Source organism: Gnatocerus cornutus, chromosome 2 (assembly GCF_029298725.1).
Source record: "Gnatocerus cornutus isolate USDA-ARS CGAHR chromosome 2, icGnaCorn1.1, whole genome shotgun sequence".
NCBI lineage: Eukaryota > Metazoa > Arthropoda > Insecta > Coleoptera > Tenebrionidae > Gnatocerus > Gnatocerus cornutus.
In genome coordinates, this window is record NC_142234.1 from 4406068 (window position 1) to 4478156 (window position 72089).

At 31.5% G+C, this 72089-nt stretch overlaps 2 protein-coding genes, 1 long non-coding RNA gene, 1 other non-coding gene and 1 pseudogene across 6 annotated transcripts; 2 read left to right on the forward strand and 3 right to left on the reverse strand.

The window, feature by feature from the left end:
- Nucleotides 1-2218: 2218 nt before the first annotated feature.
- Nucleotides 2219-4517, reverse strand: LOC148178211 (juvenile hormone esterase-like). Its single transcript, XM_088050843.1, has 9 exons — nt 4348-4517; nt 4034-4300; nt 3827-3980; nt 3591-3776; nt 3335-3540; nt 3083-3257; nt 2858-3027; nt 2533-2804; nt 2219-2481 (listed from the first exon to the last, which is right to left on the reverse strand). Exons 1-9 carry the CDS (start codon nt 4399-4401, stop codon nt 2289-2291), a joined length of 1677 nt encoding a protein of 558 aa, XP_087906969.1. The 5' UTR covers nt 4402-4517; the 3' UTR covers nt 2219-2288.
- Nucleotides 4518-5187: 670 nt separating this feature from the next.
- Nucleotides 5188-7271, reverse strand: LOC148178212 (juvenile hormone esterase-like; annotated as a pseudogene). Its single transcript, XR_015769711.1, has 10 exons — nt 7191-7271; nt 6995-7144; nt 6846-6960; nt 6652-6802; nt 6421-6606; nt 6168-6373; nt 5950-6124; nt 5728-5900; nt 5426-5675; nt 5188-5380 (listed from the first exon to the last, which is right to left on the reverse strand). The product of XR_015769711.1 is annotated as a juvenile hormone esterase-like (transcript).
- A 3140-nt stretch (nt 7272-10411) lies between these two features.
- Nucleotides 10412-32111, reverse strand: LOC148178213 (uncharacterized). The gene is made up of 2 exons (XR_015769636.1): nt 31875-32111; nt 10412-10746 (listed from the first exon to the last, which is right to left on the reverse strand). It is a non-coding gene; the product is annotated as an uncharacterized LOC148178213 (long non-coding RNA).
- Nucleotides 32112-32418: 307 nt separating this feature from the next.
- On the forward strand, nt 32419-39755 carry croc (forkhead box protein crocodile). 2 transcript variants are annotated; one of them, XM_088029735.1, is made up of 2 exons: nt 32419-33140; nt 38748-39755. In XM_088029735.1, the coding sequence occupies exons 1-2, from the start codon at nt 32652-32654 to the stop codon at nt 39300-39302; spliced, it is 1044 nt and encodes a 347-aa protein (XP_087885861.1). In that variant the 5' UTR covers nt 32419-32651; the 3' UTR covers nt 39303-39755. The 2 variants fall into 2 exon arrangements, with proteins under 2 accessions (XP_087885861.1, XP_087885862.1); XM_088029736.1 differs by having other exon boundaries at nt 32419-33128.
- A 29493-nt stretch (nt 39756-69248) lies between these two features.
- TRNAP-UGG (transfer RNA proline (anticodon UGG)) lies at nt 69249-69320 on the forward strand. Its single transcript has one exon. It is a non-coding gene; the product is annotated as a tRNA-Pro (tRNA).
- Nucleotides 69321-72089: the final 2769 nt, after the last annotated feature.

Here is a 72089-nt window from a genome sequence, read left to right on the forward strand (position 1 = left end):
GTTGCGGAAAAATAAAATGTTCAAAAAGCGTAAAAAAGTAAAAATTTAATATTACCTAATAAGTATTTTAATCATACCTATCCCGAGGGCTAACTAACCCCCGATATTTCATTATTTATGGTGTTTTAATGTAATTAAAAAGAAAAATGCAAATTAATAGTTGACAAAGTGCGATTGTTTCGTACTTGCGAGAAATCATCTCTAATTCTTTTTATTTTTACTAATTTTATTCGCTGCCCTTATACGGTGTGACAAAAAATTCCAACATATTTTATTTGTATTCCCAAATCATACATGTTATACAAATAATTATTTACATACAGGTGTCCGAAAAGTGGTTTGCACAACAAGAAAAGAAAAAAAATCACACTGTTTTCGTAGTAGGACCAAAATAAAATTAGGAAAATGGCAACATTGCTAAATTGACGACACTACAAAGGTTTCTTCATCAAAGAAACCAATAATCACCACAAAAGATTGCGACTATCATTTTCATTCGGCTGAAAAAAATACCATTAGATATATTTGTGGTTTTATAATAAAAAAGTGTTTAACAATACATTTTTGCAAAACTTGCACGAAATATGCCAATGACTATCAAATTTTGGACGAAACAACAATTTATACGCACTTTAGAGCCTATTCAACCAAAAATATGGAAGTCTTTGGAAAATTATACATACCCAACAATATTTTTTTCTTATACAAATGTCAACTTGAAGATGATTTTTCAATAATTTTGAAAATATTGGAATTCAGAAAAATACGCTTGGAAAATTTGTTGCTATGTACAAAGAAGTTATTTTACTTCATCCATGTGAAAATTTTCCACATGAATATTTGTGAGTGTTATATAGCAGAATGCGGCTATTTTACACATTAAAGTTTATAAATGCAAATTTTAAATATACCAATTTAAAAGGTGAAAAAATTAATAGAAAAAAAATTTATATTCCAGCATTAATAAATGGATACAGTTAACATAAGCGATATTTTTGTATGTTTGTATATAACATCTATGTGTTTTAAGTATCACAATTTGTATAAAGTTCATGTTTTGTATTTGTAAATAGGACCACAATCATATTAAATTGTTTATACGGCGTTATTAATAATTTGATGATACTATTTATAAGTACCTATGTAAAGCTTTTGTGAGACATTGTGTAGTAGTAAAGTTGTAACAACTAGTTGTTTAACATTGTTGTATTATTTAAAATAGGAATTATATTGAATTACAATGTTTATAAGTTTTTTAATGCTGTTTGAGACCACTGAATTCTTCCAAATTATTAGGGCAGTTTTTAAATCTGAGAGTGCCATCTATGTGCGAATTATTAAAAGACCACAATTGGCGCAATTTTTTAAATCTAGGGTTGCCATCTGGCAGCAAATAGTCGAAGGACCACCAATACTTCGCTCAATTTGGTGGCTCAACATCAAAGGTGCCGACCAAAGCTTTCCCTACTGCTTATCTCTCTATGCTGTGGCCTGGGAATCATTGCTGTGTTCAAAAGAAGGATTTATGTAAGACGCAGTTTCTCCCGCCTTCTTTTGGAAACTCCATGGGCTCTAAAATAAACCACTTTCTAAGATCGCTCCTTGAAACAGACCAAACTCTGAACTTAGTTAAATGAAAATTGGTTATTTAAGCAAGCAAACCATTGTTCTTTTGGTTGAGCAATTGATAAGCACAAGAAACCGACCCCGCACTTTGACCAAAGACGTAAAACGTCTTGTTTTCTAAAGTTTTACCTTCGCGTTCACAAATGAGACCATTTGGAGTTGAACAATTGGATCTGATAACTTAATTTAAGAAAAGAAGAAAGAAAAAAGCATTACTTATTTAAAATCTACCAATGTATGGATGTGTGCTAAGAGCATAGCACATTGAAGCAATTTTAAGTACATTTTGGTTTTTACTGGATAATAAATTTCCAGTTATCAATCGAGTGTTTCAGTGTATGGTAAATCATTTGAATCAATCATTTAATATTAATAATACGATAGCTGAAGAGTTTAAAGAATCTAAGCAAGATACATGTGAGAGTTCCAAGGTATTGAAAAATTCTGAAAAGCAAAATATTTGTTTAAAGATAATAATAAGTTAATAGGAAAGTTTTGTTTGAAATAATAAAACCCAAAATGCCTGAATAAAGTAAATCGACCCTCAAATGGAAGCCGTTCTCAGTTATTTTTTCTCGAAAGGGTATAAAAATGCGCATACAAATTATTTTTACTAAATTTTTAGATAATAATTACATTGTATTACTACCGCTTTTTTTGTTTTAATAGGTATCCATTAACAAAGGTCCAAATTCTTCATAAATACGAACCCACCCAGCATAAGTGTCTTCCTTGGGATGGTTCTTAATCTCCAAGTCTTCATCAATGTTGAGATAAAAGTAATCATCATCATATGTCGATACTGCCGGCCACGTGACATTCTGAAGTAACTTTGAAGGTTCAGGTGTTGGGTTCCTAAATCCACACCAAAACAACTTATTTCAGATAACTAATATTAATACTTACTGATACTTGGCGAAATTAGTCCAGAGCTTGATCAATCGTTGACTTGTGACCGCGTCACCTTCCGGATATTTGCTGAAATCACATCCGTTTCCAGAACAAAACAGATAAGCAAGCTCTTCAGTGTGTGAAACCTTTTCTGCACCTTCGTAAGTAATGTTGCAATTGCCAAGTAAACCATCGTACGAAAAAATGTAAAAATAGGTATCTGCAAGTTTGGAGAAGAGTTCGCCATGTTTGATCACGGATCTAGTGAAAGCAGTATCACTAAAATACTGCAAACAAAAATTATAGAATCTTCAACAATCACAGTTTTTAGGTCACGTACTCTAATAGCGCTACCTAGATTTTCACTAAATAGTTCATTTCCAGTGTACAATTGTTGAATTAAACGTCCTACTATTACAAGATCATTTATTGCTGAAAGTTGCATATCTTTTGGTGCTAACGAGGTTACATGATCATAATTTGGTACAGCTTTCTTAAAACTTTCTGGATCTGCAAAGATACGAGTACATTAGAAACGATATCTTCACTAAACTTGTAATCTGACCTTGGTTAACAAATTCTTCAGAGGTAATTCCAATAAGAATCGGTACCCTTACCACATTTCCGGCTTCTAGAAGTCCATACATTCTTTTGGTAAGAAAGGCATCTGGATTTTTTTCCTCTATCACCGGAGCAAAAAGAAATCCTTGGGTAATTTCAGTTGGATAAGGATTATTGTACTACAATGTTAACAACAATATTAGTTCTAATCTTAGTGCAATAAAATAATAATTATAATATTAAAAATTATACTTACAATTTCAGCGTATTGATCGACCACTGTAGATAAATCTTTCGCATCCACAGTCAATAAAAATTCCAACAATGCCTGGGAATCATTGTTGTGTTCAAAACTTGAATTTAAGAAGAACGCAGTTCTAAAGGCAATTTGTCTGGCGTCCCTCTGGAAAGCCCATGGACTAAGAAAAGAACCACTTTCTAAGATCGCCCCTTGAAACAAACCTAATTCGGATTTTATTTTAAATGAAAATAACTTATTCGAGTAAGCAAACCGTTGTTTTTTTGGTTGAGCAGTTGATAAGCACAAGAAGCCGACCCTGCACTTTGTCCAAAAATGGTAATTCTGTTGGAATCTCCTCCAAAAAGATGAATATTGTCGTGTGTCCACTGAATTGCAAACTGTTGATCTTTAAGGCCGTTGTTTCCTGGAATTACCGTATCTTGAGTAGAAAGAAAGCCTGCAATTTCGTTAGTTATATTCAAAGAGTGCGAGGATGATTTCTGTTACCAAATATTCCTAATCTGTAATTTACAGAAACTAAAATAACATCATTGTTGATAAAAAGATCAGGACCAACATCCATTCCTGATCCCCCAACAAAGCCACCGCCATGTATCCATAACATCACAGGTAATGAGACGTTGTTGTCTTCACTTGGTAACTAAAACAATTTTCTTATATCCGCTTTCTTCTACTTAATTTTTTTATAGTTACTTGAGGAGTGGCTACATTGATGAAAAGACAGTCTTCTGATTCGTTTTCGTTGTGACCATTTCTCTGATAACATATGGTATCCATTTTGGTACCATCGCGAGTTCCTTCCCAATCGAGTGCTGGTTGCGGCGCCTTGAATCGCAATTCTCCAACTGGAGGAGCAGCATATGGTATTCCATAAAAAGCGAAATACGTTTTGTTTTCCAAAGTTACGTCTTCACGACCACTGATGAAACCATTTGGTAGCTGGACAGTTGGATCTGCCAGCTGAATTTAATAAGTTAGAGAAATGAATTATTTCGTGTGCATACTACCAAAAAATTAAACTGTCCCAGAAGCACAAAATAGGGAAGTAAGTTGAAATACATTTTGGTTGATACTAAATAAAATTCTGGAAAACTTCTATATAAAGTTCAAAAATTTTCGAGACATCATTCATCAAACTGTCGAAGGCTCAAGATTAAATCATTTGCTTATCGCATAGTGTTCCACTTAACAAATCAAAATGAGTGTCTATGAAACAAATTTAACCTTTTAAAAGATAAAAATATTGAGTTAACTTCCGTTTCATTGACTATAAAAATTTTGTCTATTTTTTGCGGTTTAAGAATTCTAAGAAAGGTTTTATACAATTTTATCCACTTTAATGTTCTAGGCAAAAACAAGATAAGCTGGAATTAAAAACAATTTCTTTGAAAACAACTCCAAACCTATTTTTGTACGATTTCTAGATTTAAAGTTTGTTCTAAATTTCTTAATGTTCGTTTTTTTTAATTCTTCTTCAGATTCTTAAAAATGTAGTAAATTATTTATAAATAAAATTTTTAATTTCAGATCTCACAATCTTTAAGATTTAAATTATTCCTATTACATTATTTTTTTGACCTTTTTTCCTTTTCTTCAAATTTTTTCCGATTTATTATATCTTCGACAATTTTAAAATTTTCTTTAGATTTTTTTAAGTTGGTCTTCAAATTTCAAACTTCGTATCTGAAGCAGTAATGATTTTGAATCTGCTTCATAATTGGAAATGAAGTAACGGAATCTATCCGTACAATTCTTTATCAATGATAATAATAAATTTTGTAATGATAAGATTATTATTTTATATTTTAACATTTTGAATGATGTAAGTACTTAAAACATGCATATTTTTAAAACGTATCAAAATCATCATAACCTAAACTATCATACAACTTGATCCACTCATCGTAGGTCTTCTGCTTTGGATGACTTTTAACTTCCAAGTCTTCATTTATATCCAGATAGAAGAAATCACCGTCATCGGTTGACACTGCGGGCCACGTCACGTTTTGAAGTAACTCTAAAGGTTCTGGTGTTGGATTCCTAAATGGTAATTGTCATTTCCAGTACTTATTTTTAATTTTTTACTGATATTTAGCGAAATCCGTCCACAGTTTAATCAGTCGTTGGCTGGTAACATGGTCACTTTCAGCGGTTCCCCAACAAAACAGATAAAAAATATCTTCAGAATGTGAAACTTTTTCAACGCCATCGTAAGGCGGATTATCACGGTTAGGAAGTTGACCATGATAAGAAAAAACGTAAAAATAAGTGCAATTTTAGAGAAAAGTTCACCGTGTCGGATTATCGATCTGGTGAAAGAGTTGTCACTGAAGAACTAAAATAAAAATTAAATTTTCGTCAGGAAGAAGAAGTTTGAAGTTGCTCACTCTAATAGCGTTTCCTAAATTATCAACAAATGGTTTGCCCCCGGTATATATTTTTCGAATTAAACGCCCCATTTCTGTAAGATTTTTCTCGTCTGTAATTTGCATGTCTTTGGGTACCAACCAGTCTAAGTGCGCGTCGTATTTTGGCATGATATCCATCATGATCTCTGGATCTGCAAAAACATTTTTTACATCATTATCTGTTAGACTAGAATGAAGAACCTTGGAAGCCGTATTCCTCAGATGTGGTACCGATTAAAAGTGGTACCTTGACAACGTTTCCAGCTTGTAAAAGTCCGTACATCTTCTTTGTGATAAACGCGTCGGGATTTTTTTCTTCAATTACGGGTCCATGGAAAAATCCTTTAATAACCTCATTATCGTACGGTTCATTATTCTGCAATACAAATCAGTTCTAACCTAACAACAGAAGAATTTACCATCTCGTAATGTTTATCTACAGCTTCAGCAAGATCGCTCGCATCTACAGTCATCAAAAAGTCCAACAAAGCCTGGGAGTCATCACAGTTTTTAAAAGTCGAATTCAAATAAGAAGCAGTTTTAAAAGCAATTTCTCTGGCGCGTCTCTGGTAAGCCCAAGGGCTCAAGAAGGAACCACTTTGCAAAATCGCCGCTCGGAACAAACCTGAAACTTCTTAGTTGCATGAATTGAAAAACAAACCGAAGACAGACCATTGTTGTTTCGGTTTAAGAGTTGGTAAGCGCAAGAAGCCGAACCTGCGCTCTGCCCAAAAATCGTAATTTTGTCCGGATCTCCTCCAAAGAGATTAATATTGTTGTGTGTCCACTTTATCGCAAACTGTTGGTCTTTCAACCCGTTGTTTCCAGGAATTACCTCATCCTGAGTTGAAATAAAACCTTAAAGCTCAGTTAAGAAAATTTCTACAAAAAGTTACTTTGTACCAAAAATTCCCAGTCTGTAGTTAATCGAAACTAAAATAACGTCGTTGTTCATAAAAAGGTCACCACCTGGATTTAGTCCTGAGCCTTGAAGAAATGCACCATCGTGAATGTACAGCATTACAGGTAAAGCTTCACCACTATCTGGTGGTAGCTGAAATAGTTACGTCAAATTTGTAGTTTTTGATCTTTTTTACCTGTGGAGTGTAGACATCAAGGTAGAGACAGTCTTCAGCCTCATTTTCACTATGAGTAAATCTTCCACGACGTCCACTTATTGCTGCTACCATCGCGTGTTCCATCCCAATCGAGGTGCCTAAAACTCATTGTTGAGAATTTAGAAAATATCTACTGTTCTCACCTTGAATCGTAACTCTTTGGTTGGGGGAGCGGCGTATGGTATTCCATGGAAAATGTAGTAAGTTTTGTTTTCCAAAGTTTTACCTTCACCTCCACGGATCAAACTATTGGGTAGTTCAACGGTGGGAGCTGCTAGCTATATTTAGTAAATTAGAGCGAACCAGTTAAAACAAGGACTTTACCAGAAAGTGAATTTGGGTTAAGAACGCGAAACTTTGAAGTAACTTTAAATACGTGATGTTTGCTACTATTTGTAAGTGCATAGTAAGATGGATCTCCTTTTGTCTAATTTTTTCCGGTTATCATTCAAGTACTAATATATTTAACAATAGACCCTTTGTATTGTATTGGTAATGATAGCATCTAAGTGAAATGAGAGCCAAATGAAAGTAAAGTTTTAATGATTTTATTGGTAAGGTGAATTGGGGCGAACGTAATTTAGACTAGTTGATAATTCTGTCTCTACTGAGTAGAATTATAAACCAATTTTAACTAAATTTATGTAATAATATCTTTGATATGTACAAAAGTTACTTAATTACTAATATGGTGCTTATATTTATATAAATCGAATTGGAAGAAAATAAATGTGGCTACAATTAGCCTCGTGCGGTCTTATCCTACGTTCGGACTTACCCCAAGTCACCTTACTTTAAAAGGCTTACGTATAATTTTACATAAATACTTAAAATTTTTGTATTATATAAGTTATTATAATGTTAAAATGCAAACTATTCTCAGTCCCTAAATATACACATACATATTTTTTAATTTTGCCTGGCGCATCCACCATATTATGTGCTTAATACATATTTTTTTAAGCGGACTCCCCCTTTTATAATATTGTTTTTATGTCAAAAAGGTTTTATTCAATATGTCATAGCCGATTCAAAGAAAGGTTTCTCTCAGTTTTGCTATTCCTTGAAAGTATTCGCGTATGTAAACAAATCTAGAACTCTTGGCAGCAAAATTATATACCAATTAATCAAAATCAAATACAAATCGAAATTATAACCCATATTTCTATTTTTCCCCTTATCTGGATGCATTTATGATCTTTGATCTCGACTTTGTTTTTGATTTTTTAATTTTGCTGATAGAAGTTTACAATTTTATACACTAGAGGACGCCACTGCGAATACTATTTTTAGGAACAGCTAAAAAACTCTTCTTCACTTCAGCGGATAAAAATGAAGTTGTTCAAGCTTGGTGTTTGGATTTACAAATTAGTAACCGATTCGAATACGTTTGAAAGGCAACACTTGTGTCCACCCTAAAAATCGTCTTTAATTTTAAAGATAAAATTTTGAAATTTTGCATACGCTTATAGTTGACAAAGCTCTAGATTTTGTTTTTTATCATGGTTTGTTTGGCGTCGCCAAGTATAATTTTTTAGCGATTCTTGAGTTTTTGCGGAAATATTCCCAAATTAAAATTTTTTTCAACATAACTGTGACACAAATATTTGAGTTTTTATTTTAAATCTAAATCAAATTGTGTTTAAAAGCGAAAAAAACGCTGTTTTATTAAGTTAGTTTTAAAAATTATGACAGCGCAGTGACAAACTACGTTTGCACCAAAATTTCACAAGTCACTTCATTCTTCTGTATGAAGGTCAATTTTGATTAACTTGAGCATGTTGCACTTTTTGGACATTAAAAATCGTTAATTAACATCGACAAAGCGACAATTTCACCAAGTAAGCTAACCAAAAGATAGATGTCATTTGTGACACAAGATGTTGACAGATGGGTGTAAACGTAGTTCCCAATGTTGACGTAATGATATTGGAAACAAACTTGATAAAACAGCATTTTTTCCTCAAATTTTAAATACAATTAGCATTAAATTGAAATATTTTTAACACATTCATACTGAAAAACAATTAAATTAGAGCTTGAATTTACAAACTCTCATAATTAGCTAAAAATTACATTTTTAGGGCGTCGCGCCGCCAAAACTATCAGTGATAAATAACAAATTTTTGCGTCGGCTTCTAGAGTTTTGTCAACTTTGAGTGTATGCAAAATTTTCTAAATTTTATCTTTAAAATTAAAGACGATTTTGAGGGTGGACACAAGTGTTGCCGGACTCTGTATACTTTTGCCTGCAGCTGTAAAAAAGAACTAATTTAGACAAAAGCATGAGTTAATTTAAACAAAATAATGAAGTTTATTACACATTTGTATTGATTTGTTATTACATAAGTTCTTCAAGTGTCTACAAATTCGAAGAAGAAAAAGAACCAACCAAGAAAAAGTCCTTTAAAAAAACAAGAATCAGCCAGAAATTAAGAGCATAAAGAACATAAAAAATAAAGGACGTTTTATTTGAAATAAAAAAGTTATTTTACTTTAAAGCAACTGGAAATTAACGCCTATTGTGGAAACAAAATTTGAATTTTTTGCTCACATTTTTACAGAAATTACAGATAAAATTAGTCAACAAAAAAATTGTACAGGTGAAGTAAAAAGTCATTTCTAAAATAAAACTTCAAAACTGAAGTCACGGATTTAAAGATATTTTTAAAAAATAGTTTTTGAATGTTTTATTTAACAATTTTTTTTTGAAAACTTGCAATGTTATGAAATTGCCAGCAGTGTTTTGAAAAGCCAATTTAATAAGCTTTTCAACGACACATAAAACTCAAAGATTTTAGTAGTTTCCACGATATTTTTGACAAAAAAATGATCTCATGCCTCGTAACTTAAAAATTATTACATCGATATTTTATTCTAATAGATCAATCTTTTATTGTTTAGAAGGTATAAGACAAAAAACAGACAAATTTTTGAAAAAATTAAAAAAAGGATAAGCATTATAAAATTTCTAGATTTTGCAAGTTAATTTTGAAAAGTGAATTTCCGAGTTCTGACCTGATGGAGCAAAACGGGCTTCGGATGCATAATCAGAAGGCAAAATTTGTTGACTAGTGTTGTTTATTGTGCAAACGAGATGTTGCAGAAGTTTTTAAATGAATACAATGAAGCCCACCTAAGCTCAACTCCGCTGCTTCAAGTTTATAAAACGACCTTATCCTGTGATCCTGACAAACAAAAATTGGATTTCTTCTGTAGGGATTTTAGGTTTGGGTGCTATTTTAAAGAGACAGGATTCCTTAAAATAGTAATATTTCAGACTAGTGCTACTGCTACCGGTCGCTAGAGGACGCGCGGATTGAGAAAATTTTAACGTAAAAAGGATATTATTTTGAAATTGTATACGACTGTATTCAAAAATTATAATAACATATTTTCTTCCCGATAAATCAAGATCTATCAGAACTAAATTTGTTGTTGCAGAAATCAAAAGTTTTTGACTAAACTGAGCGTAAGCGTCTTTCGATAGCAAACTTTCATATCATTGGAGCAAATTTTTTGGTAATAAAAATCAAACTGCCCACTTTCTTTCGCGTTTTTATTTTTTTTACTAGTTTGGTAAAACGTTCATTAACAAAACTGACAGGTCGTTATCCATCGAAGATTCCTCGATGTCACCCATCTGGTTTTTCACGTACTCGTAAGAAGCGAACATAGGTAGATTCCAAACGTCCCCATTGTTGTTTTAAGCGGTGATAACTGGACAATGGTAGTAGACGAGGGGCACTGCAATAATATTGACGCGATATGTGAAGTGGATAGAACGGAGTTCCACTGTTGGGCTCGGCCCCAGTCATTATTCCGGAGACGTCCCTATTGGTTCGTGTCGCCATGTTGACTACCATTGTTGGAATTGCTCCTGCAATATAAAATATTTCCATTGTCAATAAGCGTTTTGTGTCTTTGGAGGGGTTCGTGGTGTGAAAATTGGGGTTGTGGTAAATGGGGCGGATAAAAAGAAAATCAATAAGAACAGTTATAACGATAGCACAATGTAAAATTTCGACTATAATTAAGACGTTATTTTTAAGGTTTTACGACCATCTAATTTCCTCAAAAAAACCACTCTGAAAAATGTGTTGTGAGTACAAGTTAAAATGGGCGTTATAATTTGCGGTTAATAAGCAGTGTAAACAAAGATTAGAAGATGTCGTGAGCTCAGGCTTGATTTGTAGTCGCTAAATGAGTACACGTGTCGCCGTAAATACCCTCAGCTCCGGTGTCTTCAACATGATGAATGATTAGCCTCGGAAAAACTACAGACAAATTTTTAGGGCGTTCTTTGATAAAAACTGACGTGACGTAATTGATCGCACGTAATTTCGTGGCTTGGCATTTCGTAAAAAAAAACAGATGGGGAAAATCATTAAATTTGGACAAAATTTGCAATTTGCAATCGTTGTTCACTTTCTCATAGTTCTTTTTCACATTTTCTTTAATCACCATGCGCATACTATTAACATCGCTTGTTCTTTTTTCTTCGTTCTGTTGGAAACTATTTTGAAGACTTGATGACCTACACAGTCCAAAATGCCAAAAATATCCGATTAATTCAATGGGTTCAAAGGTTCTAAAAGATTCTGAAATTTTTGTTAATAACTGGTTTCTCTTTTATGATTTAAGCTAATGTAAAAATTACTTCTCTAAAGACAGATTTAAAATCTAGAAATATAAAAAAATAATTACAGAATTCAGAGAGTCCAGAAACTATAAATAATAAGCAGCTCAAACAACCTAAAAGTTTAGAGGGAATTTAATAATTTTTTTTTAATCTTTAGATCCCCAGAATTTGGCCGAAATCTTAAAAAAAATTACAAAGTTCTAAAAATAATCTTGAGAATTTTTAATGATCACAAGAAACCTCCAGATCTCACAGAATACTTTTGAATTTATGAGAATTTTATGAGACTTTTAATGAATTCAAAGAATCTCGAGAAATTTTTAAAAATATCTATAAATCTTCAGATCTTAAAGAATACTTTTGTATTCTTAAGAATCTCTGAGGATTTGTAACGAACTCAAAATCTCAAAATCACAAGAATATCAAATAATATTTTCTTACTTTATTTGGGTATGCAGGGTCCGGCAACACTAGTGTCCACCCCTAAACTTGTCTTTAATTTTAAAGATAAAATTTTGAAAAAATTTGCATACGCTCACAGTTGACAAAGCTCTAGAAACTGAAGGAAAAATTTGTTTTTTATGACTGATAGTTTTGGCGTCGCGACGCCTTAGAAATGTAATTTTTAGTTAATTGTGAGGGTTTGTGATATCAATTTAATTTAATTTAATTTAATTTTATTTTTTTTCAATATACTATCGCGGAATCAAAATTTCGAACATCACTTTTTGACATTGCAATGTAAATCAAGCTTTATTGTCATTGTGACTGACACACAAAGTAAATTTCTGACACTTGCTGAGTCTTTTATAAGTTTTAAGGTTATAAAGCCAAAGGACAGTTTACAATTTTTAAACGTCAATCAATTTGCTGTTCGAAATTTTGTTTCCGTTTGTTGTCATTTTAGATTCAATGCAAATTTTCTTCAAAATTTGAAAAAAAATGCTGTTTTATCAAGTTAGTTTCCAATTTCATTACGTCAAAATTGGGAGCTACGTTTACACGTTTGCTTTAGATTGTAACAAAAGTCTTACTTGGTGAAATTGTCACTTTGTCGATGTTAATTAACGATTTCTAATGTCCAAAAAGTGCAACATGCTCAAGTTAATCAAAATTGACCTTCATACAGGTGAATGAAGTGACTTGTGAAATTTTGGTGTAAACGTAGTTTGCCACTGCGCTGTCATAATTTGAAAACCAACTTAATAAAACGTTTTTTACGCAAATTTTAAACACAATTTGCATTAGATTAAAATCAAAACTCAGATATTTGTATCACAGTTATGTTGAAAAAAAATTGAATTCTTGAATGTTTTCGCAAAAACTCAAAAATCGCTAAAAATTATACTTCTTAGGCGTCGCGAAGCCAACCAAACCGTGAAAAAATATTTAGCGTCAGCTTGTAGAGCTTTGTCAACTATAAGCGTATGCAAATTTCTAAAATTTTATCTTTAAAATTAAAGACGATTTTGGGGGTGGACACAAGTGTTGCCAGACCCTGTATAAAACTCGCTTCATAGAACCTTGACAGCTCAAATCGTGGAACTACGTAGATCATAAGATCAATTTTCAATTACTTTTTCAGTTCGCGTACATTGAAGTTGTAAAAATGTTTTGAGGTTCTTAGATTTTTTATATACTTACATATTTAATTTTCCAAATGTGAGTTCACAAAGATTCCAGAATTTTTATGTTCTTGATTAGACCTTAAATTGATTGAATTGTAAACAGATTTCAAAATAACAATTTTAAAGAATTTAACAATGTTAAAAGTATAATGAATTCACAAAAGATTCAGGATATCAGCTCGCGCTAAAAGTATTGAAGAATCTAAGATTTTTAAAAGCTAAAAAGCATAAAATTCTGGATTCCAGTTGTCTAAATTTTAGAGTAAACAAAAAATAAAACAAAAAAAAATTATAAGAAAAATAAGTAGAAAACGAATAAAGAAACAGAAAATTACAAGGATGCATATGCACGATAAAGGATGACAATAGAAAATAATAATTTTGGTTTGGTTTAAAACGTATGGAGATTACATTTTATTAGCAAATAAAAATTATTAAAAAAATTGCAATAGGCACAATGTAAATTATATGCAATTCTGAAATGGGAAAAATTAAAGGAATCAAACAAAATTTCCCAAAATTACAATCATGAGAAAATGTGATAGAGGACGAAACGAAAAAAGTTCTATAAAGAAGCACAAACATAAATAAATGATTGGGAAAACAGTTCTGTTATTTCTATCTGTTATATTTAATTCCTAAATAAATTAAAGTACCGACGCTAATTTTGCCCTCCATAGCCTCAGTTTGTCTAGTTTTCATGAATAATTTAATTAAGCTTAAGTTTTACACCAAAAATCTGAAAATGTGAATATGGACAGTGCGATGTAACATTAACAAAGATCAATAAAATATGCGAGCTTGTTGGAAGAAATTTGCATTTGGAAAACTACATGGCATTTATTTTGTTTACGGAAGCTTCTGTTTATCCCTAATTGTGAGAGCCAAAATAATCTGAAATGGCTAGTTCAAAAGTACATTGTACAGGGTTTCTATAAAAGAATGTAACATCCTGTGTCCTCAAATAGTGAACAATTTTACACTGTCAAATTTTGAAGTTGAGTATTTTAATTAAAAATAACGCACGAAAGTAAATTGTTGAAAACATCAATTTCTGAGTTCAAATTGACAAAATTGGAAACAGGGTTCCATCCAGTTATATCAACTGTCAAATGTTAAAAGTTCCGTTCATCAAAAGACGGCAGATTTTGACTTGTTTTCAACGCTTCTACTATGTTTTAATCTTTTATAGAAACTCGGTACAACAAGCATGATAATAAACATTTGTACAATAGACAGACATTCTATGCGAGTTTTATACTATACTTTTTCTACTACTGCACATCTTTGTTTATTTGTTCAAAGGGTCTTTTTTTGTCAACTATTTGTGTGAGTCGTATAAACAATTACGCAAGTTATTTCAGAGTCAGTGAAACGTTAATAAAGTGGCGAGCTTAAAGTTGTGACAGTCGGATTATGCAATTTGAAGAAATACAGCAGGAAAATCAGAATTTAGCCCCGTTTCATCACCAATGGATTTGTTGTGGTCTAAAAATTCCAAGTATCAAGATATTAATTAATTTTCCACTACACATAATTCATTAGCATCATCGCCACCGTAAATGAAACTCGTAAGCCAAACACCTCTATTTTCGCATTGTAAAGGTTAAATATATCCCGCCCTCTGTGTTGTCATCTATCTCTCGTTTGGACTGACATGCACTAATTTAATTTTAGACGGGCATTTGCGTTGACGCATCGCAACTGTTGTTTTAAGGGTTCCCCACATACAATACACACATTCAGTCAAAATTAAAACTCACATATCGATTTCGAGAATTTTTTCATTTCGAAAAATGCAGGCTAAAACGGTAATTTATTCCTATTCGAAATTAAAGTTTACGCTTAGCTAAGCGTTTATTGTTGGTTTATAACAGTTTCGAAAAAATTCGGTAATTACGTAATTTGGTGACAAACAGGATGAGGACTATTATTATAATAAGCGGAGAAACGGGACGGTAAATGTCGGGACGAAGTGAAACAATTTTCGCCGAAAACTGAGCCTGACAATGGCTGAAATAATAACCGAATTTAGATTTGAATATCAAATACCCGCATCATATATCTAACAATTCAATTTCCTGCAGGCTTTTGTCCTAGCGCTCGTCAGAGTTGAGTGGCATTCAAAGGATTAAGTAAATCCTGCATATTAATATAGGACGCATTTCGGCGCATATTGTTTTGTGGTTTCAAAACAATCGATCTTTATCCAGAAATTAGGGAAATTTTATGTAGTACAGAATTTCTCAGGAAACTTTTGAAATTTATGATTTTCTATATGTAAATAATATTGATTAGGTTAAATAATTTGTTAAACAATACTTTTGTGTTTACATTCACCTAAATTGGCCTTGTTCAATTCGTAGGTAAATGTTTTACTTACATTTTTAGGCTGCGTTTTTTAGTCTATTTTCTATAAATGTTCATTTTTGTTTTTTTAAATATTGCCATGTTCAGAATGATGATCATGACTTATAAATACAAAAACTGAAAATTTCAAAATTAAATTTAATTTGGATTATAAAAGATGGTGATTCATTTTGAATTTAAATTGAATTCTAGACATTTGCTATAGGAGACTCATTTACACACTTTTAATATTTGTATAATAGCTTCTAATATTATTTTAATTTTGGAGAATTCCTAATTTTCTAATGACAAAATGCTTTAGATTAATTTTGCTTTGATTTTTAATACGGTTTAACTGAAAATTTTCCACTCATGGGCATCTTTTTCACATCACCCTGTATATTACTTCGGGCTTATCTCGGTTTTGCAAATTTCACAGTTTAAGTAAAAAAAAATTTTGAAAATGGCCTATAAATTCATTCCTTAAATCTATTGATACCAAATTTTATGTTTATTTATTGGGTATATTGAATGAAATCTCGTTTATTTACAGAAGTTTGATGAAATTTCTTTTTTTACACGAAATTTTACGTGAAATACAAATCTGTTTATAACAAATTTCTATTGAAAACTTTTAAAAACTGCATTTCCGAAGATTTATAGGTGCAGGTGGCCCACCTAAGACTTTCGAGCACTTTGTTATTTGTAAACGGATTTTAATAAAATTTAAAATAAAAATGTTTAAATACGAAAGGCTTAATTTGACGTTAATTAAACTTATTCAACGTTAACAATGCAATTTTTGTCACTTTTTTGACGGGTAAATTTATTCAAAATGTTTACAATTACGTTAGGTAGAAAAATTATATCCACCTACTAAAAATTAACTGGATCTTTCTTGCCATTTAAGAGAATGAGTCAATTTTGCCGTTAAAAATTGGAATTTTCTTGAAACGATTAATAGTAAGATATCTTATTTGAAATAACAAATAAAAGCGTTGATTTTGTGCTCATCTACTGACCACATGACTAGCTTGAATTTCTACACATTCTAACAATTTCTGTGTCAATGCATTGATAACAAACCATAAGAAAGCCGAAACAAACTTCTGAGTAGGTTAAAACTAATCATTACTAGACAATACCCTTAAATGAAAAATAAGAAAAACGACAGATTGAAACTAATGTCAGGGATATCCAAAATTGACCTTAATTTCATAGTCGCAGATGATTTTATAATTTTTGATAATGTTGGCTTCGTTTTTGCTTTTTTTTCTTGAAAACTGGACCTGTTAGACGGTTGATTTTCAGCGAACGCCTGTTATTATTGCCCTTTTATAAAATAAGAGTACTTTTAAATGATTTAAGTTTAAATTAAGGCGAATAAAATTATCTTCTTTAAGAAAAGAATGTCGTTTGCAACGACAAATCAATCTTTACCTCTTTATCTTTATCTTTATCTTAGTTATCTTGGTTTTAAATTTTATTATCATGCTGTATAAATCTGGAACTATACGCAGAATAAATTGAAAGGTGCAGGTTTGTTATTATTTTTTTTGAATTTTAAATGATAAGAATCTGACCTGCTTTAGTTTGACAATTTCACTGTTTTATGAATTATTTTTCTGACTAAAAGGGTTCAAAAATTTAATTTTTAATTTTTTATTTCTTACTTCAAAAATAGATATTACTCGATTTACCTATATAGAATCAGTCCACTTATAAATTTGGAACTATAGGGTATAGATGGCTCAGGTTTTTTTTTAATCGTAAAAAATTGTTTTTAAAAATAAAACAAATTTGAATGAAATTTTATTATAGTTAAACATGAAACTTTAAAAAGACGCAAAATGAATTTTTAATCAAAGATATGAGATCATGCAAAAAGCCATCTCTCCCGGGTGCTATGGGTGAGTTGGCGCACTTGCAGAAGGTGTGATGGCGCAAGAGTTTCTGAACATATTAATGTTTTTTCTTACTGTGAATATGTTTTTCACACCTATTGCAAAATTCAGAATATAAGTTTCATGAAACCATAGTTGAAGTTCCTTGCCCATGTTCCCCCGGCTTATTATGCCGATTGCGTCCGATAACTGGTCGGAAAACCACTTTTCTCGAAAGAAATTGCTTCGTCTTTTGTATTTGGTAGGCATTTCACAGAAATTAATTTAAACGATTTAAATTGGGCCCCCAAAAAGATCGCGCCATCTTACCCAAATGGAGGAGATGGCGCATCATACCCCAAATTTATGAGTCTATGTTCAGCACAAATTTTAGGATAGAACAAACGTCTTACATTTACATCAAGGAAAAATCAAATATAATTTGAAATGTATGCGTTTTACACTGAGTTATAGACATTAAACGTCAAGAGTAATAAAATTTTGGAGGGCTCGCTTTTGAACTTACCAATATATTCTTGCACACACTTTCTCAATTAGCTAAAAAGAACAATTCTCTGTTGCTCAATGCATGAAAAAAGTTATAGGATCAAAATTACAACACTGCGCCAACTAACTCTGGTTTACCCTAGTCTAGGCAAAATAATCACGAACTCCGGAATAATTCGCATAAGGCTGATTTTTTGTGTGGACCTTCATTTTATTCTTTTAAACGAATTGTCAAAAGTCCTCACCAATAGGTGTGCTGCTAAAAAAGTTACGCGGTGGTAAACGTTAAAAAACAATTCTTTGCAAAAATTTTGTCATGGAAGATTCTAACAGCTAAAACTCCTATTATAAAAGTACTCTATCAAATTTGCAACAAAAAAAAACTTTATAATATTTTTCGTAGAACTAACCGTTTTCAAGATAAAGCAATTTTTTTAAAATTAATAATAAACTGTTTATTTTTCATAACATCATTAAAATAGAGATTTTTTTATAATTTATAATTCATCTAAAAAGTCTAATCCACGAGATTTTCTAGCATCGTATGAAATTAATCTTAATTTCTTCGTGTATATTCTTCATATACCTAATTTTTGAAGGTTGCGAAAGAAATAAAATGAATAAATGTATGTCTTCCTTGACATCTCACACTTAAGCTTTATTTTTATCAGATTTGGGCAAGATTAATCTCAGCAATTACCACATACTGTTAAAAAATTGATAAAAATTGGTGGTTTTGTAGATTTCGAACTCTTCTTTGCGAATCCAAGCCCGAAAACGGCGAGAATGAGCGAGAAATCGTTGTTTAGCATCAAAATAAGCATATTTTTCCAAGAATTTTGATAATTACGTGCAAATTTCTGCTGTTTTCTTGCAATTTAGCCGTTGAATCTTGATAAAAATTGGTAGTTTGGTAGATTTCGAGCTCTTCTTTGCAAATCTAAGCCAGAAAACGGCGAGAATCAGCGAGAAATCGTCGTTTAGCATCAAAATAAGCGGATTTCTCTAAGAATTTTGATGATTTCGTGCATATTTCAGCTGTTTTCTTGCAATTCAGTTGTTGAATCTTGATAAAAATTGGTGGTTTTGTAGATTTTGAGCTCTTCTTTGCGAATCCAAGCCAGAAAACGGCGAGAATGAGCGAGAAATCGTCATTTAGCATTAAAATAAGCATATTTTTCTAAGAATTTTGATGATTTCATGCAGATTTTAGCCGTTTTCTCGCGATTCAGCCGTTGAATCTTGATAAAAACTGATGGTTTTGCAGATTTCTAGCTCTTATTCTTTGCGAATCCAAGCCAGAAAACGGCGAAAATCAGCGAGAAATCGTCGTTTAGCATCGAAATAAGCGGATTTCTCTAAGAATTTTGACAATTTGGTTTTGTAGATTTCGAACTCTTCTTTGCATATCCGAGCCAGAAAACGGCGAAAATCAGCGAGAAATCGTCGTTTAGCATCGAAATAAGCGGATTTCTTTAAGGTGCAATTTTCCTAATAAGTATTTTTACCATTGGAATCACCAGTGACAAGACATTTGCAAAAATTTGTTTTTTCTAATTTACCACCGCGTAACTTTTTTAGCAGCACACCTATCGACTTGGACTTTTGACATTTTGTTTGGAATAATAAAGTGAACGTCCACACAAAAAATCAGCCTTATGAGAATCATTCCGATCTATTAATATTTTTGTGTCGATTTTGCCTGGACTATAGACTACTCTTTAGATTCATACACCAGAAGCAGATTTAACCTTTTCGAACTAAAAATTGAAATGATCTTTTATTTTTATTTCTAGAATCTGCGAAGGTCAAAACCCAGAATTTAAATCGAAATCAAATCAATCAATCGAAATGAAATTCAAATCTATTATTAAAATTTTCTTAGGAATTAGAATCTGAATTAGAAACAAATTATATTTCGTTGCCAAATTGCAAAAAGACTTTTCAAAATATTAAATTTAATCTAACCACTTCCAAATTTTGTCGTTTTTGACATACCTATGTACTGTGACTGAAATTAAGACACACAAAAGAATCATTCTAATTAAAATTTTATAAGATATCTAGAAAAGACTTCGCTCAGTTGAATTCGAATTGAAACACGATAACGTAACTCAAACTCTATCTTTGCTCCACGGGTAAATAAAAATAAAAGTGATATATTTACATTTAGTACATTCCTATTTGTATAACATTGGTCGTTGGCGAAGAGCACCGTTTGCACCATCTCCAAACTCGACGTTGACATTTGTGCTTTAACCGATGCAGTTTGTTTCCTCTTTCTTCAATAAATACACAAACTGTCGAGAGATTGGTAGCATTATCATATTCGTTTTGAAAACAATCAAAGTTTACAATGAAACAAACAACGTTTGCTCGAAAGTATAAAAAAACAGGGAGAGTTTATAATGGCAAAACTCGCCAGAGACCTTCAATTTTTAGGTTCTTCAGTGGCAGCTTTTAGCATTCCACTTTCTCAGTTTTAACTTGATGTGAATGTCCGGATATCCCGCTGGTTAACTTCTCGAATGACTGCAGATGTTGTACATCACTGTCATATCAAAGCTGGACAACTTCCACAGACCTCCCGTTGACACTTTTACACTACATTTGGACCGATGGATGTAATTCGACACGATGACTTTTTCCCCTTCTTTTATGTTAAAAATGCACCACTTTGAAATGATTAGACGTTCTGGTTGTTGGGACAAAGTAATAATTGCCGTTCACCTCGTAAATTTGTCGTCACGAATAAATAAAAACACAAACCTTCACACCTCGTTATAGAATCTCATCATCACAGGTGGTCTGTAGAGCATAGCAATCTCTTCAAGTCGCTCTTGAAAAGCTTATGGAGGTCCGGTAAAGTTATCTTAGGCTAGTTTGGTCAGATAACCTTTAGTTTACCTAATCCACGTGAAACACGCCGCCTTTCTAAACACCCTCTGAGATGTTTACTTTCAGTTTCAAGAGCTTAATTGTCCGTCGCCACGACATTCACGAGTTGAAATCGCAAGAATTGGATGGAAAATGCATTTACGGTCTGAATAGGATGAATGGAAGAATGGGAGGTTTAATTATAGCGAGGAAATGCCTGAAATAATATTTAGACAGACTTTCGGAAATATTTCAGTGACGGCGAAGAGACATGATTATAAAGACGTTAATGTATTTAACTCTCAGGTAAGATCGATTTATTACATTTTGTTTCAAACTAAAAGCATTGAAAGTTTCTTCGTAAAAAACTCGCTTAATTTCTGTCGACGTACCGAAGTGAACTGAAGCGCACTCGGCTTTCGGTTGTTAATTGTAATTTCTGTGGGGCAAATTGCATTGCAAATAGAGAGTGGCATTAGCGCCGTATGTTTGTACAAGAGGGGTCTGGGGAGTCGCTACTCCTGAGCTTCAGCCTCCGTGTGAGCAGTGTTTATTTAGAGCCCCCGGAATTAACCATCCAACCGCGCGATCTCTCATTCGACTCGCAGATAAAACCTCTTAATTCTATTCTATTTCCCTCGACTGCCGCAACCACCACAGATCCTCTTTCCTACTTTCAAATTGGGTGTGCAATACTGGAGGGCTTTCGCAAGATACGAATTTAATTCTGTTCTGTGAACTGGGTTCTTTATGGATCTGATAGAATACATTACATTTTTAAATTGGACAAAATAGGGACGGGACTGGTTTATATTCGAGATATTTGGGTTTTACAAAGTGTCTTTTCTTTGCAAAATTAGCAATATAGATGCTCATTTTTTTTAGAATTTTCTATATAGGTACTGTGCAAAAAACTTTTTTTATTTAGATTTGCTTTTCAATGTTTGTTCTCAGATTTATTAGCATTCTTTAAATTTCTTTGCAGAGGCAAGTTTGAAGAAAATAGGTCCTGAAAAATCAAGTCCAAATTCAAAACAAAAAAAACGAAAATGTAAGAAAAATCTAAAAACAGAATTTTTGCAAAATAAGGACTGATCTAGACTAAATGCAAAAAAATCTATAGAAATAATCTGAACAGAATCTGAGGAACATCTAATTTCCAAATTCTCAAAACGTAAAAGAAACCAGAAAAAAAATTGGAAAATAGTAATAATTGAAACTTGTGACAATTTAAATAGAACTAGGTTCAAGATACTTGACTTTTGTGACTCAAGATATTGACAGTTTGATATAAACGTCGTTTCTAATTTTCACGTTATAAATTTATAAAACTAATATGATAACAGAGCACTTTTTTCTTAAATTTTAAAAATACTACATAAAATCTAAAATGGCAACTGGAATATTTTTAACACATTTATGTTGAAAAACAGTTAAATTAGCGATTTGGTCCACAACCCTTGCAATCGCTAAAATTACATTTGAAGGCGTCGCGACCCCGAAACTACCGGTGATAAAAATATTCAAATCAGTCAAATTTTTGCGTTCTGATTCTAGAACATTGTTAACTGTAAGCAAATGCAAATTTTCAAAAAGTTATGATAAAAATTAAAGTCGATTTTGGGGGTGTCTAAGAGTCTAATCTAAGAAAATGTCCACAGACTGTAAGAGAAAGTCTAAGAAAAATAAAGCAAGAAATAATTAGATAAAAGAATTAGATGGTTTTAAAAAGAACTCAAGAAAATAAACAAAATCTAAAGAGAATCAGAAAATTTAATTAGATTTAGAAGATTGTATAATGTATTTCAGAAAAATATGAAGAGAATTCAAGAACACATTCAAATATTCAAGAAGAATACAAACAAAAATCCAAAATTTAAATTTAATTTAAAAAAAAATGTATACACAATCTAAAGAAGAAAGAAAAAAATTGTTAGCAGTATCTAAAAAGTTTAACCAGAATAAGAGATACATCAAGAGTTCCAACAATAAAAAAAATATCAGATCGATTCTAAAGAGAATCTACTGAATCTGCTGAAATTCAATATAATTAATAATAAAAAAAATATAGAAACTCTAAAGACAGTATAAAATAAATCAAAAAAGAAATTATAGAGGAACTTGAAAATTCAATCAGAATTCAGATAAACTTTAGATAACTTTAAAATTAAAAAATTAAAAATAAATTAAAAAATAAAATTTGGAACATTGAAAGAAAATGCCACAATAATTTTGCAGTCTATAAAAATCTAGAAAATTCAAAATAAATATACAAAATTTAAACAGGTCTATTTATAGTATCAGTATCTTTATACTAGACATAGAAAGTCTAAAGAAGATTTAGAAAAATCAAAGATAAAAAACCGAAAATCTAGAATGATTCAAAAGAACAAGTATTTAAACTAAAAATAAAAAGAAGATAAGAATGTTGGAGGATGAACATAAAATGTAAAAACAACTAGGTAATTTATTATAAATTACAGCCTCCAACAGGCCAAAAAGTATTCAAAAAAATCAGAGGATTTAAAATACAAATAAAATTAAAAATCAATTTAAATAAAATTTAAGGGAAATCTAAAAATATTAAACAAATTTAAAGAAAATCTAAAGAATTCAGAAAATATTTCGAAAATTTAAAGAAAACGAGGAATGTAAGCACATCTAAAAATAAGATTTGATTGTAAAGCAACTTTAGAGATATTAAAACTAATCTAAAAAGAACTAGAATCTTTAAAGACAATCTAAGAAAAATGAAAAGTGAAAGTACAGAAAGCCAAAGAAAATCAAAAGAGATTCTGGAGAAGAACCTAGATACATATAGGTTTGTACTTGTCAGTACATAATATAGGTATATATCCATATCCATATTTGAAAATAATTTAACAAGAAAAAAAAAATCTCTACAATTTATAGCTCTTAGAAAATACAATGAAAAATTAATCAGAATTAATAAGAAAATTCATACAGAATCGAAAAAGCATCTATACTCTAAAAACTAAGATAATTATGAAATTAGTACATAACTACCTCTATTTTTTTCTTTTTTTTCAAGGTGCTCAATATTTTCTCAAGTTGAATTGATAGTTTAAATTTAGCTTTTTAATCTGTCAAATTTTTGGAGTTACATATTTCAGATTCTTTGAATCTGTTATTTCCATGTCGAAAATTACAAATTTTCCTGAAAATTCTTTGAATCATGTTGCTCTTTTTGATACCTTAAATCGTAGTAAAATTCTTGCCTCATTAGATGTTGAGTTGCATCGACTGTCATCAATTTTTCAGTATCTTAAATTACATTATTTTTGTGAAAAAAATGTTTACGATTTTTTTTCAGTCTATTTTATTTTTCAGACTAATTATTTCCATTACAAATTGGCTTCTAGAATTTTTCAAATTTTCAAAACTTCTAAATTCTGTAGATTCATTAGATTGTCGACAAATTTACAGCTCTTTTATTATGTCACATTAATATGAACTTGATACTTCAACGTACAAACCACTTATAGTATATCAATTCACAGCACTAAATTATTAAAAAAAATTAATAAATATTCGGTTAAGTTGAAAGTTAATAGAAAATATATTTTTTTAAACATAATTTGGATTAGAACATTAATTAATTTGTATTGCAAACGAAAAACCTGCAAACTTCTGAATAAATTCAGTGACAGTTATGTTGAAACTTTCGTATTTGTTAATTTGGTGAAGATTATAATACTAAAAGTAGAAGAAGACATGATGATAAGGACGTATAAAAAATGCATTAATAATTAATCCTGAATTTAATTAAAACAACGATAAACAGCAAAACTAATGAAAATCCACCAGAATAATGCACCTGCACCCATTAGTTTCAAACAGTTTCCCACCGTCAAAACCCCATGTCGGCCGCTACCTGTAATTTCCGGCTTTTTTGACTCGCTTCTCTGAAAAGTCAGACATTCGGATTTTCCATCATTACCACGTGTTTGGTAAGTTAAGAAGCTTAGACGCACTACTGTAACCACACAAAAGTCTAAACATTCCCACGCACTTCATTTCCAAGTCATCTGCACAATATAAGTATGCAAACCAAACACCTCGCAACAAAACGTAAAATTGATTTTTTTTGCCATCGAAGATATGTGGCTTCCGCAAACTGTAATAACAAAAGAAATATTCAACAGCCTGCGGACGAGGATCAAGGAATGAAAGAAGGGAAAAGTTAATCCAAAGCTTCCTAAGGCGGCTACCGACAAAAGCAAGGACGCGCATACGTTAACATATGATCATTTCGTTTTTCGAACTATACACAGACGTGGAGGGTCTGATTTCAAGAGAATGGGAAATTAGCGTAAATCGACCTTTAGGGAAAAATATAACAATATTGTTGCACGCGCTGATGTTTTGTTGCGAACAAAAGACACGAAAATACGATGACAAGACTGGCAGGATTGCCAGGGACTGTATAAAATTGATGGCTTAGCTGATGGTTTTATCCTTCAGCAATAATGCAGTCTATAGTAACTACCTCATGTTTGTTCAGCCGCGTCTTGTGCAGCCACTACGTCTACCGTTCCATCGTTCATTGTGGAGAGATAAATATTCTTGACATGACGGGTGTAGGCGCGAGCTTTGCCGTTGCTGAAGACATAAGACAACATAATTAATTGACTAGGTGGGTACTTAAAAATAATTTTGAGCGTATTATCGTGAGTAGGTACTTTAAGATCCCGTTTATTATTGGCTGCGGAATAGTACGACCTTTTCGCGATTTGTTTGGTTTTTATATGAAAGTTATGCAAGGAATTTTGTAAAAATGAAAGCTGACGTCTGTCTGCAGAATTATAATAAAAAAAATTGAAACAAATAAACGGGCAAAGTAACACAATGTAACGATGCAATTTATGAAGGATTAAATTTTTAAACTTTGATATTTTCTTATTTATCTTGATTTGTGGTCAAATGAAAGTGGACCAAGGAGAAAACAATTCGAGAGTAAACCGGAAGATCTTAGAAATAATTCGCGGAACAAAAACAGTGTTTATTTATTCGTCGAAAAATTTGAATTCAAAGATGTGAAGAATTGAAAGTTTCAGCTAGTGATGAAAACAGCTTAATTTTAACCAGTTCACGTAAATTAACATTTTTAGAGAAAAAAAGGAAAGAAGAGAATATGCCCCGTTTCCTCATTTAATTAAGTTCATACTTAATTTGAAAAAAATAGCTGATTTTTAAGGAATCTGTACTTAGGTAGATCGAATTTTATTTCCGAAGCTTCAGTCAATTCAAAAAAATTCAAGCGATCGAAAGCGTTTTTCGCTTTTTCGAATCTTAGAGACAGAATAGTTAAAAAAAAAGTTGATTCAGTTGAAACTCAAAAAGTAATATGGCGTTGTGATTCTAAATCCGATTTTTGTTTTACTCAGTTGTACTTAAAAATTTACAAAGATATAAAATAGACCAAAAATGCGTGTGAGAGGCAATTAAATAAGATTATTAAAGAACCAATATTAATAAAGTATCTACCTACTTATTGCTAATGTCGATAATGTTTCTAAAATACTTGAAAGAAACGGATGTCATCACAAAAAAATTGCCGGTTTTGTCAATTTTAGACACAATTTTACATACAAATTTTAAACTCTGTTCTATATTTTCCTTAGCAATAAATTAATGATTCATTAAAAAGGTAGGTATTGCTTTTTTAACGTGCCAACAAAGGCATTACTATCTTTTGCCGACTAAAAGCTTTCAGGCAATGACCACTGCTTTTCTTAAATATTAAATGAGCATTTTTAAATTATTACTGAAATTATATAACATGATTCAACATACTTCAGATTTTTCGTTTTCCTTGAAAAACAAAATCAACCAAAAACTAGGGCTGGTTTGTATTAGATGTTTGACAGTTGGAGCGAACATAACGTCACTTACAGCGTTAGGGGATGATTTGGTGTCATTAGAAACATTTAAATAGCGTTTTCTACAATTGGTACTTTCGCATATTTTGGATAATTGATAAATACGTAATGATAGCAATGATAATTGGCCATTAGCTTTAGCAAGCTTTGACGAGCTTCGGCCGTGTAATTCAAGCTAAGCTCTACGTTTTCATTGCTTTTGTTTTTCAAGAATAACTAAATCTGAAATTTTTTGAATCGTATGAACATGTAAGTTTAAAAAAAAAGAATTCATTATACTGAATTCAACCAGCAGAGGATGAAGTTTATCATAATAACTAAGTGATTGTGCAGTTTTTAACTGAAAAAAGTGAGCTGAATCACTGAACAAATCTTCCTCGTTGATATATATTGCTGAATGTGTTGAATTGGTGACAATTATTGTAAATTTTGCTGATTTAATTAAAGACAATTAATTGCTAGCCCGTTCTAATTTAACTGAGATTAATTAAAGTTGTAACTACGACTAGACAAAATGTTTGATATGATAAGTTATCAAAGTGTTTTGATTTTTTTTTTGGCTAAATTGGAATTGTTGATGTAGATATCAAATTGACCTGTCGAGCTAATTTATTTAATTTTCTATGAGTACTAACTGCAGCTGGGGTAATTCTTGAGAAATTACTAGTCGGAAAAGTCTTTTTTGAATCCAATCTGGACAGAGCTGAAAGATTTAAAAATTTAGAATTGAAGTTTACAGTTGACAATCAAAAATTAAAGTTGTAGAAGTTGATCATAAAGTAAAAATTGATCATTGACACTGATTGTTGAATTGAATGCGTAATTTCATAAGATCAATTAATCAAACATTGACCAGCGTAATATGTAATTTTTTTAATGTTAATTAAGACTTTGAGGCTGTTTAAAAATCAAAAAATTAATATTTTCCTGCTCATAACTTTGTTATTTTTTTACCGTTTTCATAAATTTAAATAGAAAAATTAAATCTCTGACCCACATTTTGATAAAATTGTAGTAGACTTAGTATACAGAGCCTCGCAGTAAATATCTTTGCATGGTTTTTTCTTCTTGCTGCTTTTTGACTGTCACGACCTCTATAATAGGTTTATCAAAATTTGATTCAAAATTAGCGTAGGGAATTTTTTTCTCTATTAAATGCCACAAAAAAGAATGGAATCGGTTAAAAAACAACAAAGTTATGAGCGGGAGAATAAATTACAATTTAAATTTAAATCCGATTTTTTTAAAATATGACATCGACGCGACGTCGACATATTTCTAATCAGGAATTTCCAATTCAATTACAATTAAACTATGAAATAAATCTTCGACCATTAAGTAAAATAGAAAAAAATATATGAACTGCCAGGAGAGACATTTTGATCGGCCCAAAAGTGTCGCGCAAACACTTTACTGCTGGAAAAAGTGAAACGATTCGTGCAATATTTTAAATTTTAAATGATTAACCATGTCTTCACTATCTGCACAAAATATTAAAAATTTTGTAAGAATTGAAAGAACACCAATAGAGAGATAAAATGATATCCAAATGTGAGGAACAAAAATAATTTTGAAAATACGTATTGAACAAATTCTTTGGATATTTTTTAAATGGCTTATATGATTGTGTATTGATCTAAAAAAGTATTATCAAGATTACTGCAAGATTCCACGTATTTGAAGTTGAAATTAGTTAATTTTTAATTCCAGCCTTGTGACAGACATTTTTTAATGTCCTTGAACTAAAATTGTTGAATCTTAAATAGTTTTGCATTTTTGGCGGTGCCACTTAACATAGAATTACCCTCTTAATCATGATTAGTCCAGAATTAGAAACTGTTGATAAAATAAAATAAGACCCGAGTTATGAATAATACATATAGATAGGTAACTGAAAAGATGTTCTTTTTTACAATATTTTTATTAGGCTTTAATAAGAATATTTTCGTAGCTTACTTAATAAATATAACAATAAATCTAAAACAAGATTTAACCAAAATAACTGAAAATACGGTTATTCGTTTCTAAAATGTTCATTTCGAAAATTAGGTACACCAAATTGCAATGTTATTTATTATGCATGAAAAAAGGAAATGTTCTTTCAGGTACGTCTAATAAATTTGTATTATCAACTTACAACATTGACTACAAAATATCGAAACTAATAATACCTAAATGAATGCAATCCCTTACCCGTCGCGTCGCATTTAAACTAATCTCATATATTCATATTTATTAAGTAGGTACTTTTTTTTTGTAATAGATAGATAGGAAATGGCTTCGACACATTTTCAGTCCATTTGGGTCACAATGAATGGAGTTTTCGAATTATGCCATTTTGCTCTTAACTCTTTAATTTTTTCAACAAATTTTTAAAAAAATCGCTATAATAATAAGTTATGCCACCGTTTTGGTACTGCATACATGGCAATAGTACGTCTTGTCATCTTTGCAATTAACGAATAGAGAACACTTTCCTGATTATTCTTTGTAGAAATGAAAAAGCTCCGTTTATTTATTATTGTCTGCTTATTTATTGTCTTTTTAATATGCTTCTCTAAACTGAAATTCTTTTGAACGTAATTTTTTTGACGTTTTGAGAATTTGAGTGTAGTATTCATTACTGCGAATTTGACATATGAAACTCAAGTGATTTTGTGGAAAGTGACAGTAAATGTGACAAACATATACAGGTGTCCCAGAACTCACGCCTAGCCGAAAAAGGGCGGATGCCGACAGCAATCTGGACGCCAAAAATGCAATTTGTTTTGTCCTGATGTGCATTAAAACTGAGAAATTGTTTAACGAAAATGACCAATCCTAGAAGCTCAAGCACAAATAATAATAATGTTGCTAGGTAATAATGTTGGTCTCTTAGCAACACGCGAGTATATCCTCCACACCATGTCCTCGCGGCCTTGTGATTGGTCAACTTTGTCATGTCTTTTCTCAGTTTCTGTTGGAATTGGAACTTTTTTTTCAGCAATTTACACATTCACAGCTTTTCCCGATATGCCCGGTTTTCGGCTAGGCATGAGTTCTGGGACATCCTGTATAATAAAAGGTTTTTTACACTTTATGACAATCAAATGACTTTAACGTCCAAAATAACTTTTACTTGCCATTATTACTAGCTTTTCCATGGTCAATCTTAAAAGGACGAAAAACTGTAGTAACAAAAACAGTCCTCAAAAAGTGAGAAACCAATTTTATAATATTTATTCCAGTAAAACTGCCCGGTTTTGGTATACCTAAATTTTATTAAGTTTCTTTATTTCACTTATGACCCAGAAGCTGCATATACAGGCTGTCCCAGAACTCATGACTCATAGAACAAAGGAGGGTGCCGACAGCAATACAGATGGTAAATTTCAAAACAAAAATTGACTAAGTTTAATAGTATTCGAGAAAGGATAAAAAATTAATAATCAATCCCGGAAGCTTTTTCTAGAGATGGAATTAAATATCCTAGGCAACGAAAGTGTAATGTTCATCTGACCAATGAATAAATGAGAGTATGTGTTCATAGTTACCGATTTTCAAATACTGTTCTGTTTCGAGATTGGTTATTTTTTAAGCTAAACAATGTTTGTTTCGAAATTTTGGTTCAGAATTGTTGCCTCCATAAGCCTTTTTTCTCTGGGTACACGAGTTCTGGGACAGCCTGTATAAATTTCGTCGGAAGTGTTCCTATTTTCATACAGAATGTATTTTTTAATTATTTAATATCATTGCTACACGCAAAAAAAATTTGACTGAAGTACGATTGTCTAGAAGAAATTGACTATTTTTTAAAAATATAATAAAAATTAGAACTGTAGGGTTCAGAAAATTGAATTAGATTTTTACCCGACTACTGATTGGTGGACGTTATTCTAAATATTAGTTAATAAACAGTTTAGTTTTTTGTTGTTGTTGTTTTTACTTTATGAAAAAATTCAGCTTGTAGGCTTGAAGGCACTTTTTTTTTCGTTCAAATAAATTCAAATAAGATTAGATATAACTTTTAAGAACAAAAAAATCAAAACACCAACTAAGACGAACATGACTGTAGAAACAGGAATAAAGAAAATGAACAAAATTAAACGCCATTTTTGAAAATGGCACCAAAAGTGATGTAAAACTTATTGAATTTAAAGCTAAATTTGTTTTTAAATTCAGTAGGTATGTGAAGTAAAAATACAGGAAAGGAAGTGAAATAAAAAATTTAACACTTAATTATAATTAGGTACCAACATGCGACTAAAAAGTCCACTTGTTTCTTGGTTTTAAAAATGTCTCAAAAAATTGGTAAAAATTACTTTAACCGAAGTTTTATTGAAAAACTGTACATTTATGGAAATAATAATTAAAGTTGTAATTTTGTTTCTGTTTTTCTTCCTACCTATGGTGAGTCGTCTAATAACTTCTTACTTTGGTTAGTTTGTTATTATCATGATCTCTAAACACCTAAAATTTTGCTCTAAATGGTGCTACCAATTGTCGTGCAGAAGAACTGGCGGCTGCAACAGCCTTTAATGAACATTCACTAGACATGAGGATTCTATCCACAATAACACAAATACTTGCAACAATTTATTTCGTTTATTTGACAGATTTATTGTCAAATTTATCCACTATGTTTGCAGGTTTTGTAGAAATAATATTTACAAAGCGATGCCTATGAAATGTGTATTTTGTGTTGCAGTTTCAATTTGTTAGGATCTCGTTATTATGTGTCTCACTTTGTATATTTAAAAAAAATTGAAAACTTTTAATTTATTTTGGGTAGGTAGGACTAACTCTTAAAAACTGTAACTATTTCTGATAGGTAGATATGTATTTTAATGCAAAATTCTCGTGTAGATTAACAACATTTTAGAAGTAACTTTAATCTAGCTCATTGTTTTGTTTGAAACTTCTTTATTAGATCTGTTTAGCATGTTAATCTTAAAAATTATTAAGTAGAAATAATTTTATTAGGTTTGTGTAAATTTATAAATTGCAGCAACAATTTTTCTGTGTATGGAAAGTGATGAAATCGTGTTGCAAAACCGATAGGTACACATTATGTTACGTCAAATATCGATGCAAAAGTGTATATATCCACATGTGACGTGTCGTTCGGTTCTCCCCTACCACCGAAGGCGGCATCATCCATAAACTCACGGCCATCGCCGTCACCAGAACTGCATGAACGTAACACCCGCGTGATTTGTTTACGAAACGATTAGCGATACCTTTTTCTCGCTGGTCGCATTCGGTCCACCTCCTCTGTAGCACAAGAACCAACACCTCAACCAACAACTTTCACATTTGACTGCCCAAAAACCAAAAGCTCGTGATGGGAGTGTTCCCTTCAGCTCGCGAACTGAACTGGCAAGTTCGCGGTGGTTTATATGAATGCCGTCAACATTGTTTTCTCTGGCGCGCGTCCGTCCTCTTGTGGCGCCGCAGGCTGCCAAGGTACACAACACCGATATGCATTATGTTTGTGTTCATCCAACACAAAAATAAACTTGAGGCTGCAAACCGCCGCCAATTTTAAGGGGTATGTTGACATTAAATTCCGACTTCGAGGGTGCTCTTTCGGCTTTCCCACGTTCTTGGATCTCGCCGACGAAAAAAATTGGCAATCGCGGCGCGGTAGGCGGAGGCATGACATCGATTAGGGCGGGTGTGTGCCTCGATTGGGTGATTAAGAAGGGGAGGAGCTTGCGCCCCGGCTCAGTGCGCACGCCCCTCGCTAATTCCTCAGCTCCCTAGCTCTGTGTTTTCACTAGTAACATTGTGTCTCGGCGAGAAGCAACATACTCTGTTTTTACTTAATCTTTGTGTAAACTGCCCCATGTTGTGTATCATAATATTAAGTGAACGCAAACTTGTTTTCGGAAGATTGATTGGAATGAAAACACAAAACGCACTATACTGTTGAAATAACAAGTCTGTTTTCGTTTTAGAAAATTCCGATTTGTGGGTTCGACTCGAGCTGTTGTTTTTACGTGATTGTTTATACGATGCACACGATTTTCACCGAGCACCAAAATGCGTACTACAGACCCGGCGGCGGTTACACTGCCGCCGCCGCCGTCTCAGCCACCGCCAATCCTTATGCGTACGAGCAGTACTCGCGTTATGGCTACGCGGCGTGGCACCACCAACAGCATCAACTCAGTACCGCCAAAGACATGGTCAAACCGCCATATTCCTACATCGCATTGATAGCGATGGCCATCCAGAACGCCCCTGACCGCAAAATCACTCTCAACGGAATCTACCAGTTTATAATGGAGCGGTTTCCGTATTACCGAGAAAACAAACAAGGATGGCAGAATTCCATCAGGCATAATCTTAGTCTCAACGAGTGTTTCGTCAAAGTTCCACGCGACGACAAGAAACCGGGAAAAGGAAGTTACTGGACGCTGGATCCGGATTCTTACAACATGTTTGATAATGGGTCCTACTTGCGCCGCCGCCGCCGCTTCAAGAAAAAGGTAACATCTACTGTACGTGCTTTATTACTTTTTTAATAATATCTACTTACAATTGAACCTGATTCCACACAATTGTTTCAATTGAGGAAAAGAAATAGTAGTGATGTTAGGTTCTTTTGGTTACAATTAGATTTATGTAGTTTATTAGGTGTTGGGATTGTCAAAACAAACATCTTTTAATTAGAAAGATATTGATGGGCTGTGCAGAAATTACAGTTGTAGAATCAGTAATCAAATTTCTAAATAATGATTTATTACAATAATGAAATAGGTTCGCTTATTTAAGAATAACTATGTCTGTACCTTATATTCCTACTAGTGCTTAGTTTTCTTCGGCTTAAATATTCTTCTAATAAATTAATAAATTGAATAACAATTCAAAGATTAAGGTTAAAGTCAATATTTATCTTCCAATTTAAGGACAATTAGAAAGTGGTCCACTGACTACCTATTTTATTATCAAAATTACAATTTATTCCCCAGAGCGATTATTAAACTCAGTGAGTTAAACTGATTTTAATCATCGCTCTGATGATGATAGCGTTGCTATCGAAACTCGCGTCAGCATTTTTTGTCAAAATTTGGTGTTTTGGGGAATAAATTGTAATTTTAATAATTTGTCAACAACACCAAGAATTGATCCAATAAATTTTCTTTGAAGAAATACCTATTTTATAACAAATTTTCTTTGAAACTCTGCTTCCGTTAAACCTACTGAGTATTCGAATTTTTTAACACATTTATTATTTTCTGTACCTATCAAAATTTACGGATTAACTGTTCAGTATGTTGTGTACAAGCGCTTAAAAAATCACCAAAAGAAATAAATTACGTTTTGGATTACAAGAAAATTATTCTTTTATATTGGTAACTAAGTTTGTGAGCGTTAATCTTCTGTGCAATGTTCCAATACAGGAAGCCATGAACGCAGAATTTTCCTTCTTTAGAATTACTTAACGTTGTTGCCAAATGGATTTTATCAAGTTAGTTATAAAAAATTACACATTCATTCATAGAGCCGGTTTGCACATATTAGCGATTCACGTTCGGTAGAAGTAATTAATAGATACTTTTGTGTCGCTACGTCGAATTCCTAAAATAACTAGGAATTAAACATTGGCATCATTGTCTATCAAATAAATTTGTCATTCAAAATTTGACAGTATAACGAAATGGAATCAACTATTACAAGACAAGCAGTTTCAAAAGAAAGAAAACAGGATCGGAAGGAAAAGTTAAAATCAATTTCGCAAAGCGCACCAAACAACACAAAAAAACTTTGTTTCACACTGCGAAAAATTAATTAGGCAAGACTGGACAGCACTCATGGGAGACGCAGCTGAAGACAATATTCTACCAGTCATTGTAACACTAACAAAGTCAGATTCAGAAGATGAAATCGATGAACTAGTTTTGAATCTGATTCGGAGATCTGATGATTTTCTTCTTTTTCGTTTGGAAAATAAATATTTACCTTTAATGACAAACTAAAAACTGTCATTTGGATGACATCTGTTTTACAAGACATTACACTAAAAAAATTATAACCTTAGTTACACAGCTCAAAAATAAAAGTTACTAAATTTAGTTACTTCTACCGAACGTGAATTTTTAATAATTTAATTGCAATTAAGTTAATCTCGCAACTAAATTGACAATTGCTGACATTTGATTGGCGGAAAAGGAGACATATATTCCATTGTCATTATGTTAAATTTTACTCCAACTATTTAATCTAAATTACAGAAATTTAATTTAGTGTCCGTAAACACGACTGTAGCTTTCTAAAATAAAAATAGTCAATGAGACATTAGTAAATCAAGCATTATTATCAATGGGTGCATAAAAATTTAATCCAGGTTTTACCATGAGTTATTTTGATACCAAACGTTTTATACTGTTAAATGGAACGAAAGAGCCTTCAGTTTCAAAATGTAGGAAGGATTTTTTAGTATTTTTCAAGCTTCAGTACATTGTTCTGAAAACATACCTACTATAGAGTTTATCCGCATTGTTTGATACACCCTATATTTGATTAATTAATTCACCAATATACAGGTGTCCCAGAACTCGTGACCCAGAGAAAAAAGGCTAATGGAGGCAACAATTCGGAACCAAAATTTTGAAACAAAAATTTTCTAGCTCAAAAAATAATCGAGTTAAGACAAAAAAAGGTAGCCAATCCGGAAGCTGAACAGAATTTGAAAATCGGTAACTATGGACACATACTTACTATCATTCATTGGTCCGATGAACATTACTCCATCTCTAGAATAAGCTTTATTGGTTGTTAATTTTTTATTATGGTTTTTTGGGATTGCCAGTATGTAGGTATGTCGGTTAATGGTGGATTGTACTTTAGGTATTAAGAGGTTCTTCGAGAGCCATTTTTAAAATCTAATGTTATTGAGGCTTTATTCAAAAAATCGAATCAAAAACTTGAAATGTCAAATTTCGCAGTCGAAATTTCGAAGATGGTGTTACTAAAAATTGAAGCACTGTCACGCCATTGTCCAAACTAAGGAAAAAAATAATAACAAACTCCCATGTTATTTTCCTAATTCAGCAATCTACGGAACACCCGATAGTTGATAGGGTTGATAAGGGAAGTTGGGCCCTAAGCTAGTATACCCCCCAAATTTCTAAGTATAGGGAGAGTATACATAGGTCTTCCAAATGAACACAACCCACTCGAAGTATACAGGTGTCCGGAAAGTCACGCACCACCGTGATCCTGTATCATCGGACAATGCCATAGATCACCGAAAAAAATGTATAAAAAATCCATGTCTTGAATTTTTCGAGATATGATGGATTGAAGAGGAAAAGTTTAATGCCAAAATTAACGATTTCTGTGCAATAATGTTAGTATCAAATGAATTTATTACCTAAAGGACATTTTGCGCAAAGGCATGGTGCAAAAACAATCGGAAAAGTCTTGGTAGAAATGCCAGAAAACTGTTTTTTTTTAACCTCAACGTTACTATGGCTTTAAATACTGAAAATTTAAATTATTGGGAAAAAGGTTCAGCAATGTTGCCATTTTCCTACTTTTCTTGAATTTTTTTTAACATTTTGTTGGTACTCTGAGGAACCACTCAATTACCCTCTTTTAAGGTGGTGCGCTACTTTTCAGACATCCTGTATACTAGAATCGCAAAAAATTGGAAAATGGAAAAGGGCAATTAGGGGAAACTTTTCACAACAGACCTTATTTTTTTTTACAGAGCGTAAACTGGTGAATTTGATAACAACGTTTTAACATTTTAAGTTATTTTAAGTACGGCAATGTGTAAGCTTGTCGTCATTATTTGTCTTAATTTTTTTTTTTCATTGCTATCAAAATGCTTCCACTGGTTATACGCAGCGAAAAGGTGGTGTCTTTTAATCGCATGGATGTGGGATGGGGTTGAAAAAAGAAAATTTTTAATTTCCTAGTGATTTTTTAAGTATTAAATGATGCCAATCTATAGTGTCAGGATCTTCTAGTAAAAATATTCACATTCGTTTTGACTACACCCACATTTTCTCATCTAATTCTGAAATTATTTTATTGCATATTTTCAAAACTACGAAAGTGTACCTACCTTTGGGCAAAGCGGATATTCGAAAAAAAACAATATATTCTTCTTCAGTTTTCTCAATTTTGGATAAACAGTAAACGCCAAAGAAGGAGGGCTAGTAGTCGTGGGGTGAAGAAACTTTTTAAAAGAGCTGAAAGTATCAAAGTGATAAATTAAGATCATGCTATGGTATTTGCGTTTTTATTTGTTCGTGTGTTTGATAATTGTTTCACAAATAGACGGCAATCCATAAATTGATAAGACTTCAGACTTCCCAAATAGAGATTTTGAAGTTTTTTGGTTATAAACTAATGAGGTGAATTAGAAAAAATAACTAAAAAACACATTACTTTGCTAAACAAATGATTCGTGTTTGTATTTGTCAAATCGAAAATAAAATTTGTTAAATTTGAAGGATGGGATTAATGCCTTCTGTAGGTGCAAAGAAAGGAAACAACGAGAATTTAAAAAAGTATAATAAACCAAAAACTTACAGCATGTTATTACATTACAAGTTATCAATGTGTTCTTAAACTGTCCCTAAATCTTGAAGTCTGTGGTAGAAATTTGCTAAATACCTTCGACAAACTTTTGAAATGTTTAATTTACCATTAATTTACCAAGGCATTCATTCGACTTGGATACAATTTGTTGAGAAAAATTCTACAAACTGCACTAGTTTCACTGTCACTTTTGATATTTTTGAAAAACTTTTAATTAAAAGTAATTTGATTCCTTATTTTTTAATTCACGCAATTCACTCATTGGTCAATTTAAAGGTTTTTTAAGTATTAAACGCATAGACGTTAAGACAAAAAATACTGCACATTATTGTTTCATAAAGCTCATGGATTGCCATCTATTTACGAAACAGCCTGTAGAACTTTGTGCCAAAGTCCTACTTGTCTCGCTCTAGTAATGAACAAAATTCATTAATCGACTACCGTTTGGTCGGTAATTAATTTTAAAATATCTAAAAATAACCTAAATAGATTAGTTGAATATTAGTAGAAATATTCCTTTTTGTTTGAGTTTATTTATACTTTTTCATATTATTTTATTTCTAGACTAGGCAGTAATCTTCACAGATTTTATTCCTATAGCAGAAAGTTTTGAGAGCTTTAATACTAAATTTTAAAACTATTAATTTTTAAGTATGTACTAGTTCTATTACTAATGCTTGATAAATTTATGCCAAGATAAATTGAGAAATGAATTCATCTCAACTAGATGGTCTTAAAATATTCTTATTCTTGTATCAAAATAGCAACCAAAATTGCAGGTTCTAATAATATGAAATAGTTTCTTTCATCCCAAAATGCATTTTTTTAGAATCTTCCTACAATAAATTTATGGACACTGATGAAAATCAAGCTGTAGAATTACAGGTTCCAATAAAAAAAATAGGAAAAGTTTGGTTGGACCTGAAAGTAAAGGTTTCAAAATTTGTCTTTTATTTCTACTCTAGAATTTTCACCTTTAGAACAGAAAATATGGATGCCCAAAATAGTAATTTGCTCAAATTTTATTGGCATATAATGTAAATTTCCAAAATGTTTTTGAATCATAAAGTTTTGTAGTTTTTTAAAGTTATGAATAAAGGAGATATCATTAAAAAATAAGTTTTGTTGGGTTTAAACTAAGGGAGATATCATTAAAAAAATAAGTTTTGTTGGGTGTAAACTAATCTTTGTTATTTTAATATTAATAGGAGAATTCATTGTTTTAAAGTTTAATTTACCAAAATATACCGAGAAAGATGTTTTTTTTTTTCAATAAAAACACTGATTTCTTTCAAGTCAAAGCATACAATCATCTCCGTGTCATAGAAGACATTGATGCATTGCTTCCTAAAAATTTCTCATCAGAAAATATTCAACTTTTCATTATTATAAAGTAAATATTTATTTAATTCCAACATAACCGACATGAATTGACATTTCAGAAGATCCAAAAAAATTGAAACTTTATGTTAAAAGTAAATTACTTAATCTAATTATGACATCAAGTGAAATAAACGTGAGGCCTATCTAGTCATCTCATTCCTCTTTTTCAGGATGCCCTCCGAGAGAAAGAAGAAGCCCTCAAACGTCAGCAAATCGCCGAAACCAAACGCGAAGACAAACCCCTCGAAGACGCAAAAAACAAACTAGAATGCAAACCAAAACGCGAACCCAACACCGAACTCAGCCAGTGCATGAGCACCTCCAAGTCCGTCATTGTCCACCAGGAGCACGACGTCGCCGCGTCCCTCCAAGCCATGGACACCGCCGCCGCATTCACAGTGGACAGTTTAATGACCACCCGCGAACAACACGGTTACGCCAATTCGGGGCGGCTCCATACGAGCGGCGGCATGTACTATTGCCCCAGCGCCACCCCTCAACACCAGTACGGAATCGCTGACGAAGCCGCCCCCAGATACAGCCCTTGGTACAGTCCAGAGACGTCACCGGAATCGGCCACCACCGCGTCCGGGTATCGGGACATGATTTTTGACAGCAGTGCAGCCCCGAGCTGTCAACTGGCGGGATTCCGACATTCGAGTCCGCCTAATTATAGAAGCACTGCTGCATATTATCAACAGGACTGTGTCGGACAGAAATACTGAGGGTACGCGTATTTCGAGCATTTCGATATCAAGACTGACGTGTGAAGGTTTTGTGCAAACTGTTATCAAAGAGTTTGATGTTGCTTAGAAAAGGATTTCTTCTGTTTTCGTGACGTTTCTTTGATGGCAGCTGAGTTTTTTCGTTTACTTGTGATATAGCGTAATCGACCATTGTTTTTGGAAAATTTATATTTTTTTATTATTAGGAATGGTTTTGTATTATAATTAGGTTCCTACGTCAAGTTCTACCATTCCCCGATGAATTCGAAGCATTGAAGAAGCATTTATCGGTTTTACGAACTTTATAGAAAATTATTACGTGTCCGCTGTAAATATTTATTTGTAAAATATTGTAGATGTACTATTACCCACTGTATGTGTTGAAAGCACGCATGTACATTATTTATTGACATTACAGAAATAAAATCACATCTTTGTGACATACCTATTCGATTCTGTTGTTTCATTTCGCAAACTGAGTTTCGGAAGTGCAATTTTACTTCCATAAACCATATTTTCGATTTCTAATTAAAACTACATGCAATGTTTTATTACCAACATTCGCTTGCAGATTTTTGCTCATTTGTGTTCATTGGTGTTGTTATTATTATTTTATTAAACAAAGTCAGGTGTCACTGTGCTTTAAAAATAATATCTCATGGCATACAATCCGCATTAAATTTTAATCCCATATTTAACAAATATAGACATATTTTGTTATTACGCTAGATAAACAGCAAATTATCAATTACCTACCTCTTCGTTAAAAAAACATTCTATTTTATTAAATTATGTAAAACAAAGTATTGCTGCATAGAAATCGGTTCTTATTGGTTTAATTCTTTTTTTTTAATATTTTGTTGTTGTTTTAGTTTGGGGTCTAAATATGCAATAATAGATCGCAGAAAGTTTGTGTAAAAATGATTTTTTTTATTTGAGCAACAATGATAAAATATTAAACATTTTAGTTTTAATTGAAAAATGAAATGCAATATCAGTTTTTTATATTCAATAAAACTGAAAATATTGAGATTATTTTTTAAATAAATACATCTAAAGTACTAAAATAAATATTTTAATTATGTACTTTTTTTTAATTAACCTTAAAAATGTAACACGTTTTTGCTTTTTATATTCAATAAAGTGCGTTTTAGTTTTTCATTAATGTTGAAATAATAAAGTTTTAACGATGATTGAAAAATACATTTCTGTAAAATATCTAGGCTTGTGGATGGAGAGATAAATAATTAATACCTATTAATTTATTATAGGTAAATAACCAGAAGGGGAGAATAACAAGTAGGTACTGTAGTACTGAGCACATACTTAATTTAATAAATTTTAATATAACAACATTGTGGGACGGAATCCTGTTTGGTTAATTCAACCTTTACGTCCAGAAACATTAATTAAGTTAATTTGTTTTAATACTTTCCAGCTGCTCAGAAGTTTGCAATTTAAACTTTCAGGTTTATTCGAAAATAGACACCTTTATGTATTTACTGAATTATAAAGCTTGACGGAAACTAAATGAAGAAAGCAAGAAAATATTTAAAGAAGAAATTTAATGCAATTCTTCAAAATAATATATATTGCCAAGGACAAAATAAGTTGAGATATATTTTTTTAAATACGTAGTGCATAAAATTGAGCCTTGTACTAATTCAAACAAGGAACTGTCATTAAGTCATCATGTTGCCACTTATTTAAAACCTCATTTAGAAAATCTGCTAATACGTATATAGGAGATATGTAAAAAAATAATTATATTTATCTAAGACCATTTAGTTATTTGTTTATAAGATAGTTAGATTTAAACAAGTTAGCCATAACTGGAACCCATGTAATTATAAATTCATCGCGGGCTCTGATCGGGCTGAAAACCATTTAGTTATGATTACTCTAACCCAATGTTTCATCAATTTATTCTAGTACTTAATGAAAACAAATGCCAGATTTTATTTTAACAACTTAAAATTCACTAAAGTCATTACGTCGGCTTGGGTCGTTACGTTGCTAAGTCTATTTTTTTTGCGTTTTGTAAAATCAAAAACAAAAAGGTGTAGCGTCCGGTTCTTTAAGGTATGTGTTATTATTTCAGAATTAAGAAACATTGTAATTTCAGTCCCCAAGTTCTCAAATCGCAGATTTGACGATAAATATAAAAAAATTAAGATTTCACGACCCGTGTTAAAAAAAGATCAAAATGGACTTATCAACTTAAAGACCTAAGCCGACGATTAACGTTTTTGTATTTTGAAGAAGATAACAGCGTTTTAACATGGATCATAGTAGTGATAAGTAATGAGTACTATTGTGGACGCTGAATCTTGGACAGAATTGTCATTTGGTTGTCATAATTTCTAAACTGGGCTTGACAGAGGTCGTTTGTTAATAACCAAACTTTTAATTTTCACTCAATTGTCATTTTGACATTTCAGCAATAATAAATCCACTCTCTTATGGTGGGGCATCAGTTACAATATAATTGCTGGCATCTCGCAGAAAAACGTTTTCAAAATTAGTTTGTCTTTTTTTAACGTCAATCATAATAAAAATAAAACTTGGAATACATAGAGACTTTTTGAATTGACAAAAAAGTACTGTGCAAAATTCAGTGTCCACCATAGTAGCTATTCTGCTAAACATTGCAGATCTCTTGCCGAAAAAATCCAAGGTTCGTGTCTACATTTTTGTAGTTGTAGAAAAAACATTGTATTACGTGCCATGGTCTTTATTCACTCGGTTGATTTACTCAAATCGCTCGCAAGCTCGCTGGTGTCGCAAACTCAACCTTTTAAATAAGAGGTTTCACCTACTACTGGAATAGGCCCTGGAATTATTAATTGGCGTTTCTAGCAATGGTATAGTTACTGCTGGATGTATACTGCTTTTCCATTTGCTTCGGTCTTATCAGTTCTTTTTGGACTTACCCATCTAACGAGTGAGTCTTTCTCTGCTTCGGTGTTTAACCCCTTAATCTACAGTGATCTAATTTTTTGATGTAAACTGTAAAAAGGTCCCAGGCACCGCCTACCCCAAATATATTCTTCTTTGTACGCATCACCTGATGCGTTCTTAATTATTATTATATGATAGACTAAAGAGTATTTATGTCCAGTTGTATAATAATCTATGTTTTACGTTTGTCAGTGTCAAATAAATAATGCCAAAATTGAATTTCACCTTTTGTATACGTTAAAAATTTCTCCATTATTTTAGGACTTGGTAGGAAGAAGAAAATCTTTAGCTTTCGTCGCCATTCCAGATGTTTCTTCCATTTTATGCAACGACTTTAGTTTTTTCTCTTGCATTTTATATGTAAACAAAGTTTGTAACCATAAAACTAAAAACGGCGCGCTTTGAAGCCGTCACAAGTTTCGATGCCAAATCTCATTCTTTTTAATGAAATTGTCTTTACCACAATAGAACATAAAGTCTTGTAGGTATGTAATATGTACATAATTAGGCTTTGTATTTTTGCTCTATTTATTAAATAAACTATAGGACTCATCCGCACAAACTTAAATCATACTTACTTATTATTATGTACTTATTGCGTAAAAGACATTGTAAAACGTCTTGGTGCAAAAAATTTAAAGTGTCTTTCAAAAAAATCTAGAAAATTGAAAACAAAATTTTCGAATTAATCAAGCCGTTCAACAATTGACCCAACTAACAGCAATAATGCACCAACAACCTAACCATAGTTTTGGATACTAGAAACTTAAATTATTGAGTACACAATTCAACAATGTTGCCTGTTTTTCTTATTCTGTTTTGTTTCTACTGCAAAAACAAAGTGTGGAATTTTTTTGAAATATTTTAACATTCTAGAGAGTTTTTCAGTTTTCCTTCTTTAGGTGGTGCGTGATTTTTCGAAAACCTGTATTTATGGGAAAAGTCTTGTTTTGTTTTGGTTTCCTGCAAGCTCAAAAATTGGATCTTGAAGTTGATTGTCAAAAATATAATTTTTTGACGTCAAAAGTGTTACAATGTTACAAAGTGTTACAATTCCTGAACCTTATTCTTGTGTTGTAATTTTTTTCCAAATCAAAAAGTTGTCTACTGAAAGCTTGACAAAAACAAATTTTTTAAGCTTGTTGTCGATTCTTGAGAATATTTTTAGTGCTCAAAAACTAAAATAATAATTTATAAATTGTTGCTTCTTGAACTTTCTCTTTTACAACAATTGCTGCCTCAATTTTAACAAGAACTAAAAAAATTGTTTACTGAAAACTTACAAAAACGGAATTAATGGAAAATTGAGCGAGGGTAATATTCTAATTTATTGATATTGGTTGCCATTTTCTCCTAAAATTGACATTTCCAAAATATTATGCTTTAAGCATGAAAATTAGTTAAATTAGTATACATAAAAAAATAAACTTAAATCTTTTGGTTTGTTTTCAAAATATTTTTTTTCAAATTTGATGCATTTGGGCATAACAGAAGTATCTGTATACCAACACACTAAAATCACCAAATTTTGTTGCTTTATCATATTATTGAAAATAGCGAAATAGAGAGGCGAACATAAAATTCTTAAATGATTTTGGTGTTTTTAAGAAACTCAAATTTGGCTCTATTGGCCTATAATTTTCTTATTTTACACAACCTAATAGGTATATGCTAGAAGAAATAAAAGTCTTTAACCTCGAAACTAGCAAAGTTTAAAAGCTCAAAATTAAATAAACAAAACTTTTGGTTCGTCTTCAAAATGAAAATTTCAAAAATTTGTTCATTATTACTTTTGTTATAGTTTTCAAATTCAAAGAATTCTCATAAATAGGATAAATTATAAATAATAGGAGTAGTTATAGATATATTACAAGATTTGATTGATTATTTTTCGCTATTTTAGTGAACAAATAAATGTTTGACAAACACCATGACTCAACCTATGATGACACACTTATTCGAAGTTTATTAAATGTCTGGAAATTTGTGTCATGACGCCTTGTTAAAAATTTATTTTCCCAAGTTCTCAAACATATATAAACTAGCTTTTCAAGTTCTAGCAGATGGCAAAATACAACGACAATTTAAGTAAAAGAAATCAGAGACGCAAAATGTCGCTCGTCAATCAGTTATCGATAACTTATTAAAAAGTAAAATCAGGGAAAATAGCACAGAGAGAGTTTAAGGATTTAAGAAACAATAATATTATGTTTTGTATAATATGCATTGTATTATCCGAACATTACAGCCGGAGTCTTTAAGAAAGATAGCTATTTTATCAACGATTCCTCTTCGCCTTATTTCTAAAACAGCGGCCCGGATTTCAGCTCACCCAGCCGGAGGAAAAACGAGCTTCCGACTTCGTAATTACAATTTTAAATTTTCTGTTATAGAATGGGAATAACTTTACTTAATAAAGATTTCATGAATTTTATTATGGTATTTCTGCTTTAATGCTCAATGCCGAATTATGTAACCTAATGATAGCTTCTTAAGGCGATGCGAAATTTTTAAATTATTTTTCCTTTAAAATGTTTAAAAAGGGGGAATCTTCATCTCAAAGATTTTTCGTGTTTATTCGGTTAGATATGATTTCTTTCTTCTGTTGTGGGCATTTAATTTATCGAGGCGCATTATACATTCTGATTTTTGCCATTACCATATTATATTGCATCTCGTTATAATTTGAATACAAGCACATCGCCAAACTACTTATCATCACAGCTCCAGGCAACAATCGTAATCTTTTTGCTGAAGAGAAAGAAAAAGGTCATGCATAGAACCCGAAGACACGTAAAGTCAAAGCCTTGCAGCAATCCTCCCTCATACAATTTTCATTGAATTTTCCCGACAACTCCTACACTTCAAATTTCAAGTACCTGATAAACGATATTTGTCCGCCCTTGCCGATCCACCCTTTTTTGCGGGGTCGAAACAACTCGCTATTTCGCATGACCCTCAAGATTTTACAGACGCACTCCGTTGCCACAGCAACCTTTTGAATTTTGTATTTCATTGTCTGCTGGTTTTGTCTCATTTTTTAAAATATACACGTGAACGTATTTTCCACCCGACATAATGAAACAACTGGAAATAAATCGTAATAGCTGAACAGTAATTTAAAGTAATTATGCATGTATGCGAGAAACAATAACAAAACTGTATGATGGAATTAATTAACAGGTGCCTGTATGGGCGAACGTTTTTCCGATGGAAAACTCGCTTCGATGCGACGCATAATTTCCGGAAACTGGTAGCCAGAAGGATACATTTTTGTTGGGTGGGTATGTCAAGGAACCAAGAAAAAATTTTATTGTTCTTATATTGGCTGTGAATCGATGAAAATTCGATCTTCGATCTCAGCATTCAATTTTGTACTTGTACTTTATAGACCAAATCGTTCAAAAATCTGCGAAAACACAAAAGAATTATAGAATTTGTAGAATTACACTTTTTTTTTCGGTTATTTTTCTAATAAAGAAGCTAAATGTCTTGAAAAGTCTAAAACGTGCATAAACAGTAGAAGCTAAAGAATCCAAAAAATTTAAAATTGGAATTAAAATAGAAATTAAATATAGAATTGCAGCTTCTTAAAAGGAGTCTTAAAGCATTTAAAAACAATCTAAAAATTGTGAACAATAAGTAATGTTCTAAAATATTCAAAAGTTTAGATTCAGAAGAATCCAAACCATGTAAAGAGGCAAAAAACTCAAAATGATCAAAGAATGTCAATGAAATTCACAAATCAAAGAATCTAAACCTTTAAAGAATCGTAAGAATCTGAAGACTTTTGAGAAAAGATCTCAACAAATTCGTTGTACCTAACTAAAATATTTCAAAAATTTTGAATTTGAAGAAAAATATTTTGAAGCAGAGAATTTGAAACATCTTGTAACAGCAAAAGGATCTGAAAAACTTGAAACATGTGAAGAATCTCATCTATCTGAGAAAAACACAATTGATGCCTATGTCAAAGATTTAAAAAAATCTTATCAAACAAATTTGAATAGATACATATAAATATTTTTAAAAATAAAGAAAGATGTGTGAAATTAGAAAATATTTACATACAGGATGTCTGGAAAGTCGCGCACCACCGTGATACTCGGACAATGCCGTAGATCACCGGAAAAATGTAAAAAAAATCCAAGTCTTCAATTTTTCGAGATATGATGGGTTGAAGAGTAAAGTTTAATGCCAAAATTAACGATTGCTGTGCAATAATAAATGAATTTGTTACCTAAAGGGCATTTGCGCAAAGGCATGGTGCAAAAAAATCCGAAAAATCTTGTAAGAAATGCTTGAAAACTGTTAACAAAATTTTCGAATCAACAATCTCGATCAGTGTGGCATCGTTCACATGAAACTATAGTTACATAACTCGTTCATGAACCGACCTGACTAACGCCAACAATACAACAGCAACGTTACTATGGCTTTGAATACTGGAAATTAAAATTATTACAGTTTAGCAATGTTGCCATTTTCTTAATTTTCTTTTGTTCCTCCTGCGAAAACAGAGTGTCTGGAATTTTTTTTAACATTTTTTTGGTATTCTGGGGGATCACCCCTTTCAAGGTGGTGCGCCACTTTCCGGATACCCTGTATTTAGATAGATTGGAAACGCTTGAAGCTACGAACATAAAAAAATTGATAAAGTTCGGAGGATTAGAATAACATAGAAATTAAGGAATCTTTTAGATTTAAATACATAATTCAGAAAATCTAAAAGCATCCATCCAAAAAATTAAAAATAAAGGAGAAATAAATGTAAAATTCTTATAATGTTTTGTGAATTTTTAAGTAGTAACAAATAAAGTGTTTCTGTAAAAAACTTTAAAATACGTTTTTTTCAGAATTATTGTAGCTCGTTAAAAAATATAAAAGCATCCAAAAACAATCTAAAACTTATGAACAATAAGTAGTGTCAAAAGTTGGAAAGACAGAAGAATCCAAACCATCTATGTAAAGAAAAAAAAAGTTGAACGAAAAATGGATAAAAGACATAAAAGTAATCCACAAATAAATGCTCGAGGAATTACAATAATCTGAAGACTTCTTAAAACTGACTTCAACTAATTTGTTGTAACTGAAATATTACAAAAATCTTGAGAATGTGAAGAATGGAAGATTCTAAAAAATTTTGAAGAGAGTTTAGGCAATGAGTATAATTTTAATTTTATAAGTGCAAAAAAATCTAAAAAGTGAGACACCATCTGAGAAAGGTCTTGGAGGATTCGAAAAAATTGAAATATGTCAGAGATTTAAGAGAATCCTATCGAACCACTGCGAAAATATTGAACATGAAGAAAAAAAGATGTGCGGAATTAAAGAGTTATAATTATAAATATTTAATTATAGTCCATTTGAATAAATTTGGTCGCTAGCTCTAACTCTGTACGCTATGGACCAAAATTCTCAGACTGACAGATTCAAGTGACAAAAAATAGTAGTTAAACCTGGGCTGACCTGAGTGAAATGTATTCGTCAAAAATTATTATCGTTTTTTTGTATTTGCGTTAGAAATAACTATCATTTGTTGAAGTAATAAGTGATGTTACGCAGAGAAAAAGCGAATTTCTTAAAATCCAAAAATTTCCAATGCATCAAACAGGCTTACTGCAGAGAACTTTTTAGAACCACTCGAATCTGTCAAAGTGACAATTTCGGTTCATAGAGTACTGCGTATAAATGGACTTTAGTTAGATGCATTAGAAACGTTTGAAGCTTTAATCAGGCTAACATGGAAATTAAAGAGTCTACTAGATACAATATTCAAAGAAATTAGAAAACATCGAAATTTGAAAGAATCTAGTGGATTTAGAAAGCCTGATTTTTTATCATCAAAAGTGTTGAGAGATCAAATAAAAATTCACCCTCAGTTACCTTAGAAATTCGACAGCGTGTTAATTGCCACTTTGACAGCAGCCCAATTTTGCGGTTATAAAATGAAAACTGTCTTGAAATGCAAATAATGGAAAGCAAGAGTACGTGTTGTGGTTAGTTTTTCATAAGAGAACTTTTTGCAACATGAATCAAACATGACAGCATTGTCTAAATCGTTCATTAAAATTTTCCCAAAATTTCCAGTTTGACAACGTCAAATTACTTGACAGAAACAAATGACTGTTTCAATTAAAGACATGACTTGAAATTTCAAAGCCAACCAAGGATGAGTTTTTGTTTCATCTCTCGATGTAACCAAAAGCCATTTGAGTTGAAATGTCATGAATGAAATGCCGAGTTAAATCGTTCATTCATATTTAGGAAGTAGGCTTCTGGTTTCATTCAACTTTTTTAAATTCTAATTGGGTCCTAAGTTTTATTTTCACTTAGATTTAATGTTTAAAATTTAGATGCAAAAAGTTGTGATCAAGATGAAAATTTTCACCAAGATTTGCCAGGTGAAAAAACGGTTGCTCTGAAATTTTGTAATTGAGCACTTTTTTTGTCTTTTTCAATCAGCCAAAGCCAATAAAAACGTTACGCAGCAAATCTAGAGGACGACTTCTTTTGTTTCGTGCATTTTTTGTTATCGATATTAACGAATTGATTTTTTTATACATGTCTTAATTAGCTTGGAAATTTATCTAAAAAACAAAAGTTTTGGACATCTACCATGCCAATTAATGCAAAGTTACAATAGAACTGATTGTTTGGATGCGTTTTATAGTATAAAAACTACTTTGATAAGGACAATCCGAGCCAATGAAGGCATTCTTTTTTGGTTTTATGCCGATTTCAACCACATTTGCTCATTTGCTATGGATTAAAGGGTGGATCATTCACTAAAATTTTGGAATCGGCACTAAAAGATCTATTAGAAACGCTACTCGTCATCTTTCAGACAAAATTGCTGCAATTGGTCAAAATTGGGGTATGAAAAATGAAATCAGGTGTTTTGTTTTGGGCTTGGGTCTTTCACCTTCTTTTCCCAGCGACCGGTTTTCGTCGATAAAATAAATAAAACGGTCTATATTTCCCACAAATGTGCATTTTCAGGAAACGGCAATAATTTTAAGAAATTCGCGGCTGCAGCACAAGGAATGTTCAAAGTTGACGACGAAACTAACCAGACACGTTCTTGTTTACACTAAACGCGGTCACATCTCTTCGCACCCAGTTCACTGAAAATGATTCAGAGAAAAACGGGAGCTTTGCTCTAAAATTAGCTTATTTTCATAACAAATAAAATTTACGAAGATAAATCAATTACTAATAATCATTACTTTTGAAGCCTTTGAAATCTTCTGGAATATTACACGTTCATCTTAAATAAATAAAATATCAAGATCACTCCTTGGCGCGGAAATGCCGCCGATTTTATGTCTCATTTTTCATATTCCTCGACCTTGGTGTAATTAATGGAAAACCGGGGGTTTTTACGATAATCCGCAATGGCTCCATAAAAGCAAAATAAACGGCGGTATTACCAAAATTCCCGAGAGAAAATAGAAGAGATACGTGATTAACTAATTATTGATGAGCAGAAGCAGTGTTACGATTCGTTGATGGATTATAAATCCGACGAGCTGCCGTAATTTTATTGTGGCCATAGTGTAAATATTGGTTCACATATTTACTTTTTCTCGCGTACACGCTGCGTCGTGTGAGGTTTCACACACTTACTCTTTCTAAAACAAATCATAAAATTCTATAAACAATCTAGACACACCGTCTTTTAATAGTGTTTGAATCTAAACTAATCTACACATTAAATTTGTGGTTTTATGACGGTTACACCCTGGAAAAGTAACATATAGGAGCACGAATCATAAATTCCACCATCTTAGAAATAGCCATCTTGCGAATTTTTCATGGATGAAATTTTTACGGCTCTGCGTCGAATGTGATGGAAGCTTTGCCACACCAATAGAAATTTTTAAATTGCTTGACGACCAATTATTATGGAAATGTAAACAAACCTGTAATACGTCTCTTAACGGGAATTAAAAAATTGAAGACTCGACAGAAAGACAGTTTATAAGAAACTATACTTCTGAATACAAGTGCGTTTGGATTTATAAGGTCAGGATAATCCCATTAGTCAACCTAACCGTTTGGGACAGCGTAAAATTTAAATTTCCCGCCAACGCTTAAGAACTGTCAATAATTTATCCAATTTCCAATTTATTCATTCGTTTCGTTTTTCTATCGTTTTGGTTTTTAATTTTATTTATTGCTTTTTGATTCTTCTATATCCGCTGTCTTGGCACGGATTTAAGGTTAGTTGTCACATTTTCAACAAGTTGTCATTACATCAGTCAAGGAAAATTTTAAAAGGAAAATAGTTGAAAGTTTACAGTACCTTCTCTGCTCAGAATTTTACTTGAACACAATGGATTTCAATAAATTTGCCTTCGTTTTGACACTGACAGATTCAAAAATTAATGAAAATGCAGCATTTGACATAACCTAATCCAAAAAAACCCACAGTCACATAGCCAAAAAATCATAAAAATTCTGCTACCTGATATTTTAAGTGTAGGCAAATTTATTGCAATTCAGTGTACATCGTTAAAAAGGTAATTAAATTAACTTCGAAAAAACAATAGAAGTCACCGACAGAGTTTGTTATTACCAATTAAAAAAAAACTGATAAACATTTCGAAAAGCAAGCGATTTTTAATACATTTTGCATAAAACTAGAAAAATCTAAAATAGTTTGTACACTTTATTTCAAAAAAATTTCATTTAGTCGCATATGATTTTCCGTATAAATTAAAAAATGCCGCTTTACGAAGATAATGATTGGAACGTTGGTTACATAACCTTAAATTACTCTTCAAAATTTCTTAGGTAGACACAGAACTAGTACAATTGGATCGCTGAAGGAATAAAACTGGCTCAAGTTCTGTTTAATTTTTCTGTTTGTTGTTTAAATTCGGTCTTTATTGGCGATTTTTACATTTGACAAGTGACACTCTTGACAGAAGTCCAAAGTGACAGAATTAGTTCTGACAGAGTAGAATGCGAACGGCACAAAAGGAATTACCTTTCAAAGATAACTAGAAGAAAATCATTTTAAAACACGCTGTATTTTTTTGTATTCGTATTTCCCGAAAAGTTCTGAAGAATTTCTTTCAAAAATTTTCACATTCTATTATTTTTAGGTCATAAGGAAACTGAGAACTCATCATCAATAAGTTTTTTAAAATGTTTCACTTTGGCTTATCATTAGAGTCACTAAAAATTTAAACATTTTAAGCGCGATCGCAAAAATTATCAAAAATTTGTCAATGTTTTTGGTTTTACAACTTCTAATCGATAACATATAGAAATGCATATCTTTGCAATGTTGCACTTTAAGTTATTTACAAAATTCCAAAACCATTTTGGATAAAATAAGGTTTTTAATTTTCAAAAAACAAAAATTAAAAATTTAATTTTTAGTCTATAAGTTTTCAAATCCAAAATTTGACAAAAAAATAAAAAAAATTTCAACCTCCATTAAAAAAAATCAAAATGGACTTAACTTAATCCGACGACATGAAAATCATTAACAACAGTTTTCCAAAAATATCATGAGAAGTATTAATGTTAGCGACAAGTTTTATTGGTCGTTAGAAAGTTTATTAAATCAGCTTTCCAAAACACTGTCGAGCAATGCCATAACTGTGGAAGTTTAAAAAAAAACAGATGAAAATAAATGTTGTACAAATTCGTAATCACGAGACCATTTAATTTTAAGAAGGGAAATAGAGTTAGACAGTTCAAAAAATCTTTTTTTTTATTTCATACATTGTTAGAGAAACTATTGAAAAATATGTTCTCAAAATTTCAAACAAAAATTCCGACTCATTCTGTTATTGTACTCGTAAGCCATTAAAATCAGTACTTCTCTTTCAGGTCCCCGAGCGCGCGATATGCATTTTTACAATAAACACCTTAGATAGAAATTTCTAGACGCTTTGAACTCAAAATGAAAGTTTTCAAGAAGGATTACTCTATGGTACTGGAATAGCAAATTAACCGGTAAGCAATTTAAAAAAAGAAATCTGCCTTGACTTTGTTTATAAGGTACTTTTTTTTAAGCGCGTTTTTCTCAAATCGATTTTTTTTAACTTGTGTTCACTGTAGCTTGAAAAGTTTTTGACCAATCGTTTTGAAATTGGCAGGTACTTCCTTTATAGTATTGCGCTCTATATGAACCTAAAATCGGAATATTATCATTATTAATTTTTTTTACAAAAAAATGTTAAAACAAAAAGGTAAAATTTATGCATTTTTGTATTGATCCCTGTAAAAAATTAAACTTTTTATTTTTTGATAGAATTTAGGTTCATTTAGAAGAAAGACATAATAAAAATAAATTCTAATGTAGTTTGCTTTCAAATGAAAATTGCGGGCTCCAGGATGCTGAATCTGAATCTGAATCTGATGGGGACCTGCATTATGGTGTAGCTAATATCTTCGGTGTTTTTTAAGCAAATACTTCAAAAATTTTACAGTATATACTTGAATATATGTATAAAATATTGTCAAACTTTCAATAAATTATATTTTACTGTTATACTGTAAAAAAAATCATGAAAATCATTGAGAAAACGCTGTCCTAACCCTATTTCCCCTGTTAAGGCTGTTTGGCACGATTACATTTAATCTCAAATTTTTACGAATAAAAATTAAGAAAAAAGAATAAAAAATATTTTGTAAAAAAATTTGCAAAAAATTTTAAAACATGTTTTAATAATTTATAAATAATTTCACAATTCTGCGCAGTACTAATACGCTGATTTTGGAGGTTAGCAAACAGGAAACATATTTCTGCACTAAGTTTGTGACGTCAATTTGACAGAAAATTTCTCAAATTTTCAAAAATGTGATCGTGTCAAACAGCCTTAAGAAATAACTTAAATTTCTTTTTCGAAAATAGGTTGTCTAGTGTAATTGATAATAAAAATCAAAATGTCCAAAAAAGGTCTTTGAAAATAGTGCTGTAGTCATTTTCCCCTAAATTATTATAAAAATCTTCCCACCCACTTTAACGGAGTCAGCTTTCTAAATGAGAGATCTTATTTTTCGCGTATTTGTATTACCGTGGGGTGTGAAAATGCGAAATGTAGCTCGAAAATACACCAATATCATTTAGAGGCGCGGCTTTGAGGGAGAAGTTAATAGGAAACGCATATTTGCCGAGCACTTTCGTTAGGGCCAATGTCAACATAATAAAATCCACCACGCCTCTAGCCTCGCCGTCTATTACCACAGTCACCCCTACGTTAATAACCACGAGGTGACAGGGGATATAGCGACAGCGAAAACCAATTTAATTATAATTTGTAGTGACAGTCTACTTAACATATTTATGGTAATATCCATTTTGACAAATTAATATCCTGGAAGTTTGTCTTCATTCTTGAAAAAACATCGACGCCATTAAGGATGAAAAGCACACACGGAAATGAAAAAAGCACAACCCCGCGTTTCGCCAAAACTTGAATGTAAAATTCGAAAATCCCGTTTATTTTTCCTCGAGGATAATTCATTAAAGATGTAAGTATAATCTAAAATAAGTTGAAAATGGTGCATTGCGCGAGTAAAGGATTGCGAAAATGAATCGGAGAATCAAGCCCCGTTTGTTATGACAGCGCTTAAAGCTCTAGATGGAGCTCTTAATTAATGGGTTTCTTTGTTTGGTTTGAAAATAGCAAACGTATTGGCGGCCCGCGGCGAAGCGTCCGAGCGAACAAACGCATCACACCGCCGTCATGTGCGGCCCTACGCCGCCCCCGGCGCCATTCACATACCTACATGATATGTTTTCCATCTATTTCCCATATTGTATGCATGCACTTGGGATATTTTGCGAGGAAGCAGAGTTGTATTTGGATTGGCTAGATCGTTTATACATTTCGAATTTTTCATGTTTACTTCATCAACTCGGACGTTCAAAATTTATTAATTTACTGATATCTACACGTTTTGCTGATTTTAATTGGATTTGGAAATGTATTTTTAAATCTACATCTCGCGCAGCGTGGAAATTTTATGTTACATATTTTATTGTAGCCATGTTAAATAAAACAAGCTTCTGATTTATACACTTATCTAAAGAATCTACTGATTCAACAAAAATTTCTTGCAAAATCAAAAACCAGAATGTCTTCATTCCTTTCATTTTTTTTGTCTTCTAAGTATCGCTCTATTTTTCATCTCTATATCGTTCAATCTTTGTTAAATTTCGAAAATTTTAAAATGTGTTGAATATTTTGACTTCCTTCAGTGGTGGTTTTGCAAACATTTTAAGGTTTTCTGAAATTCTCTAAAAGTTTTACTCAAATTTTATGATGCTTTTTAAAATTCTATGTATTTCTAGGATTCTTCAAGATTTTAATGATTCTTTGGAGTTTTTAGAATGGGGTATATATAAGAGCACGACAAATTATAAAGATTTTCCCGATAGAAAAACCCCGACTGATTAGTTGTTAATCAACGACAAATTTAAATAACTAAACGACAGAGTATGAACGATGAAAAGAGGTAAATGTCAGACATTAATAATAATTTTAGCGATAAAAAAATATTTGATCGACAATTATTAATGTTTTCAACGACTGTTAATGTTTTCTTTGACAGAATGGCTAAAATCAGCGGCGAACAAACTTCACCTCGCAATAAGTAAATAAATTACTATATTTTGAAAATTTGTTTGTCTGATTTTGAGTTTTTTTCTATCTCCTACGTTCGGCCGTTTGCTGGTTTTATTTTGTTGTTCTGCTGTGCCTGTCGAGAAATTAAAATTTATGTCGTTAAAAAATTGTCTGCCATTGTTGCATTCTGTCGTTGAAGTTATTAAACAACCAGGTGAATCAATTAATTGCCTGAAGAATATCTTTATTGTCATGATAAATATAACTTGCCGCCCGATTTTTTTATTTTACTGGGAAATAAAATTTCACGTCGTTCAATCTTTTATTTTGTCGTTCTATATAAATATTGTCTTGCAATTGATAATTTGGTCGATTTTTCAATTGTTTCCATCGTTAATTTCATATTATCTATCGTGCTGAAAAATTCCACCCTTTTAGAATTTTCTAACATTAACTTATCGGATTTTTATTGGTATGGAGTATTTGAATAATTAATTGAATCCCGAAAAGAACTACAATTACAATGAAACACTCAAAAAAAAATCCAATCCAATCCAAAAATTCAAGAATCTGGTGATCTCAGTAAATTTAAATTGGTATTTCAATTTAATTTAGTTAAAAATTTAGAAAATCTTCAAAATAATCCTAAAGAATCTTTAAAAGCGTAATAAATCTAGTGGGTCCTAAAGAATTCTGGACCATATTGAAAAGTCTTTACAACTCATAGAATCTCTCAAAATAAGAGAAGTAAAAAGAAAGTAAAAAAATCAGATATTTTAAGCCCCTTGAACCATTGATGTTTTTTTTAATAGGCAGAACAAAGAAATTCTAAAAAATCTTGATCCTTAGAGAAATCTAAAAATTTCTATGAATATAAAGAACTGTGAAGAGAATCCCAGAAAAAAAAATCCAAGCAGTCTCAAAAAATTTATGGGATTTTTGAAATAAATATCTCGACGAATTTTAAACGGAAGATCTCATACTCCCACATAATTATCATAAAATTTTCAGAACTCAAAATTCACAGAAAAATCTGAAAATGTAAATAATATTGAAGACAGTGGCGTAACAATTTATGCTGGTTTGTCGCGGGCCTTTAAAGTGACGTTTTATTATGCAAACATTTAAAACTAAGCTTTTTCTTTAATTTTGAGTCCCCTAATGCAGAATTTTGTGAATATAACTCCAGTAAAGCAATGTATTTTGAGAAAGAAACCCAGCAAGGTACGCCACTGATCAAAGAATTTATCTCGAAAAATTTTAGAAGCGTTATAAATTTTTATTATATTTGATATAAAACATTAGAGAGAGCCTCAAAAAATTTAACAAATCCTAGAAACTGTTAAACTTCCGTTGAATTAAAGAATCCCTAAAGGTTAAAAATCGAGAAGTTTAAATTGGAGCAATCACAGACAATGTTTACACAATTATTTAATTGAAATTAAGTTAATCTCGCATTTAATTTGACGATTCCTGAAATTTGATACTGTAAAACGGCCCCAAGATTTTAAAACTACTCAATAGCCAATAGCAACGGTTTTTAAAAGACATTAAAATCAGGTTACTGTTGGCAATATATATTAAGACACGTGACAATAGACAATCGTTGAAAAAAATTGTAAAAATTAAAAATATATATATAATTTTGGGAATCCATAGAACCAAAACACCTAATATAAAAAAAACACATAACCTAAACCGGGTGAGTAGATATTTAAGGCGAGTGCCAAGACATTTTTCTTATGGAGAATCCCATGTAAAGTATCGTCTAAATATTTCGCTTATTTTTTAATGTATAAGTTTCGTTCTTATTCTCAACTGCTTGTATTCACATTTTCTTCTAAAACTAAGTATCAAACATTGGAAAAAACATTGAATTTAAAAGTTAAATGACTTGAAAATTCGATAATTTAGGAGTAGTTTTACGAATAGAAGTTTATGTCTGATTTTTGTGAATTTTTAAACTTAGAATTAGTAAAGAACACTTTCAAAAACACTTGCCCGCTAAGTTTAAATCGATATCATTAAAATTGGTCTAGTTATGAGAGAGATAAACTAAAAAATTTTCAATCGAAGCTCTGAACTTTGCAGATAATTTACGACTAGGCTGATTTATAAGCGTACCTACAGATGCGGTTTCTTGACCAGCTTTGGAAGTTGTAAATCAAGGGATTTCTTCTAAAATTTTTACCTGCCTGTTTCGCACAGAGGATAATAAAATGGTTACAATTAGAAGAGGCTTATTAATTCCGATAGCAATGCTAGATACCATCATCAGTTTAATCATCGCTCTGCTCTCATGATGGTGGCATTGCTATCGAAACGCGCGTCAGCATTTTTTGAATTTTGTATCTTCATACCAAATACGTATCTATTTGAAAACAAATAAAATTAAACATAAAACAGATTTTAGTTTTTTTTAGAAAATTTCTGTTTGCCATTCTAATGTTAAATAATACTTTAATCTATTTATGATTTGACTAAAGTCCATTTGAATAAATTTGGCTGCTAGCTCTAACTCAGTACGCCATGGACGAAAATTGTCAGACTGACAGATTGAAGTGGCAAAAAATAGTAGTTAAACTTGGACTGACCTGGGTGAAATGTATTTGTCAAAAATTATTATTGGTTTATTGTCTTTGCGTTAGAAATAACTATCATTTGTTGAAATAATAAGCGATTTTACGCAGAGAAAAAGCGAATTTCTTAAAATCCAAAAATTTCCAATGCATCAAACAGGATCACTGCAGAGAATTTTTTAGAACCACTCGAATCTGTCAAAGTGACAATTTTAGTTCACAAAGTACTGCGTTAGAGCTAGCGGCCAAATTTATTGAAATGGACTTTAGTTAAATTATTTTTTGAACAACGTACTAATGTACTCACAATTTTAAAATAATTTTTTTTGATTCATATTATTTTACCCCCGAAAAAGTATTTCTACGCAACGAGTCTTGGCTCTCGCCTTAAATAAAATAGACTGTAATTTTCAATGTGATGTTGGTAAACCTAAATGAAAATAAATAACAGGCCTTTTTCAGTGCTACCAACTCGATAGACAAAATCATAGCATGCCTAATTTTATTTCAATTGACCGCATTTCTGAAAGTTTTCAAATTGGATTTTAACTGGAATTTTGAAACTTGAAATTTTAATTTAATTAATCTAACTTGATCAGTTGATACTTTAGATCGACTGACTGATAAATTGTCGTCCAAAATAAACAGCAAATTAGCCAACATTTACCAGAACATTACACACGAATTTTTTTTTCTCCAAGCTCTTTCAAAACTTGACCTTCGTGCACACGCCTTATTTTTCGTGAAGACAAATAGTTGATTGAGGGCTTAAAATGCCCGTAAATAAATGAGGCAGGGAATCTGGCGAGGCGTAAAGTGAAGAGATGCAGCAGCATTATAAAAGTATGCAGTATTCTAGTGTCGGCTCCGGGCCAAAGTATACAATACTGAGACTAAATTGCGCTCGCCATACAATATATTTACATATTCCTGTCTATTACAATGATCTCGGCTGTTAACGACCTACAATATCACGCGTGTGAAACACAAAATGAATGTCAAAATCTCGACATTTTCATTACAATGAGCGTCCCGTCGCGGCTTATTTAAATTCTTTAATTATTTGTGCTCGTTTCTTCGGATTTGTTTCCATTCGGTGGCCGTAAACCACGGAAAGCAGCAAATAAACCCCTAAAATAAGCAAACACGGGAAGGTGTTTCGAGTTTTCTCGCAAAAGCGTCAACTTTTCTACCGATTTCTGAATATTTTTATTTCATGACTCGAGACACAAAAATTTTATGGAAAAATACAGCTTCCGTTCCCGTTTCTCGAGCAATCTTCCGTTTCCTTCACACTCTGTCGGCAAACAAAATATATCGGTCAGCGGTAGTCGTTGTGAAAATATTTTCTTATCCTCCCTGTATAAAATCAAAATAGGAAACGTTTATTTTCTTAGTTAAAACATTTTTTGACCTAGGCTAATGTTGAAAGTATTGGGGAAACAAGATTGCGAAACGCCGAGTGACAATACTAAAATTATAAAAAGAAATTTAGGCTAGAAAAATAAAATCAGATGGTCCTCTTCCACGAGCAAACTGATGTCTTCATCAACAAAACGTTCGAGATAAAAGAATTTCAGCAACGTTCACCTGAATTACCTTCGACTAAGATCAATTGCCCTAAAATAAACCGTTCTCACATTATTCAGTTGTTTATATGACTAGAAATTATAGGCCAAAGAGTGCCTCTTCACACCACGTGCGTAATAACTTGGTGCGTTAAAAATAACCACTCCAACAACTAATCGCTTCAGATCGAACCTGTCAGTTATCTTTAAATAAGTTTAGAAACATGTCCATCCATCTCGTTCCTGGCTTTTTGATGGGCATTTAGTGACAGAAATGTGGTGTATGTTAATGTGCCAGATATTTGAACATATCATTGTTGTGAAGATTTTGTATACAAATCATTCCGTGCTTGACATGAGATTCAATTACATGAGGATTCTATATCAAGAGTCTTGTTGTTGAGGAGGCGAAGGGTGGGATTAGGTTTATGAAAGATTTATTGTGTCGAGGAGATGGAGATGACAATGTTGGAGGAAAAAATTAATTTCAGGAACAATGACGTTTAATTTCTTTTAGGATGAAAAAGATGAGCGAATTTTTAATAATAATTTTATTGCAAATACTCATAATTTGTAAAAAGTGTTCACATTATTGTAATTTTTTGTACAAATATGTACTTTTTGTTAATTTCTGAAAATACCTTCAAAATATTTCCATTTGGTTTTGAAGAACTCGTCAAGAAAAATTTTACCGCCATATTTCATATTTCTATTGTATCATTCTTATCCCACTTCCTACACTTTTTTGTCGCAGTGGTGGTGAATATAGACAACAATTTTATCAAAATACATATTTCTATCATAAAAAAATGTTATAAAAACAATTCTAATTGCAACTGCGGATTATTTTTGGTATTTGATATTTAAAAGCTTGAGAACGCGAAAAATTTGATGTTTTTATCATTATTTTTTTCTCCAAAACTTGACGTTTTGGAAGAAATTACTGGTTGTATGTAATTATTAAATTTAAAATCAGCAAATTAAAAAAATATATAGTTGACAAAGCTTTAGAAGCTGACGCAAAATTTTGTTTGTTATCACCGATAGTTTTGGCATCGCGACGCTTTAAAAATGTAATTTTTAGGTAATTGTGAGGGTTTGTAAAATCAACCGCTAATTTAATTTTTTTTAATATAAGTGTGTTTAAAATATTTCAGTTGTCATTTTAGATTTGATGCAAATTGTATTAAAAAATTGAATAAAAAATTCTGTTTTATCATGTTAGATTCCAATTTTATTATGTCAAAATTGGGAACTACGTTTACACCCAACTGTCAACATCTTGTGGTCACAAATGTCATCTATCTTTTGGTTCGCTTTACATTGTAACAAAAGTCTTACTTGGTGAAACTGCTCTTTTAATTAACGATTTCTGGTGTCCAAAAAGTGTGACATGCTCGAGTTAATCAAAATTGACGTTTACACGAGAGAGTGAAGTGAAATTTTGGTGTAAACGTAGTTTGCCACTTTACCGTCATAACTTTGAAAACTAACTTGATAAATCAGCGTTTTTTTGCAAACACAATTTGCATTAAATTTAAAATAAAAACTCATATATTTGTATCACAGTTATGTTGAAAAATTTAAATTTTTCGCGACGACAAAACTATCGGTGATCAAAAACAAATTTTTTTGCCAGCTTCTAGAGCTTTGTCAACTATGAGCCTATACAAATTTTTAAAATTTTTTCTTTAAAATTGAAGACGATTTTGAGTCTGAACACAAGTGTTGCCGGAGCTTGTATGTATTTACGTTTAAAATTTGGCAACCAAAATAACAAACATCCTGTATATTAATGAATTGAATAAACACCAAGGACCCTAAAAAATATAAAATCTTTAGAAAGGACTAAAAATTTTTATTGCAAGCATCTTAAAGATTTGTAACGATACTTAAAGAATTCTGTACTTTAAAGAACCGCAAAAAAATGCTTGGATTAAATCTAAAGACATAGGTACAAATCTTGAGAACTCTGGAGAACGGAATGAACAGCAAGAGTCCTGTAAAATCATGAAATATTTTTAAAATATGAAATTTCCAAAAAATCCAGAAAAATTCTGACCCAACGAAGAGAGTCGTAGAAAAGTAAGAGTTTTCTAGGACATTAAGGACATTGTAGGCAATTTAATGTAGGGTAAAATCGGGAGAGATGACCAAACAGCCAAAATTTAAACAAAATATTGTTCGATGGCGCTGTGCATTTTTTCAAGCGAGAAGTATTCATGTATGAATATGTTAAGAGTCATTCGATTTAAATCAAGATCAATTTAAGTCGCACAGAAAATAAATAAATAAATTTGTTGTAAATTATGGTTAGTTTCTTCAAATTTGATAAGTATAATGTTCATTAAGGACTATTAACCTTTTAAAGCAGTTAAAAGTATGCAGGAATTTTATTTTATATGGTGGCCAGGTATTCCTTTGGTTTTGGAATAGATGGCCACCAATGCGGTAGGAATAACTGACCACTAATTTTTCACAGATTGATTTTATTTCCAATAAATAATCTTAGAAAATATTAAACAAGTCAAGAAAATTTTGAAAACAGAAATTTTTAGAAAATTGTACAGAATTTTAAAAAATCTCATGAACTTTCTGACACTTTAATTAAATCTTATTAAAGCCACAAAAAAATAGAGTGAATAGAGAAAAGTGGATCAAACAGAAATAGAAATGCCAACAAATTATATGTGAAAGAGAAATACACAAAATCAGAAGGAAAAAATACAAGAAACTCGTTTGAATAATCTAAGGGATAAAAATCAAAAAATGTTAAAAATGTCATACGAACACGAAAAAAGAAAACGTATAAGAAAAAGTTGAATACCTACTTACAAAACTTTTAATTAGTTTTCTCGATTTATTGTTAAAAGCACCACCTTAATTTTCAACTTGGTTAAAGCAACAAAGAAACCGAGTTTTAAGTGGAAAGTATTGTTGATAATTTAAATGGCAACAATGCGGAACTCCAAGATGAAACAAACCATCCCACATCTCATGATTTGTGTAATGACGTCTCCGCCATGTTTGAAAAATCCAATTTAATTATCGTAATTTATGAAACTTATTGTTTACACGGCAACATAAACATTTTCTTTGACTTCCGCCGCATTTTTTGTCGAAAACGTGTAGCAGTAGTCAAGTAGATGTCACATAAAGGAATTAACCTAACGGTTTGTTGTATTGGTTCTATTAAGACCAGCTCGACTTTGTTTTATAAGAAAATAATCATGTAGTGGCGGTTAACCATATTTATTTTTATAAATCCTAATATTGTGAACATTGGGGTATTGTACCGATTTAGATAAATATATATCCAGAACCCCGGAGTGTTTGATGACTGCTTGTTGAGACTGATACTAAAAAAATAATCCCACTTAAATATTGATATTATGGGTTAAAAACACGAAATGAAAGTTTGATGCAGGTAACTTACAATAAAAATAAATAATACAATTTTTTTAACGTTTTCAACAAATACAAGATTTCATTCACGTTTAAACTGTTTGTTATTGGGAAAAATAAAAGAATCGAAATGAAGAAATAAAAATAACTCGACTCGGTACTACACGCATTCAAATTTATTAGAGTGTTAATATGTTAAGTGCGACGTCTCCAGGGTAACATCGGGTTTTGTCGACGTTGAAGAGTTGGCACCTCGTACCATCAAAGACGTCTGGAATTTCGGAATATTGGGCTAAATTAAATGCTTGTAGATTCATATTGTGCGCTTAATGAGCAATTTGTTTACCAAATTTCAGAAATAGATCGAACGCTGGCGAACACTAAGGCGATTGGAATTTCAGAGTCTTAAAAATCTTTTCAACTTTTCCATGTTTAGGCTAAATTAACCGGAAAAAAAATTTTTGGAGATTTTTGAGAACAATTGGCGCTTTAATCAAAAGATCAGAAACATTTTGATATTTTTTTTATTATATCTAAATTACTTTTGTGCGCCTCCGTCATTTTTCATGAGATTTGTGATACTCATTGTCGGCAAGAAAATCACCTTTTGAATGTCTAGACAGTCAAACGTGACATTTCAAATAGTTGGTTTTATTTTGCAAGTTGGCATCGCTGCATAAATGTCAATTATGTCAATTTGTGTGCCGATTTGAAGACCAATGACCTTCAAAAATAATAAGGTAAATTAATTAAGTAAAAATACCACAAAAATTTGCTGAAACAATTTGAATTTACATTAATCTGCAATCGTTTGATTTGAATGGGCCTATTTCCCAGCTGATGAAATACCCCTAAATGAGGGAATGACGTTTCAAATTCAGACCAAAAGTCAAAATAAATAACTATTAATGATTCGGTACCTTAGAAACATAAGGATTTATCTCTAATTTTTGTGAAAATTTTTGTGAAAAATGAGTTAAATATATGTTATTTATTACTTTTTACATCTTCTTTAAGACAGAGAAAAATAAACCCCATTAGATAAAAAACAAACGATTTTGGGTTTCTCTAAGGAGCTAAGTACCACATAATGTTAGAAGCATAAAGAACCAACTTCTTACAGGTCTACATTTCGAGGTTATTTTGTTACTCAACTGATCCAAACTTACTCAAATTGATGATAAACGCAAGCATATTATTTAAAGCTACTGAAGAAAAAAATCCGTGTATTGGAACATTCCATTAAAATTTTCGAAGACCAAAAAAATGCCACCAATTTTTTTTAAGATACTGCAATTTCTTTATTTTTTCATGCGATTTTAACGACATTTGTGGAGATTATCACTCTCGACTGTCTTATTAAAAGTGTCGATTTAGAAAAATTTAGACCAAAAAAGAGAATTTTTAGAAATTTTTATTTCTAGGAGCAAAAATTGTTTGTGTTTTTTTGGGACAAAAAAATGAGACCAAAAATTTTTAAAGACCTGTAAGTTCTTCATTTTTAATGCCACTATAACCAAATTGGTGGAATTTATAAGTCTTGATGTCTTATTAAGAGTACCGATTTAGAACAATTTAAACCAAAAAGAAGAATATATATAAAAAGTTTTATTTTAACAACGGTGAAAATTTCACTTTTTTTCAACACTGTAATTTTGTTATTTTTAGTGCGACAGGAACGAAATTTATGCATGCTGTTTCTTTTGTTTGTTTTAGTAATATCACTAATTTGCAAAAATTTAGATCAAAAAGTCGAATTTTTAGAAATTTTCGTGTTAAGACCAAAAAAATATTACCAATTTTTTTTTAAATACTGTAATTTCTTAATTTTTTATGCGATTTTAACGACATTTGTGGAGATTATCACTCTCGACTGCCCTATTAAGAGTGTCGATTTAGACAAATTTAGACCGAACAAATTTTTTTTTAGAAATTTTGATTTTGAGCAACTAAAAAAATTACAATTACTTTAAACGCGCTTTAATTTCGACATTTTTGGTGTCACAAAAACAAAAGTTGTGGGAGTTTTTTAAGGTTACATAGTCATAGAAGTTGCTGAATTTGGGTTAATTTTAATATATCTTTGTTAGCCATTATTAATAACGTTTTTCCTTTTCTGTGTAAAAACGTTGTTAATTTTTTTTTTTAAAGTTTCTATTACTAAGTGGGACGTAAGTCCAGATTATCTAATTTTTCTTAGAAGCATAAGGAACCAAGTGTAAATATATGCAAAAACATTATTTTTGGAACAAAGGTTACGGCTATTACGAACGATTTTTTTTAAATATTTTTTGTAAAAGTAGAGCATATTACACATTTCTGAATCAAGAAAATTAATATCTTCTAAATTATGAAAAAAAAATATGGGTGTCAATTTAAAATAAGAAAGTTGAGTATCGCCCAAAAAATACTAAGACATTTAGAAAAATTTTAAAACCATCAGTTTATAGGAAATTTAAAACCATTTAATCTGTTTTTTAAATTTTTGAAATCGGTTCATAAATAAAAATTCTACAACGCCTGCCGTTTCTAAAAAATCACCCTGTATATCTTATATATCTTATATATTTAAGGTACCGAATTGTCGGCGCACAAAATTTCGTGTTTGACACGGCTAGAAAATGTTTTGGAAATGATCGAAAAATTTTCTTTCCTTGCATTTCCAAAAGACCACTTTCTAGCCTAGTCAAACAAATAACTATTAAATTTAGCGACCGGTCAATCACAATATTTCTATTTCTTAACCTCCAAAGCTCTTCAGTAGCCCCACAAAACATGTGAAAAGATAATCCCCCATTATGTGAAAGAGATAAGAACGTGCAGGTTGTATTATGGCCCTAACAACAAAGTAGCGGGCGTATCCACCACCACGTGAAACAACATTGGGATTTTTTTATGGTCGATTGATCGTTTTATGCCCGATTTAAACCTGATGGACACTTTCACTAACAATCGATTGTTCATTTTTTATCGAGGAAGAACGATTTTTGGGATGAAAGACATCAAATAGCTGCTGAAATTGTAAAAATGACCTTTTGAACGAAACATACATTTAATTTCCCGTCGGATAATCTGTGGACCCTGAGCGATGTGATAGACAGTGGATCAAAGCCGTAATTAGCATATCAAAGTGTGCGCTGAAATTTGTGGTTGAACAGATGGTATTGTTATGGTGATGTCTGCATTATCGGCCGCGCCCAGGACACTTCCCAATCCAGTTAATTCAAACAAGTTATTGATTTCGTTACTATTGAAAAATATTTTTGCGGGGCTGAGATTTTAAAGGATTTGTAGGTTTGAAAGTATTGAATATTCCCTGTTCATTTCAACCAGCCTTGTACATTTCTGACATAAACAGGAATAACAGAAAATATGTGTAAACAAAAAATTCAAAGACCCTGCAGTTCCAGCTTTTTTCATAGTTTAGAAATTCCACGCTGTTTACATTGAGTTGTCACCAGCCTTGAATAACGTGGGTGGTCTAGGTCACTTAGCCAAAACGCCTCAATTTGTTCGGATTATTCCATTTTTTTATAAAATTCCGAATGCTACCACCGAAATTACTTTACGGTCAGTGAGAATCTTCAAGCTGCAAAAAACTCGCTACCCTCCGTGGTGGTCCGCAATCTGTTTGAGCTTATTGCAGACCCACCCCGAATCCATAGAGGGTTTATTTTATCCCTTGCAGCCACAACCATTGTTAGACTGACGCCTGGAAAATGAGCTCTGAATGCGATGAACTGTTGCAACTATTCCACACAATTACATAGCTTTCCACCGTCTATTATTCCCATTATGTGCGTTTCAGTTAAGCTCGATTGTAAAGAACCGAGACTATTAACTTAAATTATTTGAAATTTCGCTATATCAATTTTGTTTATTAATGAACGGTCATTTAGAACGTCGGAATTGTGATAAAGTGTTTGCTGGAACACCTGTAACAAGTAATATTTCAATGGCGAACCAACATACTAATTCTGTATCATCTGACGCCTTTGTTTGTAGTGTAAACATCTAGTGAGCCAGTTTAAACAAACTAATAGCGTTTAAAACAATTGCCAATATGTAAACGGAATATCATAACCTTGTAGTGAGGTAGGTCGCGACTACAACTTAATTTATTTGTGTAAAGAAATCGGTTTTGAAACTTGGCCCAAGTTTATAATAAAATTCGAATGTTACATAACATTGACTTTGTTTCAGTTGTTTCAGTTTTAAAGCTTGGAATTATGGAAAACTGAACAAATATCAAATTTCAAAAAAAATGTACTTTGAAGTATATTGTCAGAAAATTAATATCACATAAGCAACTGTTTTTTAAACTCCGTTTTTATCTTAAACATTAAGATAAAAAATAATTTAACATTTTAGTTTGAAATGTTTAAAACAACTCCCTGACATTCTAAAAACTTCATAAATTAAAACAATATTCGCAATTTACCTTTTAGAGTTTTACTGCCAAAAGTCCTAGAAATTCTTGATAGTTCTAAAAAAATGAAATTCCGAATAATATTAAGGAATCTTGGCGAATCCAGGAGAAAACAGACTATTTCAACAAGCCCTTAAAACTTTATAGAGAATCTTATTACAGAACTACAAAAAAACAACAAAAATCAAAAATCCTCAACTGCCAAACAATCCAAAAACGAAAACTAAAGTGTGGTAACTTTCTAAAAACAGAATTCTTAAATAGTAGATCGGACGATGGAAACTACAATTAGGATCAAACATTCTGCATGAAATTGAGTCAATTTTATCGCTCTGAAACTGTTTTTTTTGAAGTTTGACTGTCAATATCTCTAAAAGCAAGTGCTCTTTGGAAAAACTGAAAACGGTTATAGATTCTTTGAACAAATCTTTACAAAATGCGCTGATTTTATCGCAATAAGGCAATTGGGTGACTTTTTAACAATTTTGATTTTTTTGAGACAATTTTTTAAATTTTTGTTGTTTTTTTGGCCTGGAATGACAGTTTTAATAAAGCTGCATTTGCACAATTTGGTAAACTTTGTGCTGCAAGAGCGTTTATTAAGCGTACTAAATCTCTGAATTTTATGATCAAAAGCAAAAATTTTACAGTCTTTCATTTGTAGGTCAAACTCAAAACTCAAAATTTTATGTTAACTATTGTATTTTTGACAGATTTAAGCCAACAGCTGTAAAAGTTGGTAAACATTGTCATAAAAAAGCGCTTAGTAATTTAGTGTACTAAGGGCCCGATTTCAAGTCAGTGGCGCAAAATTGCGTTGACGCAGTTGCTAAGGCAGCATCTGTTTGATTGGGGTTGCTAAGGCGCAACTAAGATGAAATGTCTGCATTAAATTTTGTAACATTGACAGTTTTAAGACTAAAACAGTGATATTTGCTATATTTAGTACTAAAAGAGGATTTTAAGACCAAAAACAAAATTTCTAGAATTTTTTATTTCTAGATCAGACTTAAAATACAAAATTTTGTCTTCACTTCTGTGATTTTGACAATTTTAACGTTGCAACTTTGAAATTTGATGAACTGTGCAAAAAGATCGTTTATTAAGTGTACAAAATTGCAGAATTTTAAAATCACAAACAAAATTCCACAATTTTTCATTTATGGCTAAAAATAGAATCTTACATAAAATTAGTGATTTCCAGAGATCTAAGGAACAAGAAAGATAATTAAAAAAAGAAATTATTGAATCAAGTTCTCGATAATTTAATGTAGAACGTTCTAAAAATCTTTAATAAGCTACTCTACTTAAAGAGGTCTAAAATCTCACAAGATATAATAATATCTACTAGAATTCAAAGAATCTAAAGAATCTATTAAATGCAAAAAATGTTAGAATTAAATAAGCTAAATCCTACAAATCGTATAAATTTAAAAAAATTCTTTCTTACATTTTTTTTAAACTTCTTAGATTTCTTAGATAAACTTTCTCAAAACTGTGCTGTTAATCAATAAATATCTCTAGAATCTAAATAAATAAACGTTTTATAAAACTAAAATCACGTTGTGTAAAGACAACAAAACATGAAATTATAATTGCTACAAATATTGCAAATTTACTTTTCAATCGAAGCACGTCATAATATCGCTGATTTGATTCAAATTAATTGAACTCGTTAGTAAATAATTAAAAATCACAATTTCCTATTTACATTGTAAATAAAATTCTGCGAATAAATACAGTTTAAAATCCTTCCGATTTAATCATAGTATTTGTACAATTTAATTACGCAATGAGAAAAAAAACGCCATTCATTCGTCTCGACGAAATTCTTCCTTACAATGCCTCATTGATGATTTGACTTCACTATTCACCAGCTGTCAACCATTATGGTGGAAATCTCACTGGGAATTTCACCAAATTAACTAACAAATGTTTTTAATCAATGGTCTATACATAATCCAGGTAATCTTTTAAACGCTGCTGCTGGCTGTCGTACCTGCAAGTGACTTGTGTCAACGGGGGATCTTTGTGTGAGGATAAAAGACCGTTTAACGGGCATTTGGGACATTTGAATTAGTGTAAATGGTGCCAATCATTTGGGATTTTACTCGTGTTTGCACCACAAACTGACGACAGGTTGGACAGATTTCGGACTTGTTGGCACTTTTTTTATTCAGAGAATCGGACGAGGCGAGTGGTGAACAATGTGGTTTCCAAACTTTGTTGTCTGGATCCAAAAATTATGGCAATATTTAATAGCTTGTTTGAAATTGAAAAAATTCAGTTTATTATCTTAATCGAACAAAGATTACTTGTGATATTACCAAAATCATATAATTTTATTACCTTGTAATCTGACTTAGTACACTGAATTTGTTGTTGCTAAATTGTCGATAATTGTTTATATCGGCTCAATGGTCTAGGGGTATGATTCTCGCTTTGGGTGCGAGAGGTCCCGGGTTCAAATCCCGGTTGAGCCCTTCTTTTGGCTTACTAAAATTTGATTTTGAATTTTTAAAAACATATCAAGATTCTTTGGTTCTTATAAATTTTTAAAGTTTTATTTTCAGCTTGTCGTAGAAGGTTTACAAGATTTTAATCAATTTTTTTACAAAAAAAAATGACTTCCGAGGCATGAAACACATATTTTCGAACCTTCAAAAATTTGGCACTCTGGCGATTACACAAAATTACCCTAAACTCAGTTATTTTATGACGTACGTTAAAAATTCGCTTAGTTTTGAATTCTGCGTCAAATTTTGCGTTAAATGAACACCAATTAAATTATGTTTTCACAAAAAAACGAGATATTGGTCGAATTAAATTTTTGGAGATTTTTTTTTATCACTTTTAATATAAATAACTTTTTCGGTACAAAAATAAATACATGTAAGTTATTATTACATTAATCAAAAGAGCGGTTGGAGATCTATCAAATCTCAAATACGTAAGTTAAGGGGATATCGAACAAATTTCAGTATAGGGCAAATTCAATGTATTTTTCCAAACACGATTACTCGAAAACTACTTGAGTAAATTGGTTTCTGTTTTTTGCATATAAATCTGTTCAACGTGCACTATGTTAAATGCTGAATACAATTTTTGTAAACTGTATATTTAATGAAATACGAAAACTTGGCTGAAAGCGAAATAATTTTTAGCATTTCACATGCGTAAACTTTTCAAAATTCACACATACGTATTTTGAGAACAACCAGACAGTAGTATAACGTCTTGTTGTCAAAATTATGACTTTGGAGTGGTGAAAAGACTGATAAATTTCTCGTAATTTAAAGGTTTTAAAAGATGGATCATTCACCAAAACAACAGGATATAATTATTATTTATAATTTAATTATTTATAATTATGTTCACTATTTTTTGTTACATTTACAAAAATCTTGGACAAAATTCGAAGATCTCAGTGCATCTATTAATTCTTCAATTTTTGCAATTACACAAATCCCACCTTTTCGGGAAAAATTTAATTTATTTATGAAGATAAACATTAAATAATAATAATGAGATATTGTAATTATTAAGTTTCATGGGTGTAATTTGTTAAGTATCGGACTCTACTATCAAAGTATTTAAGATTTACTGGCCATGAGCAATAATAATTTGGCCATCAGTGCAGTCAAAACTATTAGCTATTGTCCCTGACCACAAGATGATGGTAATAATAATCTAAACTACTCGGGCTGGGGTTTTAAGAAGTTTATTAGTTATTAAAAAAATCTTTATTATTGATTGAATCGGAACTTTTTTCAAAAAAAATAAATTATCAATTTTTTTATATTTGAGAGTAAATTATAAACAAAAAAAAGCCCGTATCTTATGTATGTATTTCTCGTAGTTTCGAAGGTATTGAGCGTTAAACATTTCGGAACTGAAAATTAATCAAGTGTTTCTCAGATATTTGTTGATGTGAATTATCAACTCTGATTTGAAATATGCGTAGAATTTTGAGTTAAATGAACTCTAAGAACTTAAATTTACTCCGAAAATAACCGACATATCGACTGAAATAAGTTACATAGTTTGAGTCATAACTGTAAGAACAAATTTTTGACTTTCGGAAAACATAACGAATTCTTAACAAACAAAATGGCTTAAACCATATCTCTATATCTACCGTAGTTTCCAAGATATGAACCACCGATTTTTCCGAACTATAAAAAATTTGATCCTCTGGCGACTACCCAAAACTTTAATCGGCCATAACTCAGTTAATTCATGATGTTCGTTAAAAATTCGCGCAGTTTTGAATTCTGCGTGAAATTCTGCGTTAAATGAACACAAATATCTTAAATTTTCTGTACAAATAAATGAGACATTGATCGAATTAGGTTTTCGTAGGGTCTTATTTGTTGACATTTTTAACGAACTTTTTCGGTGCAAAAACTATGTTGAATACTTTTAAGTTATACATGAATGAGAGAGCAACTCAAGATATATCAACTGGACAAATCTCAGATCAGGAGGTCAAATAGTTTACAAGCGGCGGTCAAAAAACAAAAATAAAAAAAAATGTTTGAGTTGAAAAAATTTAAAAAAAAAAAATCAAATAATTATAACATATTTGTTAACAATAACATAAGTTATTACCGTCAAAAATCTTAATTTTTCGGTTGAAAAAAGTAGATTAAATTCAACCCAATTTTAACAGTGAAGATTGAATTTGAACGCAACCAAATCTGTTGTTTTTTGGACTTTTTGGAATTTCCGCACGAACGCGTCTAGCGTCGCAGATAATTGCAGACAAATTTTATTTTACTAAACAAACTCTCCGGTGATGCACTAGTGCCCACTCCGTACCTCCATTATTTATTTTCCACTCAAGCTTTTAAAGCTACTGTGTACAAATAACAACACCGCTCACAATATCTGTTTTTCTTTTTCATATTTTATTTACTTATGCAAGAATCCATTTCGTCGTCTGCTTTATTTTTACAACCGTAACCTTGCATCACTGCAAAGGTGCTCGAAAAAATGAACGTCTGAAATGATGGATGGTGCTAATGAGATGTCCCCTCCGCCCCCGACCACCTCCAGCTATTATGACAAACTTACTACATATGTCGAGCCAATCAAGCCTCTATTTTTATCTATTGCAGTTTTTCTGTTTATTTTTACGCACATGTTTTCCTTGCTTCTCACGTTATATCATCACCGAATTTTTTCGGAAAAGTCGCGATCGGGTTGATCGAAAATGACGAATTTATGGTTGGGATTTTGGTGGAGCCCAC

Bases quoted from the DNA above. Each gene is read 5' to 3' on its own strand.
- LOC148178211 (XM_088050843.1), bottom strand. From the start codon at position 4,401: ATGTATTTCAACTTACTTCCCTATTTTGTGCTTCTGGGACAGTTTAAT. The intron at 3,541-3,590 runs GTTTGCTTACTC...AATCCGAATTAG, and splicing joins GCTCAACCAAAAAAACAACG to GTTTGTTTCAAGGGGCGATC. The intron at 2,805-2,857 runs GTACGTGACCTA...TTTTGTTTGCAG, and splicing joins ATCTAGGTAGCGCTATTAGA to TATTTTAGTGATACTGCTTT.
- croc (XM_088029735.1), top strand. From the start codon at position 32,652: ATGCACACGATTTTCACCGAGCACCAAAATGCGTACTACAGACCCGGC. The intron at 33,141-38,747 runs GTACGTGCTTTA...CCTCTTTTTCAG, and splicing joins AGAAAAAGGTAACATCTACT to GATGCCCTCCGAGAGAAAGA.